The following is a 72089-nucleotide window of genomic DNA, read 5'->3' on the forward strand; positions in this document are numbered from 1 at the left end:
GGTTCATTCTCATCTAGGAGCATCTCCAATCTTTGACAACATAATGCCTCTAGAAGCTCAGAGAATCCAGTTTTTACAATATTTTAAGCCTGTCATCACTAGGGATGCTTGATTTAAACAATTGTGAGAACATCTGGAAGTTAGAAACCTAATGCTAATTTATATTTGTCCCCAATCTAATTAATATTAATATTGAGTACAACATCTTTGAACTGGATTTATGGTTAGTTAGTTAAAGTTTCCCTTATATAAAAATATTTATTATTTATTATTTGAATTTCAACTACCTCAATTTTTTCTTCAACTCAGTATTGATATTGATTAAGAAGAAGTACAACAAGTTACTTTTGACGATGTAGGGCATCCATGCCTATATTGATGCATGATCTGGATTATACACACCTGACCTCAAATGTTCATCAAGTTGTGGCAGGACTGAGGAGGGAATATTAGCTTTTGTCAAGGCCCTTAGGATAGACCTTATAAACTGAAAGTATGCAATCTGTAGCTGACATGAATTTAAAGTGACAAATAAACTAATTTGTGCATTTACTATTTATTGTGCTAACCTTGTCTCTTCAAAATGGCTTTAATTACTAGATAGTGCAAGCTTGGATCTAGTGGGGCTAATGTTACTTTTCAAAATGAAGGGAACTAGTTTATTTCCGAGTTATGTTTTATTTTTCTTGTTGTGACTTGATTCTGACAATGTTTGTAATTTGATTTCTTATTTTTGTTTGTAGGTTATTGCAACTTCGAGGGTTTGCAACAACATTGAATTTCTTTCCTTATCATACACACGACATGCTGATATAAAAACTACATTCTTGATTGTGTTCTGAGCTTGTGTTGTTACTTCTAGCTACTATGATGGATCTCACTTATAAAAATATCTATCAAGTTGTGTTTCTGGAACCAAATTTGTAATGCTACTGTATGAATTTTAATTTTTAGGCTGATTTGTTTCTATGGTGCTTGTTTCTTCTTATCATTTGAAAAAATTCCAAGTAGATGCATTACAATAAACATCAAATATGAATACATTATCATATTTACTTCTGAAACTCATTCTGATTTGACAATGAAACAATGAGGCAACTTTTTCTACTACAGGCTTCATTAGTAAATGACAATAGACAAATGTTTGTTTTGCTTCTGTGACATGGGACTTGACTCCACATCTGAAAAATGACATTATATTCATAGTTAAACCATAGATTAACCTAATTTATTTGATGTATTTGAGACCATCTATAAAATCATTTGCTTAATGCTGATATTGAATCGATATAAAATGCATTTCTTCCTTTTGTCTTGTATAGATCTGTATTTACCTTAATGAGCTTGGGAATCTTCAACATGCACAAATATTTTCTAAGATTGAAACTATCAAGGTATTTTTTGTATCACTGAATGAATTGTGTCTTAGTATTTTATTTTCATGTTTAAACCATCTTAAATAGAACACTACACAAGAAGTAGTTGATTATTCTAGTATTGATATATACAACTTGTGTTGTAGGGTCTGAAGCATTTTGATGAGATATTGCAAGAGGCAGATGGTATTATTCTTTCACGGGGTAATTTAGGGATATATCTTCAACCATAGAAGGTAATCATTGTTATTTGTCATAAAAAAAATTCATATATCCATTACCTGATGTTTTTCCCATACAAAATTGAATGTCGTTGTCATTGTAATTTGACTACGACTCTAGTTGTGTTCTTGCATGGTGATGTTTTAGTGCTTTTACTAAATCCAAACATGATGTGGTTCTGGAGTATGTTAATGACAATCAAGATTTCCAGAATTGTCTAATATGCTCTCTAAGTAAATATTATTTTATTATGGATTGTAATTTGTTTGTTAGAATTTAAATACCAGATCTGATTTACTTTTAACCCAGCAATGTTTTATGCCTAGAAAATTGTTTATGCTCAAATAATTCTGAAATTGCTGGAAATAAACACACTGGTAATTTTAACTTCAGAAAATAAAAATTATGTTGTGGAAATAAATAGGAAAATCAACACAAGATCATAAAAAAAAATTCCAACATATCTGCCTTCCTTTTTATTAATATGGAAAATTTAGGGACTTGCCCCATAGAGAATACACAATTGTTTGAACTTGGAATTGGCCCACCAATTTTTTGGCCTAGAGAAAAATTTTCCTTTGGAAATCGTCTTCCTGAAGAACAAATCCTTGGCGAATTCTCGGTGTGTACCTGCAATTCTTAACCTCCTTCTGGTTGTATGGATGTGCCTTGGAATTCCTAACCTGCCCGGTAAATTCGGCCTCCAATTCTTGGCCTCTCACAATCAGCTGGAATTCAGCCTCCTCTCTCACAGTCTCATGCCTCCCCTTCTCCAAGTATCCACCTCGACTCTTAGATTCTTGGCTCCACAATATTTCTCCCCAGAAAATCCTGTTGCACACTTTTCTCTCTCTTCAGTCACTTGATCCTCTCACTCCTTGACAAAACCACAATATTCCTTAATCGCAACATGTCTTCACTTCCCTAACTCTCATATCCAAAGTGGTAGATGGTTAGGATTAATTCCAAACCCACTTATATTAATGGTAGAGATTAGATCTAAGTCACTTTAATAATTAAATTATTTAGCCTTAGAAACTTAGCCCAATAGCCAACTTTAATCAATTAAATTAATTAATGTGCTTTTCCTATGTTAAACTTAGGAAAGAAATCATAATAATAATTACACCTCTCAAGCAAACACCTAAATAGGAAATCTAACATCTTCTACATGCTAATGCACCAAGCCCTTGCAGGAGCACCTATTTGAGCTAATAACATCAACATTATTGGTGTGAAAGGAGGCTCCAAATTATGTACAACTTCAAAGAAGGGATATTTACCTAGGTAATAGAGACAATATAATAGTGTGAACATGTATAGGAAAATCATATTGTTTGTAAAACCATCAGTAAGTTGTTGATGTTGTCTTTTCACTGTCAAACTTTTTCATAGGTCAGATTAGCTACAAGGGCATCTGTAAGCTGGAAGGTAGGAGACTTCTTGTAGTAGTATTGTTGGTTTATGTATTATAAGTTCTTGTGGAGTATTATCAACTTTCCTATTAAAAGTTTAATTCTTATGTTCTCTCTTGAATTTGGATTATGTTATTATACAAGCTCTTGTTATGATTGATAGAATGAGCAATGTTTTATTTAACTGGGACTTTGTACTGATTTTGATTAGCACGAGAGTTCCATCCCTCAAATGCCAAGCCAATAGTACTATGAGGGATTTCATGTTATGATTGAAAGCTTAGTTTAGTTTTTATAATTGAAACAAGTATTTGAATTAAGTCAAAATCAGGGGCGTTGGCCTTCCCACATGAAAATCCAATAAGGGCCTGAGTATTGTTTCTGTACTTAGAAATTTCATTCCTATGTGGGGAGGTGAATGTTCCAGCAATCACATTTCCATGGAAATTTCTAAAATATACACTTTATAACACTCAAGAAATTTCACCTCATTTACTTGAGGTTCCCTGGATATATTTCATAGAACTTTCAACATTATAGTTGAATTTCAAATATAAATTGTAGTAGCAATATACTTCTTCTATCCAAGAAAATCACTTGGCAAACTCAAGAAATAGCCACCGAAAATATTTAGCTAAAGGGGAGAAGATACACATCCCTCAGGGCATAATATCCTTCATCAATCAACTCTGAGAATTACTTTAGTTAAAGTTGGTTTATTTTAGCAATAAATCTAATTTCTAGTTTCTCCATAGCATGTGAAATCACATAACATATCAGCCAAGCTGTTATGATAAATCAACATATAGAAACAACCAAGAAACCACTGAAAATTGAAAACACAAGTTTGATTTTTAAATATGCAATGTACAACTTTTGACAACAATGAAACAATGCAGATTATAGCTTATCCAAAGAGAATATAATATCTCAGCTCATTCCATTATGGTACATACCCTTTCAACACATGTACATGTAGAAGATGCTAATGCCACATAAAATAACTCCTCCATAAGAAGTGCACTACCATTGCAACTATATTCTATTCTCATCATAACCATATGAATTTTAATCAATATTCAGACCCTTTCACTAGAAATTAATGCAGCTAGCTTCGATGCCTTCCAATGACCATCCATTTTCACACAAATGATTCGATCTCTCACCAACGATCCAACAGCAATTGATTATAATTCCCAAAAATCATTCAAACCTTTCTATAGGAAATTCCTATAGCTAGTGTCTACCAGAATCACATTCGTATAACCAATTATCAGAGCAAGAAATATACATATTTCTGTGTATATATTCACACTCAAATGTCATTCTTCATAGATAAATTATTATAGCATGTAAATTGTTAGCATCCATATGATAAGATCTTATTCCATTTGCATATGTTGCTAAAGATAATGGATTGAGGGGCCCAATCTAAGTTTTAATACATAAATGTTGACGTGTTATGGCTTTGAAGGGATATGCAAGATTAAGTAATTGCTAATGTTCAACTGACATAGCATAACAACTAGAAATGTGTAAACTTCCTTAGTTGTCCTTGATGTGTGAAAATAATTGAGGCATATGAATTATTTTGTTTCAAACATTGGACTCCATGTGTAGATATTACTTGGCAAGGAACAAAATGCTTCCAGCAAACCCCGAACTTGGTCAACTGTAAATGGGACAAGTAATTTATCTATTTCTTACACCTTAGAAGTTTGATTTTGAAATTGCATGATTGTAGTTTTCAATCAACTTCTTCTAGTTATAGATAAATTTATTTTTCTAGATGCCACTCATAAAGACGATAAATTCATTCTTTCAGATGACACACATATTTGCACCATACAAAAACTTACCTGGGTTATAGAGCCAAATTTTCTCCCAGCAACAATGTTTTTCTACCTATACTATTTTCTAAGTTACCAAGTTTCACATAGGGGTTCAGATACAGATCCATCAGGTTTTTGAAAAGCCAAGTTCTGGATTTCTCATGAATAAGGCTCTATAGGCTAAGCTCTTTTGGAGATTCTACTCAGATAAGGATAATCTTTGGAGAAAAATTCTGAGAAGCATGTAGACAATATGACAATATGACACCAGAGATATTTTATTGCTAACTAATTCACGTCTGGTCTGTTATTTGGAATTTCTTGAAATCTTGTGATGAAATTATCCAACCATAGAAGTCTAACTCTTGGAAGACTCTAAATTCTTCCAAGAATGTTTAGTGTGAATCACAATCTCCTTTATCTGTCCCTTTGTGTGGATCATGTTTTTGACATACCTTGAACTAATTTAAAGGAAACAAAGTATATATATCTATTGTTAATTGGTATCAGAGAAGAACAAGAGAAATCAACATCAGATAAGATCAAGAGAAGGAGAAGAAAATCAATCAAGCAAGCCATAATATATAATGTATTAAGCCAAAAATAAAGGGCTTTACATGGAATTATTGATGAAACCCAAATACATTAAAGAGTTTTACCTGGATTTGCTAGATCTGGAGAAAGTGTTGGGGAAAGATAAAATTTAGGAGAAAGTAGCTAGATCTATTAAATAGGGAGAAAACACCCACCTGTTTGATCAAGGCCTTACTCCCAACCTCCCTAGAAGATTACTTCCTACTATAGTTGTTTGAAATTAACACTAAACATTCAAAGGAGTAATCATTTGACAATCTGGTAACTTAGCTTTAGTTACATGAGAACAAGTGTTTTTGAAATCAGTATGGTATGAGAAATCTTGATACTCCAAGTGAAAACTCAACCCGCATCTATTTAATTGGGTTGAAAAAGTTGCTAACGCGCTTTATGTGTCTTCCAAATTTGCTTGTTTAAAATTGAACATGAATCCTAAAGGAACACTAAGAGATGCACCTGCAACGCACTTCACATCTCTAAAAAACAAAGTACTTAACATGTAAGATTAATTTTCACTCCAATTTGGAAGTGAATTTTTAAATCTTGGAAACAATTCCAAAGTTTCTAAAATAGCCAAATTGAAGAGCATGTAAAACAATATGGAATAAGAAGGCCCACCTCTGACAGAGTCCCAATGTGGGGTCTTCATGAACCATGAAAGTTAGACCATCAGTAGGCATCCAAGAAATCAGTTGCAATTATTTAGTACCTGCAGGAGCTGAAGGAAAGCATATGCTATTGTGGTACAACTGCAAAATTTAAGAAAAATACTGCATGGTTTTCTCTTATGTAAACTACTCCCTAGAAGTTTTATTGTAGATGCTTAAAACTAATGGAAGTATATACTCTACCCTTCGTAGATTTTGTTCTTTGGAAATAAATTATGTCAAAATGATACCTACCTTTTCACTTCTTTTTGTAGACGTCTGAATCCGGTCATTATTTCTTGCTTCCTGTACCATAGATCATATTGTGAATAGTTGTTAAAAACAAAGAGAAATAATATTAAGGCACAAGTAAAGGAAAAATAATATTAATTTATGGCTTGATGAAACTTATTTTACAAAAACAGGATTCAGACACATATTTTGCATGTTATATCAACACTTACATAGTTTACCACTGATGTAAAAATGAACTACAAAGTTCATTGTTGATTTTGTAGTAGAAGTTGCATACATAGGGAAAGTGTGCTTTATTTACAAAAAACGTATGATTCTTGAGGAAATCCATGACATCTATGTTAATCATTGAGGTAAATGTTGATAGAAAATTGATGTAGGACACAAATCCTTCTTCAAACATGATATATGTACAAATGAATAGGAATGGGAACAATCCCACAAGAAAGAAAGTGCGAGAGAGAGATTGCCACAACTATAAAAGATGTACACTATATATCGTTAGGTATATATAATCTATAGGAGTATAAAATCATGGATAATATTTTATGTATTGGTCTGTGAGACATTATCCTTCACCAAATCTCCCATATTTGTAACCAGTAGTTGAGGTAGGTGGGATACAAAAGTAGGATACAAACTACAGATATAATATATCATTGACTAAGTCAGACATAACAATGTCTAATCACTTCCCCCTTCCTAAGAGAAAATTCTCTACAATTTTTGTTGATGGTACACAGTTTCCAAGGAAAACCAAAAAAGATAATAGTCTGGACAAGTTATGAATTTTCCAAATTTCCCTGAATGGATACTAGGAAAACATCAAAGAAAACATCCAGTGAAATGAGAGGCCATGCACCAGGGGAAAATCTGTTTTCTCAACTGCAGCGGTGAAAATAAAAAAAATATTGAATGTCCTCCCAGCTGAAGAACTAAGTTGACTATTCTCTATTGAAGCACTTGTGCAAAAACATGACCCCAATTCCCTTGGGTTGAGGTGAACCACAAGGAGGACTACTCTTAGAAGATTGTAACTCAATCTGCTTAGTTATTACTCAACAAGTGAATCCTTCTCCAACACAAGATCAAGATCTAAGATTTGACTTGGTGATTTCAGTTTTGAACTTTGAAGCGCACCTCCTTGAATCCTGTAAACTAGGTTGCTTCAGGGAAGAAGGTGTTAGCGCTTGAAATTTTACCTCAGGCTGAGAAAGGTAAACCTCAAGGCAACATCAAACCACTTAGCCTCGTAGCTAGCCCTACGGGGCAGGAGAGGGCTCTCTCCGGTCTATCTCGGTCAAAATCTTCAATGGGCGAGATAACCAATAGGGTAACACTGATTTTAGGCTAGTAAACTGATAAAAAGGGGTTTTTAATAAAATGACGGGGTTTTTCTGGGCTGCATGGGCAAAGTAACAGCTTGAGCAGAGAAATGTAATCAAGAACACAGATTATCCCCTGAGGCAAGGTAGGCAAGAAATTTAACATCAAATTGAGATTAAATGGAATGGAAAGACTGGTGAGGAGCTGACAAGGGCATAGAAGATGAATCCTTGTCAAACAGAAGGAAACATCAAGTATTGAACAAACTTAAAGGCAGAGCATACAAATGATGAATTCTACCTTAACACTTCATTTGTTCAATTAGAAATGATCATGAAGTGAAATGAAAACATAACAGGTTACATATGAAACAGAAGGAAAACTTATGCTAAATTGTCATACCACAGGAATCTCAGGGGTCAGAGCTGCATTTTTTTATTAAAGTCTCTGTCAAAATCTGTACAATGAAAGCTCTGTTACACACACCTCTCAGCACTCAGCACTCTCTCCTCTCTTCACTCTCCTTTACAAATGATTTTTTAATACATTAAATAATCTTTGCTAGGGGAAAACAAATCGACCCCAAAACAGGGGCGTTGTTTCACCTGAAGCTACAAAAATAGAAAAGAATCTCTAAAGATAGAAAAGCCTTCCATTATTCCAGCTTCCATGAAAACTAATCCTGGAGCGTAGACTAACTAAAGACAGAAATAGGCAATCGACCTTTGAATGCCACTTTGCAACTGCAGTCAAAAAATAGATCATCGGTTCCTGTTTCGCTGCTATGACAGGTGTCTTTGTTTTGTTTTAGGCGTATTTTGACTTGGCAATCTCATTGATAAGAGAAAACATCACGAAAATCAGGCACTAAACAGAGCAGCCACTATTTAATTAGAGGCTATCAGGTAACGCCCATGTCGAGGGTCAATTGCGCACATCACGTTCCTGGCGTTCCATTCGCTGTACAAGTCGATTTGCAAAACCAATGCATAAAGCTTTCCTCAAGTTTTTACTAATGCCCCCATTTTCTCGTGAATTTTCTTTTGGCCGCACATCTAGAGATTCATTTGTTATTTTATGCATTATGGCCGAGAGTTGCTGCCTCACATCTTTGGAAAACATCATAGATCTCACCTGTTTGTCGAGGAGAATACATTTTCACATGATAACATTGCTGCGACCGTCAAAGTTTGAGATAAGCAGCCCATCTCATTTGCTGCTATCAGAGCCCTTGCAAGTGAAGGTTCCAATGGAAGCTCTGCCATTTGCCTTCCAATTTTAGTTATCAATCCATCCTCATCAATCGCATCAATTAGGTACAGCTGCTTTAAAGCATCCTCCAAGGACTCACATGGAAAGTCGCATGATCCTTACGTGATGGCTGGTCAAGAAAATCAAAGTTAAGAACATCTACATCTGTAAGGTCCAATGACTTTAAATGAAGCACGGCAGTAGCAAGCGATGAACGTTGAATTTCAGGAATCGTTGCCTCAAGCAATTCATGCTCATACACAGATAATGGATAGAGCCTATAACATTTTCCAGGACGTGTCCTTCCGGCTCTGCCTGCTTGTTGATTAGCCGACTAATCTGCACCACATCAAGAGAGTACATCCCAGTCCCAGGGTTGTATTGGCGTTGCTTCACAAAGCCTGGATCAATGACATATCTTTTTAATCAGAGCCCCAATGTTGAAGCCCAGAACGTACAAAGTCTTTTGAAATATCAAATCTTTCCCCAGAGCTGATGTCCCACGAGTGAGGAAGGAAGCTCGCAGTACGCTTGCAGTATGACCTTCAAATGTCTTCAAGCAAGAGCCATCCGATAATACCCATATTTTGATTGTCTGGTCACCGGATGCTTTCATCACACATTAATCTACCGGTGAAAATTTCACACACCAAACTCCTCTTTTGTGGCCTCTTAGCACTAGTACTGGTACCAAATCTGGTAATCTCTATATACGAGCTATTCGATCCTGAGAACCAGTACAGATAAGACTATCATTTGGAATAACAGCCACAGAATTGATGTCCTTATCATGAGCTGCTACCGCAGCGTGTGATGAGAGCTTGATTGACTTACTAATACCACTAGGATAGTCGTTAAAGTTGAAGACTACGTAGTCATCATTTTTGAGACTTGCCCCTTCCAGTTTAGGATTGTTTGCATAGACAAGGCCACCAAATGACTGTAAACCGAGGGAGCAATAGAGACACATTACGCAAAAGATGATGGCAAGATATGGTGTTAAACTGGGAATAAGGTTTTGTCCTTCACGCCAATAAGCATCAAAACCAAATGAAAGTATCTTAAGTGTCATAACTGCGGTCTCCTGCGTCCCCAAGACCTGGAATAATAAAACCGTTTTCATCCAGACCAAGATCAATAGTTCCAGTATAGACATGAAGCCCAGGAAATTTATCACTTAATTTTTTGAAGTGCAGGGGAAGCAGCCACAACCGAAACCACCCGTATATCTTTGGGATCAATTCCCCTGTCCTTCAGTAGATTAATTGTGCAACAATTGTCCCACCAGTTGCAAGCATTGGATCAGCTACAAGCACACGAGAACCCTCTAGAAATCTTTCTGGCAGTTTGTTCAAATATAAGGTTGTTTGAAGTGTATTCTCATCTCTATAATAGCCAACATGATATGTTTTTGTTGCAGGCAAAATAGATGCAGCATGCTCCACCAATACAAGACCAGCTCTCAAAACTGGCACTATCATCACGGGCTCTCTTGGATCAATGAACTCAACAGATGCAACTCCTAGTGGTGTTTGGATCTCACCGCTAACAATGGGCAACCAATCCCTTGATGCCTCATAGATAAGAAGCCTCCCCAGTTCTGCCATCGCGCTTTCTTATTTATCTTGAAATCATGACTATCATCAAGCTCATAAACTTGTGCAGTGAATCCATTTCCCGCATCCATGATAAGAGCCCACAAATTTGAGCAAGAAGCTCACTACTTATAAAAAGGCCATCTTCATTTCTTTTCTCAACATGCTGTGTAAGTCTTGTATCAGCCACATTATAGTGGTATCTCTGTTTTCATCGGCCGACGAGCATTATAAACACTGATCCATTGTGTAGCAGGCATACCAAGCCGAACCTTCAGATCAAGAACTGCTTCAGGAATTCCCTACATAATGTAAATCCATGTGCCAAGAAGTCTGCAACAGAGGTTAAGCAACAAGGCCGTAGGCATATGCTTGTCAAGAGATTAAAGTATGCCTTTCATTCCAGTGATTCCTTTTCTAAGTAACCATATCTGAGCAACCAAATGTATGGAGAGCTGTATAACCAAATGAAAACTGAAGACAGCTTCTAGACCAGATCAAACAAATGGACATGATTGTTGATGATGTTTTTTTTCTTTTGTTTGTGCTTTTGCAGAGATAGGAGTTGAGGAAGCTGCTGCCTTTTGAAGAGCTGGAGAATTCGATACATATTCTAAAAAAAATACATTTAATGATTTCTTCTTCAAAATAGGGTTTTGAAGAAGAATCAATCTCACACTGACATGAGACGGAGTCTAACATCGGCTCCACTTGGGATGGAAGTTGTCGCATTTTGGAGGTGCCAAGAACCGCAGAACTTTGGGAGAGCAGACAGTGCCTCCATCCATTGGGAAATGGAGTCATCATCAACACAACTGAAACTGAACTCAAACTGATTTGATCTCAAGACTGAAATGACTGAAAAACGACTTAACAATCTTCAAGCAAACTAAAACAAGATGCTGCCCTTATGGCTGTTTATTTATTTACAAAATCTACTCTAATCTGCTGTACAAACAATAGCTCAGGTAATACTGAAATGCCATATTAACCATTCAAGTAAACCTGAGAATGATGCCGCTCGAGAATGCTTCCACGAGGTCACCGATGTAATTGCTGGCAACCTTTCATACACGTACTGACCCTGGTAACGTACAAGAGAGTCTGATCTATCAATCAAAGTAAAAAACATGTCCATATATGTTGCCATTGGATCGCGGAAGCCGAACTCTGTTGGCTGTCCCAACTCTGCAATGCATACTTCCAGCTGCACACTGTCAATGTAAACATCTGTAGGCGAGTATGTTATTTCTTGTTGCGAAGGAGGAAGGATTTCCAAGAACTTTTTAGGGTCTTGGAAATCATATGACTGGATTTGCTCATCTAAACATTTAATCTCCTTTTCGATTCTTTCAACAATTAACTCACAAAATTTAGTTTTGAAGGACTTTGAAGATTTCAACAAATGAAGCCAGGCACTGTAAACATCTTCATCAAATTCAGTATCTGCTAACTCCTTTCTTATTCCTTCTACAGCTTCACACAGGGTAGGGTTTTCCACATACCCTTCCATTGCATTAATGGATCAGTGAGCACTGAACTGTCTGGATCGAGTTGGAGTCGCCAGGTGAATGGTTCAGCCTGCATAAGTGTCTTATTGCTGTCCACCATCAGCATCAGATCTGCACTTTGATTGCATGTACTGGGATAAGACAATCAATAAATTGAATGTTCTCCCCAGTATGGTCGCCAATATGTTAGCGCTTGAAATTTCACCTCAGGCTGAGAAAGGTAAACCTCAAGGCAACATCAAACCACTTAGCCTCGTAGCTAGCCCTACGGGGCAGGAGAGGGCTCTCTCCGATCTATCTCGGTAAAGATCTTCAATTGGTGAGATGACCAATAGGGTAACACTGATTTTAGGCTAGTAAACTGATCAAAAGGGTTGATTTGGGGTTTTTAGGGTTTTTGGTGGCAAATTGAGGAGATGGCAATTTTGGGTGCAGGGATTGGACACAGTTTCTGCAGGGGGTTCTTTGGGGCGAGATAGGAGACAGTATTGATGCCTTAGAATGAGGTGAATGGATGAGAAAGACAGGTGAGGAGCTAAGGAGAGCAAACAATAACTTTGAATTCTCCTTAAACAGTAGAAAACATTGAAATTAAACAAACTTAAAAGCAGAGCATGACAGTCATGAGTTCTACTTTAACACTTCATTTCCTTAATGTGCAGAAGGAAAAGAAAGGAAATGCTTCACATAACACGCTTACAAGTACATAGAGAAACACACCATCAATACATGTAACCACAAGAATCCCAAAAAGGACTGCAAAACCCTGGTCTTCCTTAGCCAAAAATTGCAGAGATACAGTGAATAATACAATGATAGCTTCTCCCTCAAGAGTCCAACCATGAAAATGAGCCAGAAAGTACATAATATAGATCATCTAACATCTTTCCCTGCCTCTAGGGGTCGAGCTCATCCTTCTAGGAGTTGTTTCAACCAATTCTAAACTGAGCACTAAAATCTAGGTAGTCAAAACAACTTGCCTCTATAAGCTAGGAAACCAGTTCATTCATTTAATTTTCACCTATCTCATGAATGAATCTTCTAGAAGAGATACATAAGTGTAAAAGTGTCATAAAATTACATCATTTACAACAAGGAGGATAAAAATCAACTCCAAAAAGTCAAACATAGTCAAAACTGTGTTTTTCTGGGCTGTACAGTGAAATTTTGAGAAACTTGCATGATAGGTCGCGCGCCATTCCCTGATGGGTCGCGCGCCTTTGAGGGCACTTTTGGGGAACTTCCAGGTGCCAAAATGGGGAAAGAGTAGGTTTGTTGGAAAGGTCCGTGAGTCTACTTTCCAACCCAACTGGAATTTTTGAATTGGGTGGTCATTTTCCCCTCCAAAATTGCAATCTCCCAAGACTGCTTTCTGTGTCTCAAAAATGTGGAAGAAAGTCATTTTTTTCTTGTTTTTTGACCTTTAGGAGGCCCAAAACTTCATAAAATCTCTTGGAAATGGGTGAGCATGTGTAAATTTTCATGACAAATCTGGAAATGCTGAGTTTTTGCAAAATGGAGTTGCCAAGTGAAAGGGTCGCACGGGGGGTGAGACCCGTTAAAAGGACAAAACCTGTAAATTGCCTGAAAAAACCAAAATTGACCCAAAATGTTCAAAATTTCTTGGGATTTATGCTGTGACTGAGCTATTTAGTGCCTTACTCCTTCAAGGAAGCCTCGGCCAAGATGTGGAGGGGATCGAGCCTTTTTCTCCTTTTTTGTGCCTTGGCCAACTGCCTTTGGAACATCTTCATCTTCGCCTTGCACACGTGCATCCGCGCCCAATAATGGTTCTTCATGTTTCTCAACAATTTCTTATCTTGGTTGGACTTAGCCAACAACCTCTCCAAGTGAGCATTGAGCTGGATAAGCATGGACTCTCGCTCAGCGGGCAATAGGTCACCGGGTCTTCTTCGATTCAAGTTGCGGTCACTACGAATCCTCCACAACTCATCAAGAGCTTGCTCATCCTCCAACTGTTTGTTGCGCTGCTCTAGATATGAGATCGTCCATTGTGCCCCCTCTGATCTGCTCTGCAGTGCATCATTTTCAGCTCTAAGGTGCTGAATGATCTCCTTTGACTCTAGGCTAGGAGAACTGACATCAAGATCAATAAGCTCTATATCTGGAACACCTGATGGCCCCTCATCAATCTTGGGCTGCTTGCCCCTCTGTGCTGCCTGTGCTGCTGAAGAAAGCGAGGCCCCTTCCACCTGCTGTGGAGATAACACTCGCTGAGCTGACGAAGAAGGCGAGACCCCTTCCACATGATGTGGAGAAAATACTCGCTGAGCTGCTGCAAATAAGGCCCTTTGGCCTCTCTGATAAGTGACAAGCGGAGGAGAGCTGACATGGCTAGTCCCGGGGATATCATGCTGCTGTGATGGTCCTCCCTCCTCATGAAAAATCTTCGGATGTGGTGGTGGTGCTGTAAAGAACTCACGAGAGATGAACTCCTCCCATGAGATGCCCTGCTGAGCCAACTGATGTAAGACCACAAGCTGAATCAAACCATAATGGTAGAGGCTCCTATACTGTTGTGCCGGGCTCTTCCGCCACGGGCACCATCCTCTCAATGTTCTGGCAGAAGAAAACAGGGATGTTCATCATCCGTACCCGTGTGAAATGCATCAATAGGCGAATATGGTACGAATATACCTGTGAAAATCTGCCCTCACAGGTAAAATAGAGCATGATAAGCCTCATCATGGGAGCATACTCACTCCTGAGAAATCTGAAGGGAAACACACCTGTCAAGTGTCTCATGAGTGCGGGCCTAATGAAAGGCTCAAACTGAACACTGTCCAACACCTTGCGCTTATTCCATACCTCTCCGACATTAGGTATCCCTGTGGCCTGTGCAATCATCTCGGGGGTCAATGTAAAGTCCACCCCGGCAAGGTTGACATGTCCATCATGCAAATGTAAAACAAATATGCGAGCCAACTCTCTGTGATGCTGAATCCGAGAGATCCTCTCGCAAAACTCATAACAAGACATATACCGGAAACATGATACTGCCATAGGACAAGCTTGTAAATCTGTCAAAGAAGTGGGCTCCTCTCTCTTATGATGACCACCCTTTCCACCCTTATGAGGCCTCCTCTGTACCTCAAACTCTGAAGCTGATGCCTGGTCATCACTTTGCTCGTAATTGGTTTCGGTTTCTGACATTGTTTAAGGAGCAAAGTGGCTGAAATGTACTGCTGTTTCTGCTTGGTAAAATGCTGATTAAAATGTTGTTTCAAGGGGACAAGGAGCACGAGGGGAATGTTAGGGGAGGGACATTTTAAAGGGAAAATGGGAATAAATATATAAAACAGGGATTTTTGGGAAAAATCATTGCAAAATCATTGCATATGCATCATTATATAAATTTGTTTACATGGGTATTATGAGAGGTAGGGTTAGGGCTTGATTTTTTTTTATTTTTTAGGGAAGAGGGGTAGGGTTTAGGTTTTCTTTACAAATTTAAAAGGGAAATTTACATAGGAAGACAAGGAAAATGAAATGGGAAATGGGGAAAAAATGATTACAAGGGAATACCTTAAAACAACATAAAACCCTAGCCATTTTTTACAATTTTAAACCACAGCCACATGGAGCTTTTCTCTTGCAAATATAGATCTTTAAAAATGCAATCACGATTTCCTTTGACCATAACAAGCAACAATTTTTAAGTTGGAGGGCCTACCTTAGGCAATTCGGCGATTTTGGTGGTTCCTTGGATGAATTTGCAGGCAGTTTGATAAGGAGGGCGCTGACGGGTCGCGCGCCACTGACGGGTCGCGCCCGTTAAAAAATTGCACTGTCGGAGGGCGCTCAACGGGTCGCGCGCCTCTGACGGGTCGCACGCCTGGTCTGACGGGTCACGCGCCTGGTCTGACGGGTCGCACGCCTGTCTAGCTCTCAACTTCGGCCAATTTCTCACCCAATCTCTCTTGCAAGTGACTTAGATGCACAATGAGGCTTGATGGAGGGAGATTGGGCTTTTATAACCTTGATTTGAATTAATTTCATGCCCAAACCCACTTTATAATGTTTTTCTTTGACACTTTATAAACTTGATGTTTTTGGTTTCCTTTTATCCTGAAATTGACTAATTTGATGCTTTTGCTCGATACTTTTTGCAGGGATAACATCTGAGGGATCTTGGCAAGGGAGCCAGGGTTACATGCTGTCCTTTGAAGCCTTCTGAAATTTTACCATTTTTTACAAAATTTCGAAAAATGACCTTGGCTTTAAAAACAGGGTTTTTAAATCCAAGGTGAAAATTAATTGTACAAGATAGAAATTTTCGAAGAAACACCTTGAAAATCATCCCTCTGGCTTGTTGAGCACTTATTGACCTTCAGAGACATGACCTTGAAGACAAACTTGACCAAAGCCCTAGACCTAGAATTTTGACTTCAAGACAAGACAAGTAAGCTTTAAAAGAGTTTAAGGACTGAAACAACTTTAATCCAGCAATGCCAAGAGGGGGAAAAAAACACCAGCTCCTCCATCAGGGTTATGGCATGCCTAATGGAATGCAAAAATTGACACTGATGAGACACCTACTTATGCAAATGCAAAGAGTTTTGATCACTGATGGAGGGCTACTAGACCGACTCTAACAGAAGGGATGAGCACCAAGTAAAACAAAATATCTTCATCTCATTAACAATCAAAACTATCAAACTAAAAGCTAACTAGGGAGGCTAAGTTGTCACCTATTTCCCAACCCCTCTCCACCTTGGGCTAGTGCTTTTCTAGCCTGGGATGGGAATCCCTATGTGATCTTAAGTATAAAAATCTGACTTTCACCAAAAAAGAAACTTCAAATCCACAAATTGGTTCCCTTCAATTTAATTATCAAACTTGATTTATGTTACGAAATTGATGGGACAACAAGCTAATGCTCATATTAACACTTATATTCCTCAGTGAATGTTGTTTTCTATGCAAATATGCTCTCAAAGGCCCATACACCTCAAATTTGTGCTTGAGAAGTGCATGTTTGTTTATAAACCTCTCAAAGCAATGGCGATAATTTTTTGTTTGTGACTGCAGTGCATTGAATTCCATGGGTAATGGAGTCAAAAGTAGAAAAACATTGATCAAATAGGAACAATTCACAAGGTTGAATTCCAAGTCAAGCAATCAAACACATTAATAAAGTGAGATTTAGTCCCCCAATAATTGTTCAAATTATTCCAAAGTGCACTATGTAGAAAGCAAAGAGATATTGGCTTCAAATTTAAAGCACTTTAGGGGACTCCAAGTCACCTCCAAATAATTTTCTACAACGAAGCTCAAGGATGGAAGCACAAGAACAAGATTGCAGAGAACTATAACTCTAATTGAATGGTATGTTCTTTCACATACCCCTGAATGGAATGGAATGAAATGGAACAAAAGAGCAGCGAAATCAAGTGACATAATGATCAACAAACCCAATGACACAATCCAACTCTTATAGAATGAGCATGGAACTTTACAAAAGATAGTTGATTATTAAAAAATGAGAGAAAAGTTCTAATTGACATAGGAAAGCACCTTGCTTTCATAGAGAAGAGAAAAGGAATCCAAAAAAATTATCCCAAACTAGGGTGTTTGAGTTTCTCCCAATTATTTAGAAAGCATCTCGAGAGTCTAAAGTAGCCATTCATACCTACATAAAATATATCCTCTAAGTGGGGCACATAAGTTCGAGAGAACAAAGGAAAAAAGAGGAAAGGAAAATTGAAAAATATTTTACAAATAAGAAGCCCTCATTTAGTTAAACATAGATGCATGCAAAGAAATTCAAACCATGTCCAAAGGGCAAAGAAACTCAAACCATATCCTTCAATTCCTTCAATTCCTTATTTAGTATTGTCAATACACACATTAGCCTGATTTCCTTATTTTATTATCATTCATATATGTTGTATTTTTATAGCATTTTAGCTCTTGAATGTTATAGACACCCACACTGTTTAGTAGCCACTCTCTAGTCCAATTGACCTATTACTTGCTTATTTCTGGACATCAAAAAAATATCTTATTATCTTATCCTTATCTAGAATGCCTTGGAATAAATGACATGTCACCCTCAACAACATTTTCAACCTAAATGAAAGTGGAAGGATTGTAGGATTTCCCATATCACCATTGGCTAGGGTGTAGTTAACCTTATTAGTGATTGTAAGATGATATTTTATGTGTCTTCCTTTCAATTAATATGACCTCTGATTTGGAATAAAATTAGCATGCACCAAATGATATGGTTTCACTAAGTGGACTTAACATTGTTAACCAAATTGGACAGTCTCCCGAGTTTCTATTTTGGTGTTTCATGATACATTATTTTTTGAAAGCAACCTCAGTTGAACAAGGAACACAAGGACTAGTTGGGTGCACTGAAATGCCCAAGACATGTTATTTTTTACTTTTTGTTTTCTATTTTTTTTCAGCCGTGATGTTTAATAATCCAGTCTTTTATTTCTTTCATTGATATTCAGAGAATTAGGTTTACCTTTTGATATGAATTTAATGCTAATTTATGGGTTTATAAGTTGACTTTATGGCTTTAGAATTAATTGGAACATAAACTCTTGAAGCGTGGATTCCTTAATGACCTATATACTTTACATATCAAAGTGTAGGGTCTAAATATTGCAAGGAAATTCAAATATCCTTGATTGAGAGTGAAAATAATTGGGATGGTGTTCTCTTTCTATAAAGGTAATAGAAGAAACATGTTGGAGGTTCATAATACTGCAAAGCAACTTTAATCTAATTCATGGAAAATCCAATGAGTTGTAAAAGATGAACCAATTTCTTTTACTCTGTTGACATTTCTAGTGAGCCTGCTTTTTGTTAGACCATTTTTTATATTTTGTGAACCATAAACTTTGATGGATTGGAATGGAAGACAATGTATCATGCTTCATAAATTTATATTTTGGAAATTAGTGTATACATTAATAATTTAGGAATATTCCATGTAAATATACAATACTATCCCTAGTAAACTAGTCTTTAAGGAAAATATGACTATTGACATAGAACATTGTATTCAACTTATTAAGGTTGGATTAACAATTGATGGATCTAATGGTGAATTGGAAACAACTAAAGAATCAAGCAAATTCAATAACTTGCATGGAGCAATGGTCCACAGTGCAAAGTCTCTTACAACTATTGTAGTTGTGGGAAGGGATACAACTGCTGCAAGTCCTGTTAGGAGAGAAATTGGGAAAGTTGCAAGAAATATTGCATTAAAAGAGGCCAAGAATTTGAAACACATCGCAGAAAAATTGAAGGTCTGATTGATGTTAATTACCCTTATCACTCCATGTACACCTAGCCTAAAAATTTATTTGTAATTTCATGAAATTTGTTTAAAAGATTAATTGCTTGAGGAGTCTAATTGTGTTGGCAATAAATGTTGCAGGCTATTGGAGATGGTGAACATGATATCACATGCCTTTAATTTGAAACAACGTTAAAATTTCTCGAGCCTGCTTCATTGTTGGAGTCCTCCAATCTTGAGAATGCAAAGCATGGATAAATACCTTAGTCTATGAAGTTATATAGATACACTGCTAGGCTCTTTGAGTAGGTCCCATAACCAGATATAATTTGTGATGAAAGTGTTGATTATTATTATCTTATTATTAGCTAATTTGGATGTGAACCTGCATAATCTGTACTTTTGGACAAATTTTCAAGTAGTTCTGAAATATAATAACAATGACTCAAATTTTGATAGGGTGGCTTATCTATCTTTTGGCAGGTATTGTGCCTCAACATATGAGAGAAAAAGGAAATGCCAGCTACTGCCCTTGCATGTAATTTATAAATGTATGGGAGTGGCATATGAGGATTGTTCTTTAAAAAAACTCATGTTTAACTAGAGTTTGGCATGAGCTACATGCAACTTTCCAGAATGTCCCACTTGGTAATTTGGCTAATCTTGTTATTTTCTATTCTGAATGTTGTTTCTACAAGAATACATTATGCAAACTTAAGGTAGTCTAGTATCTATGATTCTTCAAAATGTTATGCTAATAATGTGGTGAAGTAAATTTGTCCAAATATGATATCCATCTCCTCTATTCCTCTTAGTCTCACTTGATCGTGAATATTGTTGACCTGTAGTACGCCTCATAACCATCCAATAACTAATATGCTAATATAGTCCCAAAAATTATATTTTACATCTCATTTATTCTTGCAACTGAAATAAGTGCAATCAGTGCCATCATGAGCCTTGGATGGTTGTTGTTTCCTCTTCCCAGGATTTCCTTGAATCACATCTTCATTATTATCATGTAGTTGTATTCATCCACCTGTTTGCTCCTCATTGAGTTTCCTTTTGTTTCCCCTTTGAGCTTTCTTCTCTTTTGGTTTCTCTAGGGATAATATAAGACTTGATTTAAGCATGTGATAGACTACTAAGATGTGCTTCTCTCCTCTCTGTACATTTTCCTCATTTCTATATAACTAGATGGACAACAGAAGATGAATTAAAACGACTAAAATCTTCTCCAAATTTCTTAGAGACTAATAGGTTAATTCTTGATTTAGTGATGTCCCTTAAAAATGGTATTTCAAGTTTGAGGTGAAATGTTTTTATAGGAAATATGCAATATAGCCTGTGTAGATTCTTTGTTGTTGATTTCTTTTATCGACTAAATTTTAAAGATAATCATTTTAAGAGTTTTCCTTGCTTTACAAAGTTGCAGAAAATATCCTTGCTTATATGTTTTCCATATTATTTTTTTAACCGATGATCTGGACAAAGAGGAACTAGACAAAGATCGACAGTAGAAACACATTGAATAAAAACCATTCAATAGTTATGGAAAGATATTAACAACTTGTGCTAATTCTAGTTACTTTTTTTTTGTATGACTACATTAATTTGTTAGCAGATTATCGTGTATTATTATCTTTTTGTGCGGGTCATGCTACAAGGATGTGACGTTGAGCTATTCCATTGAGTTATTTTTTATTAAGTTAAAAATATGGGTTGCATGATTATAGATTTTATAAAGATTATGTCATTATGTGTTGAGCTTTTTTTTTTAAATCAATGCCTATATCGTCACGTAATTCTTTAAAGGGTGCCAGCTCAATGGCAAATAACCTGCCTTATAAGCAAGAGGTTGGTGGTTCGATTTCACTTTGCCCTAACATGAATTAATCAATGATATAGTAGTTTAATTCTAATTAAATACTTTTATATTGATTTATTCCAATGGTGAAATATTTTTCTGGATTCATTGTTTTATATTGTCTCCAAAGAGACAAAAGTAACATTGTGACAAAAGTGATATTGTATTGTCTCTATAAAGACAATATGCCTTTAATCCCAATTATTGTCTTTGGAGAGACAAAAATGAAATTGTCTCCTAAGAGACAATAATGTGTGTGTTATATATTTTCTTTATAAAGACAATAATTTAAGACACGCCCCTAAAGACAATATTTAAGACAATACACAAGTTTTTTTTTTTTTTTTGTCTCAATTTAAGACTATTGATCCAAACATTGTCTCAAATATTGTCTTAAATGCTTGTGTTATATATTGTTTGTATAGAGACAATTTTTTAAGACAATAATTTAAGACACCCATTTAAAGACAACATTTAATACAATACACAAATTTTTTTGTCTCATCTTAAGAAAATTGTCTCAAATATTGTCTTAAAACCCCCTTATCTGTAGTAGTGCTACGTCATAACATCTCCACAACCAAATATAGCGAAAGGAAAAACAAACTACTCATTCAAAGGAAACAAACATCCACATTTAAAAAAACATATAATCCATGCAGATATCCACAAATAGAATCTTCTAACGCAATTCAAACATTGCACAACTGTTAAAACGATATCCATTGTGTTAATTAAAATATATAGAATATTTTAAGACAAAATATTTCAACCATAGTCTGCTATCATTGCATATCTTTCATAATTATACAATGATACGAAAATAATAATAATAATAATAATATTAATATTAATTATTTAATTAAAAAATAAAAAATAAAAAATCGAATAAAAAAATCAAATCAAACCATTATATGTTTACTATCATCACAAAAATCTACAAAGTATAATTTTTAAATATTAAAAATATTCGATTAATATTTTATTTAAAAGATCTTTATATAGATATTTTCAACTAAATTTTTTTATTCACACAGCAAAATGAAACAAAAAGTTGTATATTCTACAATTATTTTGACATCACTTGTATATGGCATTCTCTCTTTAAAATATATCATAATTTTTATATTTAAACAATAAGATAAAATAGAACATTATTTTTTTCAATATTTCCAAACCAAATAAACAATGTTCTATTCATGCAAATAAAGATAACTCTACTCTTGATATATATGCTTTCGTGTTTGAGGTTCGTTTCCTTCCCTGTTGTTCAAGGTTTAGGCATCACATTTTTCCAACTCTCTCATGTTAATAACTTGAACCCTTTTGTTTGTATTTCTAGGTGTCATTGTCACCAGATTGTCTTGGTTATTAGTGTCATTGTCACCAGATTGTCTTGGTTATTAGTATAGTAGGAAACAAATTTTGTCCAACGGACAATAGCGTTTTCTTGTGATTATGCATCATATGCAAATTAGGGTTTTGTACTTGACTACTCAGCTTGCACCCGAGATTTTTTAAATAGATTTTGATTTGTTATAGATAACGACCATGACACAACCCCTCCCTTCTGCACTGATATTTATGATACAAACCCTTTTGTAACACAATATTGGTTATTTGTCTTTTGATAGACAATCGATATGAATTTTATTACAATTATTAATTGAATTTTATTCATGGTCGGTCTTGCTTGGGGTTATAACCCTCAAATGACTTTGACACGAAGCGAATTTTTTAATTAATTTTCAATTAAATAAAAATTGGACAAAATGAATAACAAATATAATATGAGCACATAAAAAAAATAACAGCCGATTACTGCAGTTGCAATTTACATTGAATGTTGTATGATATATTTTTACCATGCAATTGTTTACTTGTTTGATATTCAAGTCTCTCTTCCCACTTGTGTTAATTTGTGCAACCTAGTTTGAGCATATTTGACATTTTTCCATATTTACCCTGAATATTTTTGTTCGTTATTTATGGGGATTTTATTTTTTGTCAACTGCAATTCTCAATCCTAACTTCCATTCTCAGCGACATAATGAAATCGACCACCTTTGGTTAATAAACACTTTTTTCTGAAGAGAAAAAAATGGTCTCAACCCTACTTATCAATCTGCTCGCCTTGGCTAGGGTTTTGACCCTCAAATTTCGTTCACATGAACCAAATCTTTTAATTAATTTCAATTAAATAAAAATGTACACTTCAAATTTCTTCAGTATTTATTTCACTACATCCAAAATTATATGCCATAATATTTTGTATAGCCTATTTGGTTTGTAAAAAGGTTGTCTTGAATATTGGATCCTTTTTTACTATCACTCGTGATTGTTTACCAAATCAATTACGAAGCCAATGAGCGACTTTTCCAATTATTTCAATGCAATTTCACTTCAATTATTTCATCGCAATTTCATTTACAGGCTTCAATTACTTGTTTACCTTCAATTTCAGTTTCAGTTTCACTTCAACTACTTGTTTACCTCCAATTTCACTTCAATTACCTGTTTACCTGCAGGGTTACATTCCCTACCATGTAAAACTTGAGAAGAAAATTATGTGCACTCGATTGTAAATATCTAGCTCAATGTTTCTATGTATTGTTTTGATAGATTATAGTGCCACATTGTCACCCCTATCAATCTAACCTCGTAAATCTATGTATTTTCATGGGTTTGCACTGATGTCCTTCCAATGGTTGTTGTTTGGCAAATACCTTTATTATGTATTTTCATTTTGATTGTCATAGTGTTGTATGAATTTATTTGTTTTTGTTAGATTCTTCTTTTGATTTTGATTCGAAGTGAATGGCTCCATGTTGCTTTAACTATCTTTTATGATTATGAATTGAAGTCACAAATATTTGGGGATGTATCTTTCATGTCTACAAGGCAAGGTTTTATTTTCAACCGCCAGAACATTCGACCAATTCGGCCTTTGAAAAGCATCAGAAAAGATGTCATTGAATAGCCACAACATCCCAATATAGTTGTAAGCAATGTAGTTTGTGTCCTTTCCAATTCCCTTCATCCCGCCACCCAAAAAAAAAGTTCTGAAAAATCTTTGTAACGAGACGCAATGCGTCCAAAGGACCAGCCCGACAACAAAGAGCTTACAACCATGGCTCATTGTTGGCGGCCACTAGCTTTCCCCCTTCCCAACGCCCGTTTCTTTTCCATTTTCCATTTTTTCATGTTTACCTTCTAAGTTTCCCCCTCTTCCATCATTTCGCTGACACTTCATATTCCTTTTGTTTCATTCGTTTCATTTATATAAGTAAACTAAAATGCATATTTCAAATCAAATCATATATAACTTTTTATTTTTATATATTTCAAATATTTTGATTGTTCAAAATGCTTTCTCTGTCATTTTTCTGTTTTTTATTTTTTAATCAAATATAATTTTTTTTTCCAAATATATGCATTATTTGTTTAACATTTTCTGTTTTTTATTTTTTAATTAAATAGAGAATATTTTTTCAAATATATGCATTATTTGTTTAACATTTACTTCAGAATTAATATTTCAACAATCCACATATTCTCTAACATTCACTTTTTTTTATAAATAAAACAGATATCTTTTTCATTAATAAAACTAGAAACGGGCCAGGTCTCATACATTCATAGAGAGCAAGCTCTCAATATTGTTCAGCATTTTAACTAGAATAAGGACCCTATTGCTACCTATGTTATTTACATACAAACGTTTTACATAGTTTATACTATAAACCTTCTAAAAGACTCCACCATACTCTATTGTTTGACAAAACATATATGTAAACTAAAAAAAGACAACTGCTACCTGTTGCTTCCAGGGTCGACTTCTCCTAGAGCCTCACCAGGAGGCATCACCATTTCTTCAATTCCACCACCCCCAGGGTCTAGGTCCCGAATTACAACGCCCGCAACACCTTCAACATGAGGAAGAAAGGCATCTCTAAATCCAAAGACTTCTTTCAACACACTCACAATGGTTGTCTTGACTTTAACTTCAATGTTTTCAACCTTATGGCCAAGGTTCAAGACGTCTGCAGTGATACTTTCCATGGTTTTTTGAAGCAATTCCATGTCCTTACCAAGACCCTATAGTTGGGCATATAAGACCACCATGTTTTCATCGATTTATTTCACTATTTCCTTGATTACTTGCTTGCATGAGCTATCAACAATGTCCCCTATGTTCCCACTACGCCTAGACTCTATCGCGTCACTGCCACTTCCATTACTTGTTGAGGCCATTTTCTTGGCAATTCTCCCCTGTACTAACAATATCCTTTGGTTTATCTGCCGCAACCAACTGCTATAAATAATAGCCCGGTTCATCTTGACATTCCTTCCTATATTATTCTCCATAAATGAGTATCGACTCTGCATCATGGTGAAACAACTACCATCCATCTCCATCACTATCGAAACCTGCCTTGAGCAATTGCGATGGTACCTACCCAACCCTTGAATGGAACCATATTAAATAACTATGAAAATGACCAAGGACAGAAATCCCACCTGTCATGATTCATGGCCTCCAAACTCCCACGATCACACTTGTGCATTAACTTCCTACCAACCACCCCTTCTCCCAACGCATTGCAAAAAGCCATCGAAATGTTGTCCATAGTAATTACCTAATTATGCTTCTTTAGACCTATATTCTAGTTGTACTACATTGATCTTATATTTTTATACCGTATTATGAGATATAACATATTTCAAATATGTTGCTAATACGTAAAGAGCCTTGCTCTAACTTTGCCCTGACATTGGCTTGCACGTCTGTTGCTTGGTTATTGGCATGGTTTACATGGAAATTTTTAAAATTTTCAATCTTTTTTAAGAGATACATTATCCTTATAATGGTCGGGGAGGGTTTTGTTTCGATGAGGTTCTCGTGCTTGGTGAGACAAAAACATTTTTGGATTATCACCATAGAGTCACCAACAGTTATCAGGTTCTTGATACCCTTAAAGACGTTGATTGTTCGTGGCATCGCCAAGTCCCTATCCTAACTTTAATTTAGTCTTTTTTTTAGGTTTATTAGCACCCCTCCGACTCCAACCTCCCGGTCTAACATTATTTTTTTAACATTAAGTTAAAAATTTCATATTTCATTTCAATATAATTTCTCATTTATATTTCATTTTTTTTCATATATTTTAAATATTTCTTTCTTTTATATATATATAATTTTATTTTTTTCAACCACATTAATATATTAACATATTCAACTTTGAATTTTAAAATGTCTTAAAACTATAACTTAAAATTATATTCAACATTGGTTTAATGCTTGTTTAACGTTTATATTTAATGCTTGTTTAACCTTTAGGATTATATTTAATCTTTAATCTTATTAGTTATATTTATATGTTTAAGAAATAAAATGTTTAGTTTAATGTTTATGTTTAATTGATTTCATATTTAATGTTAAAAGGTTAACTTTTTAAAATGTTAAAAAAAATAAAATCTTAAATGTTAAAAGGTTAAAATCTTAAATGTTAATATGTTTAAAATGTTTAAATTCTAAAATGTTTATGCTTAATTGATTTTATGTTATATTTATATGTTTAAATATTTAAAGGTTCATGTTTAATGTTTATGTTTAATTGATTTCATATTTAATGTTAAAATATTTATCTCTAATGTTTTAGGTTAAACAATACTAAATTAAATGTTTATGTTTAGGTTTAATGTTTGATATTTATGTTTAATATTTATATTTAATGTTAAACAATAATTTAATAGATTATATTAAATTAAATTAAATTAACTACACTAAATTAAATTAAATTATACAGTTTGAGTGGGCCTAATGGTTAAGAGCATGTGTTTCTTCATAAAAAGTCTCAGGTTCAAGAATAGAGGGGTAGAGTATGTATGCTTTCATAGATTTAATGATGGTGATGATATATATTAAAAGTTAACATTAAATTAATCAGCGCATTTCCATATTAAATTAAAAATTAACACTCTCATATTGTGAGGAGGAAGATGGCTTTCGCGAAAGCTAGGGTTCCGGTTACAGCGATCGCAGGCGAGGTTGCGGCGGCTCAGACCAGGCCCAGGGCCAAAGGAAAGGAGGGACACAGTCAAGCGAGAGTTAGGGCTTCGATTGCTGTCAACACCAGCGTGGATTTGGCGGATCAGAACAGGCCCAGGGCCAAAGGAAAAGAGGGACTCAATCTTGCGGGAACAAGGGTTTCGATTGCAGTCATCGCTGGTGTGGATTTGGTGGTGGTCTTATGGAAGCAAGCCAATAAAGAAACCATGCAGAGGAACTGGAAGCATGGTCTGGAGCAAATAGAGATGACGGTGGAAGAGACGGCAATCTTGGATCCAGGGCAACAAGACTGCATATTCTGGTGCAGCTCCATCAGTTCCAAGCGGATCAAAGACTATATCCCACTATCTGACACATACCCTCTGAGCTTTGCAGGCAACAGAAAGGTGGTAAAGGCTTCTTATCAATCATGCAAGCATATTACAAATGGGGTTTACCACTTTGTGATGTAGGGCCTGACGGTATTGTCCACAATAATACCTACGGAACCTCTGTATTATCAGTCTGCTGAAACTAGAACGATGAGAAAATCACAACAAATATGTATGTGTGCAGTCTCAAATGGAGATCCACAATCAACAATTTGGGGATTGATGGACAATGTGGTGAATCAAGTGATTTTGGGCTCTCCCCGACCTCCATTAAGGTATTTTCCCAATAGAGCATCCAGAACAACTCAACCGAAACCAGATCTCGACCACTCAGCATTTTCTCGGCGTTTATAATTATCCCTGAAGGAAATCTCTGGGAATACAGAGCAGTGCGACGAATCTGATGCGGATGGGCAAATTTACTCTCAGACAGAACCAAAACTTGAATCGCTCGTAAACCCTCTTCCCTTTCAAGTTTTTATTAAAACCCCTTCTGGGAGGACACATTTGGCTTGGGTGCAAGTAACCAAGTACAACTTTTGAAGAACAACATCTTCCAGCATACTGGTTATCGTACAGGATCACAAGTTTTGATCTTTGGAGGCAGAGTACTCCAAGACTACAAATCTCTTATGGATTACAAAATCTTACATGAATCTACCATCACTCTCAACCTGAGGCTGAGGGGAGGCGCGGAAGACCAACGCAAAACAAATCTTCTAGGCAGTGGCATAAGAAGCAGCACAACAAAAAACTTAGAAATGCATCAAAAGCAAAAAAGTGCAGGGTTATCTTTCAAGAACATTCTTGAAGGAAATAAACCAGCTACAACACCAACAAAACAAGCTGGCACAGAACCCACCCCATACATTGTGGAACAACTGAGTTTCACCCCAGAATTAAATATGGATATACCAGAAACAAATGAGTATTGTTCTTCATTTGAAAAACAAGCAATAATTTGCAGATTCAATTGTTTTTGGCCCAAATCTATGGACCTTTTCCTTTGGGTTTTCAGAACCTGGACTAATTTATGTGACATTTATCTTTGTTCCAAAGGGTTCTTTATTGTAAAATTTCGTACATCAGAGGAAAGGGACATTATTATGAGGGAAGGACCATGGTTCATGGGCTCCACGAGTCTCTTCATTACTCCATGGTTTCCAGAATTTGATCCAAATACAATGGTTGTATCTCGGATGCCAGTTTGGGTTCGCCTTCACAACCTACCACTACATTTCTAGAGCCATCAAATCCTGTCTGGTATAGGCAACACCATTGGGCGTTTCATTAAAATGGACACACAAAGAATGGAGGAAGGAATTTACACATTTGCACACATGTGTGTGGAAGTAGATCTCAGCAAAGGATTGCCAGACCAAATACAACTAAAGTATAAACAGAGGTGTTGGACACAGATATTAGATTATGAAAACGCTTCATTTAGATGCAGAATTTGCCGCCAAACATGACATCTTCAAAATACGTGCCCATAAGTGGAAAAAGATATGCGTAGGAAGAAGAAAGTAGGAAAACAGCCCAAGGGATGGCAATTCCCTCCACCAGGCCCTTGTTGTCCCTGATGAGGAGGAAGAAGAGGAAAAGAAACACCCCATTCCCAAAGAGAACAATCAGAGATTCAAGGAATCAAAAACTGAGGAATTTGTATCACATGATTGGATGGATTCTTTGTTGGGGAAGATCCCAGATACAATGGATACCAGTGGAGCCAAAAGGCATCAAACTTCAGATCACTCAGATTCAGACAAGGATAATCCTTGCCCTATGGAGGACACTTCACTTGCACTAGTTTCATTCTTGCTGACTCAAGGGGAGTGGCGAAAGGTCGAGAAGAAAAAGGGGAGAAAAGTATAATTTTCTTCCCAAATGTACATTCTCTTTCTATTTTTTGTCTTTTGAACAACAGTTGCTAATGGATATGCACTTCAACATCTACAAAATGCAATTTTGTTATTATTAATAAAATTACGATTTTTCCAAAGAAAAAATAAAAAAATAAAAAAATTAACATGGACCCATGAGTTAACCTCATTTTTTATTTCCTCACCATTTATTTTCATTCCATCGCTTCATGGTAGGGAGCCGTGGATATGTCATTCAGACAAAGCATGATCCCTTGATGTTCAATCAAGGCCATCCAAATTTATAGAAAATAGATGTCAACGTGGATTCATCTACTTTAGAGGGTGGAAATAGATACGTCTATGCTGTATAAATTTCAACAATAAATATTTATAATAACATTAAAAAAATAAAAATATATAAAAAACAATAATTATTTTATTTTTAAATTTAAAATTAAATTTTTCACCAGCTCGCCCCCTCTCCCTTGGGCATGGGCTTAGCATCTTAAATGCTTTTTTGTTTTCATCTTTAGGCCTTTCTATAAGTTTTAGAAATCATCATCATCCGTTTCCGTGTATACTTTCGAGCCCACCGAAATTATCACAAATTGGAGCGTTGAAATTGGAGCCATCCATCTGAAAGGTGCAACTTCCCTCCAAAATAAAGGTTTCCATTAATGATAATTGTGAAAAATGTATTGGAAGCAGGTATATGTATGTATACTCATCGATATATATATATATATATTCGACAATTTTGTATTTGAAAGTTATGAGGGTTTTTACTTTAAGATGTATTAATCAAAGAATCCATTCTTGCTCCCTTGCTCCCCGATTATCGTTGTGTTCCAAATAACATTTTATATTTTTAAGAAATATATTAAAATTAAAATATGAATAAACGTAGTGGTAAAATGAATGTATATATATAAAATAAAACAATGGATCACAAATACAAATTACTATGAAGATACAATTTTAAATTTACCTAGGTTTTTAATACTTAATGTAACCAAGTTAAAAAACGATAAATATGAATGACATTAAAATAGTAAGATACTATGCAAATTGCAAAATATTTTGGAAATAAATAAATAATATATAATTTAATTAATAATTAAATATTTTTATTGAAAATTTTAAAATATTTTTTTATTAATAATACTAATTTTTTAAATCAATATTATATGAATGTAAAGATATATATAAATTTAAATAAAAAACCGTTTCACTATTAACATTTAATTTCAAAATTTTAATATAATTTATTTTTTAAAACATCAAATAATAATCGAAGTGTTAAATAATTCAATTCAGTTTACATCTTTAAAAATGCATAAGCTGTTGACCATTCTTTCAAAGTTTTAATATAATTTATTCTTAAAACATTAAATAATGAATATAATTTATTTTTTAAAACATTAAATAATGATCGAAGTGTTAAACCATTCAATTCAATCTGCTTCTTCTAATATCGAACTCTCAACGATGCTCAAATGATTCCAATCATTTTTTGAATTAATAAAATAACATAATACAACAAGTCGACCCATTGCGTAGTCAAAGTCAAAGTCAAAGTCTGGAAAAAGGATTAATAATTAATAATTAACATTTATTTAAAACACTGCTCTCACATCCTCAAACAGGCCGGGAACTCTCAGTATCCTCCTGTGCCGCTATCTCTCTCAGTATCCTCCTCCTCTACCGCTATCTCTTGTAAAAAGTGCTCAACTTCCAGTGCTGCCATACACCCTGCACAGTAAATCAAAATTCAAAATACGTTAGAAAATTACATCTTTCATAAATGGGCCATTCTCTCAAATCATTCCAGGATGCGAAAAATAAAAAACATATTTAGACACAGACAAAACACAATTGTCTCCACCAAACAGCAGCCCTGCGGCAAACTTGAAATAAAAATTTCCCTAAAATTAATACGACAGATAGAAAACACCAGATCGCATTGCAGACATATACATAGTACATACCTGTACCGGCAGCAGTGATGGCTTGGTGCCATTTCTTGTCCTGAACATCTCCGGCAGCGAAAACCCCCGGAAGACTCGTCTGGGTGGTTCCAGGCTTTGTCATAATGTAACCGTCCGAGTCCAACTCCAGTTGCCCCTCCAGAAACTTGGTGGCTGGTTCATGCCCGATTGCAAAGAACAACCCCGACACTTCCAACACCCACTCCTCACCGGTCACCGTGTTCCGCAAATTGAGCCCACTGAGCAATCCTCTCTCGTTCCCAATAGCTTTGAGGACCTCCGTATTCCATATGACCTCAATCTTGGGGTTATCCAGCGCCCTCTTCTGCATAATCTTGTTGGCCCTGAAGACATCCCGCCTGTGAATGATATAAACTTTGCTACTGTACTTGCTCAAGAAATTCGCCTCCTCCATGGCCGAGTCTCCGCCGCCGATGACCGCCAGCGGCCGGTTGCGGAAGATGGGGGTGGCACCGTCGCAGACAGCGCAGGCAGAGATGCCCTTGTTCCAGAATCCGTCTCCTCCATCGCCGACCCCAGGAAAATCGAGGCGCTTGGCCACTGCCCCTGTGGCAATGATGACGGTATCAACGTCCACCTGTTTGGTTTCGGTGTAAAGCCTGAATGGCTTCACTGACAAATCGAGGCGCACAACTGTCTCCGTGAATATCCGCGTCCCGAATCGGAGACTCTGCTCCTTGAGCTTCTCTGTCAATTCAATTCCCATAATCCCCTGCGGGAAGCCTGGGAAATTTTCCACGTCAGTTGTGGTCGTGAGTTGGCCGTCGGGGGCGATTCCGTTGGCCATCCATCCTTCGAAGAGAATGGGCTTCAGCTCCGCTCGTGCTGTGTATATGGCCGCCGTGTGCGCCGTTGGTCCGCTCCCCACTATGCAGGTGGATACCCTCATCCTCTCCAATTCCACCTCCCCCTTTGTCATTCCCATCTATCTTGGTGAAGGAATTGAAGAATTATGCGCTTCTGAAAATCGTAAACTCCTCTTCACTCCCAGCCAACAGCATTGTTTATTGTGTTCAATGACTTGCACTGAGACATGGGTTGTCCCTAGGCTGAATTTATAGCAACAAACATCTGTGTGTGCGAACGTCATCGATGAGGTGTCAATCAGTGCAGAATGGTGTGTGACAATTCTGCAGTGTGAACTGAAAGTTTGGCATGTGACAGTTTTGCGCGTATGAATTGACAGGACAGTTTAGTGTAAGATTAAGTACACATGGAATAATAACGATGAAGAAGGAATGACATCCGCATGGATGGATTTTTGGGTACATCGAGCTACCTCGAAGTACTTACCATGACTTTAACTCTTTAGCCATGGCTTTCCTTGCGCATTTTCAGCTGTCGTTCGTTATGAAACTAGCACCTATTTGCTCACATCACTTAAGCAAGATACTACGACACAGATCTTTGATCACATCCATGAATGAAGACGTAGACATTGCTTGATCAAATTTGAGATTGCTGATTAGTTACTCACTGAATGGTTTGCCAAATAATTCATAGCCCCAATTGCTCACGATATAGCTATGGGTTGATGCGTCACTGAAGAGTAGGCCATCGCTCGTGCCCAATACTTGGATCTAGTTTACTCTCAGTCTGACACTTTGTACAAGTTATTACCTAATGCTTTGCAGCCATCATCCGATCCCGCAACATCAAAGTCACCAGTTGTCCCTCTCGTCGATGGAGTTATTGTTTCAGTATCCCAGACCCCTATTAAAACTTCTTCCGAACAGAAGTCAGTCTCAAATGTTGTTCCTAATAGTTCATCTCAGAATCCACCTGGCCCTGGTAAAACCTCAGAGGTCCACGCTGTCTAGTCTACCGCAACAGACAAATCCTCGAAAGTAAAAAAGAAAGGCAAAAGCAAAGCTCAATCCGATGCCTCGAAACAGGGTCCTCCCAAATCGTCTGTTGGCAAATCTTCGCAACAGAAACCTAAGTATCCCTGCCACATTTTCGAGGAAGATCACGACACTAAGGATTGTCCCCGAAAATTTGAATTTAGTCGCCTGCTCAAAGGGACCCTTGTTGTCCTCAAAGAGTTGTTTCCGTCTGAGCAGACCCAAATGGTAGATCAACCTCAATCTGCGTCCTCCGGATCTCAAGTGTTCATGATGAGTACGCCTATTAATGTGGCTACTAGGTCAAAGGACTATCAAACTCTTGCTCTGGTAGCTGGGAAAGAGAAAGAAGTTGTACCTTCTTCTTCTACCCCGAGTTCTGGCCCTCTTCATATTGAACACCCTAACTCTGATTCCACTACATGGCCACCCTCTCGAGGTGTACTGTGGAAATCCTCATATATCCCAACGCCCAAGCTGCGCAACACTACAATATTGTTGAGGATTTGGCTCAGGCTTTGTTAGCCATGTTGGCTCTTGAGGTACTCCAAAGGTGCCCATAGCAGCGGAAATATTTGTTGTCAGCTATCAGGGGCATCGATCCTGCTGATTCCAATTTGATATGTTTTGATCTAGAAAACCATGTTACACGACTCCCTCATCAAATTGCCTTTCTTATTTAGGCAATCATCAATGAGAAGACCATCCACTGAATTATCATCGATGAAGGTGCTTCCACCTGCATCATGTCAACCACATGTTGGAAGGCTATTGGTTCTCCTACACTGAACCAATCTCTGAACACTTTGGAAGCTTTCGATGGGCGCAATTCGCGACCCTTTGGTGTCTTACCTAACCTTGCCATCACCCTGGAAGGCAAGACAGTGCAAGTTGAAGTAGAAATTGTTGACGCCAATCTCAATTATAATCTTGTACTCACCGAAGTTGGACTCATGCCATGCATGTCGTGGCCTCCTCTTTATTTCGTGTGATTCGTTTTCCCCATCAAGGGAAGATTGTCACCGTTGACTAATTGTCTTTCTTTTCCTCTTCCTCCTCGGATGGCAATGTTTCGTACATCAAGCACACTGGTGCTCCCTATGAGAGTGTGGTGGCAGGTCTCTTCAAAGATTCTGCCTTAATGGGAATTTTTCCACTTCCACCTCCTCATGTTGCCTCTGTCAACATGATCTCGGTCAAATTTGATCCTTGGGTCATACCTGCACCAGATCTTGTTGAAACTTGGGGAGAGGTTATGCTGCTTAGTCCTGTCGAAGTCAATTATGTGGAAATTGTTTCAGCTTCGAGCTCCGCATCCTCTGTTTCTCATATGTAAAAGACCTCTTTGGATACATACTCAATCCTCGTGGCTTAGCACTTTGGAATTGCCTGATCCCTTAGCCGAGACCTTCCTTGTTGATGAAGGTATTATGGAAGTCATGTCTCTTGAGGAACCACCTTGGATCGATACTCATCATCGTTCCTTATTCCTACCTCGCCTAGTGGTCATGTCTACCGGTTTTGAAGAGTTCTCTTCTCAGTTGTCTATTGATGTGTCAGTTTATCCTAACATGATCAAGATCTTTCAACTAAGGGCACCTTTATCCCTTCATGGATTCAAGATTTTTCTCCCTCCCTGAGTTTTTACTGATTTCCCATTATTGCAATGGGGTTGCCATCTGACTCGTAACCCTCCCTCGCCCAGGGGGCATGGGGGCAAAGCCTTATATGAGTTCTACTCTATTATTTGGCCGAGTCGATGCTTACTCGTCATGTCAATGGTAAAAAGTCAATGTCTATCTGCATTGATTGATTCCTCGAGTCCCAACATGGGCTCTCTCAAGAATTACTATGCTTAGGTCATTTTGCATGGTTACTTATGTACATTAGTGTGTGATTCATTTTTGTACAACGTGGTTTTGTGTGATAGTTTTCAAATAGCTTTCTTGTTTACTATGCTTTTTTTTCTTTGTAGTTGTATGTGACTCCTCACATTGGTTTCGTTGATGGTGCTTGTCGTAGTACCCAGAACCTATCATCCGTGACATGGGCTATTTATGACCCTAACGGTGAGTTGATTGACCTTCAAGGTATTTGCCTAGGTTGCAAAACCAATAATATTGTTGAATACAATGTAGTCATCAAACTATTGTCAAAAGCCATCACTCTGGGAATCAGAGAACCGGTTGTCAACCTGGATTCACAACTTGTTGTTCTTCAACTTAATGGGCAATATTCCATCAGAAACCCTCAAATGTTGAGAATGTATCTCTGTATTCGTCTATTGGAAAGGCATTTTGATTACATGACATATCATCATATTCCTAAACGCATGAAGACATCAACAGATGCATTAGCTAATCATGTGTTGGACAAACATTTACGAAACATGTAAAAAATAAAACAAACCATTTGTACCATAGTAGACATTAAAATACAACATATATATATATATATATATGGTGATAATCTTTGATACATCCGAACCCCAAAAAATAATATGTGTGTCTAAAATAACATCGACGACTTGCAGGCCTCATATATCCGTGGCACGCAGGCCTCAAAAAATATGTAAGTGCTGGACCTAGGAACTAATCAGCATGGTGATCATGGTAGCATGATACGACTCATGCAACACGAGTTAGTAATCAGCGGATCCGCTCCGACACTCCCACCGTGTGTCTCTGTTACTGACGAGGAATGTCTCTTACCCGAGCATACTCCGGGATACCACGACTCAACCCTTCAAGGTTCCTTGTGATCTCCTCCTCGTTGTCACTCCCCTCCTGATAAGGAAGGACAACATCAATAGGATGGGGGACGCGCCTGGCTATTGGGGACATCCTAGCAGGCCGCTCTAATCCAACATCTACATTAACAAGAGAAATGTTACAAGCACATATATACTAAAAACAATTAAAAAATCTCAAAATTAAAAATTTTGGTTTTTTACCTACATCAACGAAGTCCTCTCCGTCTAGTAAAGGCATGTTTGGATCTCCTCAGAAATTAGTGTCGTTGTATGGCCAGTCCTCCACGACGATGTTCTGTTGTCGTAGCCATGAAAAGAATGCAGGTTAGTATGACATGTCCTGACCCCCAGTGACCCTGGGCATCAAACGACTCCAGCGAGCCATCCGAGGATCGCATGGCATAGGAGGATCTACCTCAATCAGCTGATACTGGAACAACTATACTCGTTCCAGGAAGAAGGTCATAAGCACCGATCTGAAGCCAAATTTCTTCAGATTCCTTGCCTTAGATTTGGACAGTTGGTGCTTGATGTTCATCTTCATGGCCTCTACCAAGTTGAAGATCGTATGAGTTGTGCAGTCAATAGCATAAAGGAACTTCGACTTGTTAGTCTTTTGTTCCTCCTAGGACCCTGCCACTCTGTTGACAGTCAACAGAAGCACCTCAGTGTCAGATCCCACACACTAGAAATCTCTATCTTCCCACTCTTGGATTTCAAGGCCTCAAGGCAGTGTTCGGAAAGCAAGGAAGAGATGCTTTCCCCAATCGGACGTGACCCATACAAGTTCACCAGCTCCCCTCTGCAGGATAGTCTAGTGATGAAGTATATATTTGAAGTTTCCAACTCTAGCTCTTGGTTTCCAATGACAAAGATCTCTCGATTAATGTCCCAAAGACTAATCAGGTACCGAAGCAACTCAGGCTGGTCCCGCATCCCTCGCGTAAGAAATAATTTGAGGAGCCTGCGAGCCCTCAAATCCTCCAGGAAATTTGGGCCATTCATTTCCTGGGTGTCAACATCTTCATGTTCCCATTCTTTCTAGTCCACTATTTTTAGTGATTCTCTCTTGCAAAAGCCATTAATTTGAGACAATAATCATCCTCGACACATGAAATTTAAGTTTCAATGGTTAGTTTTTGAGAAAATAAGGTTTTTCCCTATCCACGGCGATGACGTGCCTGTTTTAAAAATAGTTGCGCCAATTGGCGCGGATGGCTTTGTTAATCACCCTCAGCCGGCATGATTCTGTGCCTGGAAATCGCGTCGACTGAGGGAGAAAAAGATTTTCAAAAACCTCCTCAAAAATCTAAAAAAGTGGCTAAAAGCAAAAATAAAGAACATGAAAATGGAGCTCAGGCTTCGACTGTTACCTGGAATTGGCAACTCGTCGATTGACCTCCCAGATATCCTACAATCTGCTCTGGAACAAATAGGGAAAAAGTGAGTAAAAATTCTTCACAACAAAGGTAAAATGGTAAATGGTAAAAATATATTTACTTTTCCCCTTTTTATTCATTTTTTCATGAAAATATAAAGTTTGTAAATATTTTGACCTATTTTGCCTCAAGGACTCGATAATACACTTTACCTTACTTGTGCAGCAACAGGTGATGGATGTTCGACGATGATGATGAGTCACGTTTCAGCTCTTTTCTCGACTCATTAAAATCATATGAAAATATTGCCGAGTATTTTTTCCCTTTTTGACTCGTTAAAGAGAATAAAAACGAGGGGTCTGCTTTCAGCTCTTTTCCAACCCTTTAAAAGTGAAAAGATGCCCGAGACCTTGTCGTTTTGAACTCGTTAATGGATGCAAAATTTCATGTGCCTAGTATAAGTTTACCCCTTTTTCGGGCTGGGAGGCACTATTTACAAAAAAGGTACTCCTTGATTGAAATGGTCAAGCGATTCTCTCAAGTATTGTTTTCTACCTTTTCGGGCTTGAGAGACACAAACATACGAAAAGGGACCATGTGGAGTTTTCTTTTACGTCTATTTTTCAAACTCTCTAAAAATAAAAAGGATGTCAAGTTACACCTTTGTCAGACTCGTTAAACTATTAAACGACATTGGATTCGTCACCATGACGAACATGAGCTTCTCCTTCTTAGGGCTCATTAAAATTACTAGGTTGGATTTGTCCGAAGGAGGAACTTACAGTGCAAGCATATGTTATCCCCTTCAAGCTTTCGATTAAAAAAAATTGGGGTACCTGCCAAAAATGGTGGGTGAAAATTTGGAAATCTATCAGTTGTGTCGACAGCTCACTCTTGAACATGACACTTTATGCTTCATGTCGGGTTGGGATATCCTCCTTTGTATTGTTGACCTTTCTGGGTTTGGGCCGTTCATTTTTTCCTTCCATTTGATCTCTGTCACGTAATCATGACCACAGATCCTATGGATCCAAAAGCTGCCAAACTTTCAATTGTGTCGTTGATATGTTCAAGACTTGTCCTTCTACAATTAGACTTACCTCTGATTCTCTGTATCATCCAAAATCATTTTACATCCTCTCGTCTCGTGTCGATGATGTGGGATTCATTATGGCCCTCCTTCGACACAGTCGCTTTCTGTCGACTTCAGCTCATTATCCGGGAAGTTGACTGAGAGACCCCTTTTCGGTACCTTAGAGCTTGCATGCCCTAATGGAAAGTTCTTCGCACTCGACGACAAGTTCACATCATTGGCTTTCGATTGATTGATTTCATGGGTGTTTGACTTCAGTTCTGTAGAATTTCCTGCAAATTTTCTACGAATCTACCTTTGAGATCTATGTACAAAATCTGACTGTAGATTAACTCGATAATGCAATATACCAAATCAAAATACTGTAATCTACTTCTACTATCAAACTTGCGGAAGCTTAAATATTGAGTTGAATCAAAGCTGAACACATATAACCATAAGAAGAAAAATCAATGCACATGAAACACAGAAAATACTCAAAGGAAAGCCTCAACTAAAAACCCCACTATCTGTATCATCATACAAGGTGGAAATATCTTAGAATTACACAAAGCCTTAGCTCCCACAGCTAGCCAGCTCTCAGTACAATCCTCCTAGATGCTCATAGGCAAACAAGGCTTCTCACAAACCTTCTCCTCTGCCCTCCAAGCCTCCTATTTCCTTGCGTTGTTTATCCTGGGTGACCCTACTGTTACCAAGTGTAACACTAATCACTCACACTAATCTCACACCCTGTAAAACTGTGCAATCCTCAAGGAACCTTGTTCCTTCTGCATGGATGAGTTTCCTTTATAGGAAAAATCATGCAACTGATAGTAACCTATCCTTGACATTTATCTCAACTAGTTCTTTCTCTGAATAGACATGCATGAGTTATTGATGAGAGAATCTTCAGTTATTTGGAGTACACTAGTTGGATGCATGCATGCATTAACTGACTGAACTCACAATTAGTTCCTCAAACAATTTGGAACTAATTTAACTAGACTTAACTCAGTAAACAGAGCTAATTAATTACAACTCAAATACAACTCAATCTTATCTCCTTAATTAAGGGATAATCCCCTGCATGACTTCACAAAGACTTCTAGCTTGAATTTACCCAACTGATTAACTCAAGATGAATTAATTAATTATTTTTCAAGCAATTGGTGACACTAAATTTGAATTTAATTCACAATTTTAATTCAAGGACAAATTAAAATTGGAATATACTAGATTCTATTTTTATCATTTCTTGTTGCTATTTTTAACACTCCCTCTCAACAAGAAAGGAATTCAACTCGATCCCAATCCTGAACCTTTGGGATGTTCTGCATGCAACACTTCTCTCTTGTGTTGTTGCTCCAACATTCTCCAAAAAAAAAAAAAAAAAAACAAAAACAAAAAAAAAACATCCAAACTGAATTAGTATGATGCACCTGTCATCAAAGTCTCTGACTCCTATTGCCTCTGTCAACTAAAAACTTTGCGCTTTTGTTGACTCTACCTTCCTACACTGTTTTCAATCCTTCTCTGTGCTCTTCAGTATCTAACTGCTCTAACCTCTCTCACTTTGATCTCTAACTGCATCAATAACATTGATTCCTCCCGCTACTATGTACTTTGGGTTGTCGTAGCAAGAAAACTTCTCAATGTACCCTACCCAATTTCAGCCTTCTTGGGACTATCACTTCACATCACCCCACCTCACACCTGGAGGTATGGCTGCATGTGATCCCTTTGCTGACTTGGCTCGAAATTCCCCCTACTGGAGGTCTCTGCATGAGTGGATGCCTCCACTCGGTCTCCTCTCAGCATCTCCAATTGTGGCTCCTCAACAATTGTCTGAGACTTCTTTTGGGGTTGTATGTTGAGAGGTAATTTACTCTCCCTCTCAACCACCAAGTCTCTAACATTTTCCTTGCTCCTCAAGGCTTTGCATGCATCTTGAACCTCAAGAGCATATAGGTTCTTGACTCGTGAACCGATCTATTTCACCTGTCTCATGGTGATGTGTCTAAGGAAAATCTTTCCCTTACTAAAAACAACATTGTAGCCTTTATCCTCAAACATCGCAATCGATACCAAGTTCTTCTTCAATCCAAGCACAAACTTCACATATGTCAAGGTGATAAGAGCTCCATGCTCCCTCTGAAAAGCAACCATGCCCACTCCTGAAACACTATACTTTTCATCGTCATCCATATCTATGCGCATCTTGAGGTCTTTCTCCTCCAAGTTATTGAATAAACTTTTATCATCAGTCATGTGGAATGAGGCTCCACTATCAAGAAACTAACCACAACCCATCATTGATGACACCATGCATGCTATGAGGGTGAAGTCCATTTCGAATTGAGAGGCTAATGACTCACCTTCCGATCCTTCCAAGGATCCCTTCTTGAACTTCTTCGATGCGCAATTAGTCGCATAATGACCCATCTCATGACAATTAAAGCATTTCACTTTAGACTTGTCAACCTTCTTCCCTCCATGAGAAGAATTCAATTCGGAATGGGACGCCTTCCCCTTCCCTTTCCTTGCCTTACTTGCTAAGGCTAGATTTTCTTCACCATCCTTGGATGAAGAACCATCTCGTGTGCTCCTCCTGATCTCCTCCTGGATGAGATCTAACCATAGTAATTCCCAATCCGACAGTTTCTCCCTTCTATTCACAGAATCTTGGTAGCTATTCCAGCTCTTTGGAAGGCCAAGGAGAGCAAGGCTCACCATATCATCATCGGCAATAGTTATTCCCACACTTCCAAGCTCATCTCTGCAAGTGGTGAGCTTGTTAAGATATGTGGAAATAGTATCACCGATCTCCATCTTGATTCTTCGAAGCTTATCCTTAAGCGCCAATTTCCTCTGGTCACTACTGTTCTAGTAGAGGTCCTTCAATGTCTTCCACATTGAATATGGAGTATCCTTCCCATGGAGACTCGAGACAATATGGTCTCAAACTCCCTCATGGATGATCCGTCTCGCCCTCGCCACACGCTTCTTCCATTCAGCCAACTCTTGTGCATTAGTTGAGCCTGGATTTGGGATTTCTTGATCAATGAAATCCTTCAAGCTGTTGTCTTCTAATACAACGTCCATGCGATCTTTCCATGCTATGTAATTCGAGTTGCCTTCCAAGGCATTCTTGAGTCTCAATCCATAGAACTCCATTGATCAACCTTGAAGTATCAGATGAATTCGATTTGCACCTACAACCTCGAACTTAAAACTTTGAATTCTCTTCTCAGTATACTGTCCACAGCTCTAACAACCTTTGCTCCGATACCATGTAGAATTTCCTGCAAATTCTATACAAAGCTACCTCTGAGATCTATGTAAAAAATCTCACTGTAGATTAACTCGATAATGCAATATACCAAAGCAAAATACTATAATATACTTCTACTATCAAGCTTGTGGAAGCTTAAAGATTGATTTGAATCAGAGCTGAACAAATATAACCATATGAAGAAGAATCAATGCACATGAAACACAGAAAATACTCAGGGGAAAGCCTCAAATAAAAACCCCACTATCTGTATTATCATACAAGGTGGAAATATCTCATAATTACACAAAGCCTTAGCACCCATAGCTAGCCATCTCTTAGTACAATCCTCATGGATGCTCACAGGCAAACAAGGCTTCTCACAAACCTTCTCCTCTGCCCTCCAAGCCTCCTATTTCCTTGCGTTGTTTCTCCTGGGTGATCCTATTGTTACCAAGTGTAACACTGATCACTCACATTGATCTCACACCCTGTAAAACTGCACAATCCTCAAGGAACCTTGTTCTTTCTGCATGGATGAGTTTATTTTATAGGAAAACTCATGCAACTAATAGTAACCTGTCCTTGACATTTAGCTCAACTAGTTCTTTCTCTGAATAGACATGCAAGAGTTACTGATGAGAGAATATTCAGTTATCTGGAGTACACTAGTTGGATGCATGCATACATTAACTGACTGAACTCACAATTAGTTCCTTAAACAGTTTGGAACTAATTTAACTGGACTTAACTCAGTAAACTAAGCTAATTAATTACAACTCAAATACAACTCAATCTTATCTCCTTAATTAAGGGATAATCTCCTACATGACTTCACAAAGACTTATAACTTGAATTTCTTCAACTAATTAACTCAAGATGAATTAATTAATTATTTTTCAAGCATCTGGTGAGACTAAATTCGAATTTAATTCACAATTTTAATTCAAGGAAAAATTAAAATTGGAATAGATTGGATTCTATTTATTCACATTCCGTAGATTGTGCTGATAGTACCTTGAGGACCATTGTCATTATTGGTGGTTTCTCTCACGCTTGTTAACAATTTACATCATCAACTGGTAATCAAGCGACCCTAGAGTCAAATCACAAATCCAAGTTGCGAAGTGGTGTGACATGGTTATGATGATATGCATGTCTCTATCAGATGGATGGCTATGACTAAACCATGAGTTATCATATGTGATCCTTCTCATTATTGGATGGTTACGACCACACCGTCGTTTCGTTATGATCCTCTTTGAAGGATGGTTGTGCCCATACTTATATCCATTTACATGATCATTCTCTGGATGGTTGCGTCCATGCCACGATTCATGTATCATTTGACAAAGATCTCAGTTTATGTATATGTATTTGTACTTGCCTGTAGTTTTTCCATTGGCACACCAATTCTCCGCACTGATTCATAAAGCATTTCATCCCTCACTCCAGCTTGGCCTTCACGCTTTAGGGGGCATCTGTTACACAACATTTTGTCACTGTCCCTGTACTCCTCGTTCCTTGATCCTGGAGGACCTCTACAGTGAACCCCGCATGATTTGTCTTCATGGAGAAACTCCCATTGTGTCCCTCTTCATGAGCAGATCAATTCCCTTTTGCACCATTTCCCCTGAAACTTATATTTTTCCCAGTTTACAAGATCGGCGCTAATGACCTTTGTCTCCCCCGTGCCGATGTGCAGAGATTAGCACTACTCCTCGCGTCGACTGGAACGAATAAGTTGTGTTCCAGTCGCATTGGTCCTGTTATGGAAAGTTTTTTAAATTAAGAGTCGAAGTTTCGTAACGGAAGTATGGTACATGGTTTGCCCGGATGGGGTCGAGGATGTCAGTTTAGGCTCCTTTCCCCTATAATGATGGAACTACCTCAAGGGATAAGCCCTTCTCCCATGAGAAGAGGATCCATCTCCCATCCATTTCTCCTATATAAACCTCCCTTCTTCCCAAGCACAAGTTAGTGTTAGTGTTGATGTTGGTGTGCTTATGCTATTTTGGTTTGGAGTAGACAGCAAGCTATTACTAGTTGTAGCTATCTAGTTGTGTGAGGGAATAAATGTGGTTTGGTTTGGAGTGAAGCCTAAAGGGAAGAGCCTTAAAAATATTGTTGATTGAGTACTAGCAGAATTATGTGGAAACCTGTTCTTGTCAGAGGAGGACTGCAACGTCAAGACAAATGGTTGTAATCTCTCTTTGATATTAATATATGCAACTATAGATTGATTTGCTACATGTTTTGACATCTTACATATTCATGGCTTAATGCTTCTTTACTTGTTAAGTAGGTTGAATTACAATTTGTCTTTTACCACGTTTGTTGTTTGCTGTTGTTTACTTGTTTCAGGTGCTTCAAGAAGGAAGGCGAGAGATAGATGGAGTGAGCAAGAAAAGACATCATCAAATAGGACAAGCGGACTAAGAGGTAGGCCCTCTTAATTGGTTCTAACCTAAGGAAATATTCCATAGAATGTATCTATTGTGGCTAGACCCATCATCAGGCTAGAGGAATTCGTTTGTGTCTGCACTTATAATTTTACTTCACCACATGGATTTAATGGTGAATTGGAAACATATAAACAATCAAGCAAAGTCAATAACTTGCATGGAGCAATGATCCACAATGCAAAGTCTCTTACAACTATTGTAGTTGTGGGAAGGGATGCAACTGCTGCAAGTCCTGTTAGGAGAGAAATTGGGCAAGCTGCAGGAAATATTGCATTAAAAGAGGCCAAGGATTTGAAACACATTGCAGAAAAATTGAAGGTTTGATTGATGTTATTACCATTATCACTCCATGTACACCTAGCCTAAAAATTTATTTGTAATTTCATGAAATTTGTTTAAAATAGCTTGAGGAGTCTAATTGTGCTGGCAATAAATGTTGTAGACTATTGGAGATGGTGAACGTGATATCACATGCTTTTACTTTAAAACAACTTTAAAATTTCTTCAACTTGGTTCATTGTTGGAGTCTTCCAATCTTGAGAATGAAAAGCATGGAGAAATACCTTAGTCTATGAAGTTATATAGCTATACTGATAGGCTCTTTGAGTAGGTCCCATAACCAGATAGAATTTGTGATGAAAGTTTTGATTATTATTAGTTTATTATTAGCTAATTTGGATGTGAACATGCATAATCTGTACTTTTGGACAAATTTTCAATTAGTTCTGAAATATAATAACGATGACTCAGATTTTGATAGGGTGGCTTATCTATGTTATGACAGGTATTGTGCCTCAACATATGAGAGAATAAAGAAATGCCAGCTATTGTCCTTGCATATAATTTATAAATGTATGGGAGTGGCATATGAGGACTGTTCTTTCAAAAAACCCATGTTTAACGAGAGTTTGGCATGAGCTATATGCAACTTTTCAGAATGTTCCACTTGGGAATTTGGCTAATCCTGTTATTTTCTATTCTGAATGTTGTTTCTACAAGAATACATTATGCAAATTTAAGGTAGTCTAGTATCTATGATTCTTCAAAATGCCATGCTAATAATTTGGTGAAGGAAATGTGTCCAAATATGGTATCCATCTCCCCTATCCCTCTTAGTCTCACTTGATCATGAATATTGTTGACCTGTAGTATGCCTCACAACCATCCACTCACTAACATGCTAATATAGTCCCAAAAATTATATTTTCCATCTCATTTATTCTTGTAACTAAAATAAGTTCAATTGGTGCCATCATGAGCTTTGAATGGTTGTTGATTCCTCTTCCCAGGCTTTCCTTGAATCGCATCTTCGTTATTATCATGTAGTCGTATCCATCCACATGTCCGCTCCTCATTGAGTTTCCTTTTGTTTCCCCTTTGAGATTTCTTCTCTTTTGGTTTTTCCCGGGATAATATAAGACTTGCTTTAAGCCTATGGTAGACTAGTAAGATGTGCTTCTCTCCTCTCTGGACATTTGCCTCATTTCTATATAACCATATGGACAACAGAACATGAATTAAAATGGATAAAAGCTTCTCTAAATTTCTTAGATACTCATAGGTTAATTCTTCATTTAGTGATGTCCCTTAAAAATGGTATTTCAAGTTTGAGGTGAAATGTTTTTATATGAAATATGCAATATAGCTTGTGTAGACTCGTTGTTGTTGATTTCTTTTATCAACTGGATTTTAAAGATAATCATTTTAAGAATTTTCCTTGCTTTACCAAGTTGCAGAAAATATCCTTGCTTATGTGTTTTCCATATAATTTTTTAACCGATGGTCTGGACAAAGAGGAACTAGACAAATATCGACAGTGGAAACACACTGAATAAAAACCATTCAATAGTTGTGGAAAGATATTAACGACTTGTGCTAATTCTAGTTACTTTTTTTTTGTATGACTAGATTAATTTGTTAGTAGATTATCTTGTATTATTATCTTTTTGTGCGGGTCATGCTACAAGGATGTGACATTGAGCTATTCCATTGAGTTATTTTTTATTAAGTTAAAAATATGGACTGCATGATTATAGATTTTATAAAGATTATGCCATTATGTGTCGAGCTTTTTTTTTTTTTAAATCAATGCCTATATCATCACATAATTCTTTAAAGGGTGCTAGCTCAATGGCAAAGAACCTGCCCTATAAGCAGGGGGTTGGTGGTTCGATTTCACTTTGCCCTAACATGAATTAATCAATGATATTGTAGTTTCTTTTTGATTAAATACTTTTATATTGATTTATTCCAATGGTGAAATATTTTTCTGGATTCATTGTTATATATTGTCTCCAAAGAGACAAAATTAATATTGTGCCAAAAGTGATATTATATTGTCTTTAAATATAATTTTGTATTGTCTCTATAAAGACAATACGCCTTTAATCCCAATTATTGTCTTTGGAGAGACAAAAATGAAATTGTCTCCTAAGAGACAATAATGCATGTGTTATATATTGTCTTTATAGAGACAAATTTTTAAGACAATAATTTAAGACACGTGCCTAAAGCCAATATTTAAGACAATACACAAGTTTTTTTTGTCTCAATTTAAGACAATTGATCCAAAACTTCTCTCAAATATTGTCTTAAATGCTTGTGTTATATATTGTCTGTATAGATAGTTCATTAGTAAAAAATGAGATAAAATTTCTAATTGACATAGGAAAACACCTTGCTTTCATAGAGAAGAGAAAAGGAATCCAAGAAAATTATCCCAAACTAGGGTGTTTGAGTTTCTCCCAATTATTTAGAAAGCATCTCGAGAGTCTAAAGTAGCCATTCATACCTACATAAAATACATCCTCTAAGTGGGGCACATAAGTTAGAGAGAACAAAGGAAAAAAGAGAAAAGGAAAATTAAAAAATATTTTACAAATAAGAAGCCCTCATTTTGTTAAACATAGATGCATGCAAAGAAATTCAAACCATGTCCAAAGGGCAAAAAAAGTCAAACCATATCCTTCGATTCCTTTAATTTCCGATTTAGTATTGTCAATACACACATTAACCCGATTTCCTTATTTTATTATCATTCATATACGTTGTATTTTTATAACATTTTAGCTCTTGAATGTTCTAGACACCCACACTGTTTAGTAGCCACTCTCTAGTCCGATTGACCTATTACTTTATTATCATTCATATACGTTGTATTTTTATAACATTTTAGCTCTTGAATGTTCTAGACACCCACACTGTTTAGTAGCCACTCTCTAGTCCGATTGACCTATTACTTGCTTATTTCTGGACATCAAAAAATTATCTTATTATCTTATCCTTATCTGGAATGCCTTGGAATAAATGACATGTCCCCCTCAACAACATTTTCAACCTAAATGAAAGTGGAAGGTTTGTAGGATTTCCCTTATCACCATTGGCTAGGGTGTAGTTAACCTTATTAGTGATTGTAAGGTGATATTTTTTGTGTCTTCCTTTCAATTAATATGACCTCTGAATTGGAATAAAATTAGCATGCACCGAATGATATGGTTTCACTAAGTGGACTTAACATTGTTAACGAAATTGGACAGTCTCTCGGGTTTCTATTTTGGCATTTCGTGATACATTATTTTTTGAAAGCAACCTCAATTGAACAAGGAACACAAGGACTAGTTGGGTGCATTGAAATGCCCAAGACATGTTATTTTTTACTTTTTGTTTTCTATTTTTTTCAGCTGTGATGTTTAACAATCCAATAATTTATTTCTTTCATTGATATTCAAAGAATTAGTTTTACTTTTGATATGACTTTAATGCTAATTTATGGGTTTATAAGTTGACTTTATGGCTTTAGAATTAATTGGAACGTAAACTCTTGAAGAGTGGATTCCTTAATGACCTATATACTTTACATATCAAAGTGTAGGGTCTAAATATTGCAAGGAAATTCAAATATTCTTGATTGAGAGTGAAAATAATTGGGATGGTGTTCTCTTTCTATAAAGGTAATAAAAGAAACATGTTGGAGGTTTCATAATCCTGCAAAGCAACTTAAATCTAATTCAGGGGAAATCCAATGAGATGTAAAAGATGAACCAATTTCTTTTATTCCGATGACATTTCTAGTGAGCCTACTTTTTGTTAGACCGTTTTTAATATTTTGTGAACCATAAACTTTGATGGATCGGAATGGAAGTCAATGTATCATGCTTCATAAATTTATATTTTTGAAATTAGTGAATACATTAATAATTTAGGAATATTCCATGTAAATATACAATACTATCCGTAGTAAACTAGTCTTTAAGGAAAATATGACTATTGACATGGAACATTGTCTTCAACTGACGAAGGTTGGATTAGCAATTGATGGATCTAATGGTGAATTGGAAACAACTAAAGAATCAAGCAAATTCAGTAACTTGCATGGAGCAATGATCCACAGTGCAAAGTCTCTTACAACTATTGTAGTTGTGGGAAGGGATGCAACTGCTGCAAGTCCTATTAGGAGAGAAATTGGGAAAGCTATAGGAAATATTGCATTAAAAGAGGCCAAGAATTTGAAACGCATTGCAGAAAAATTTAAGGTTTGATTGAAGTTAATTACCCTTATCACTCCATGTACACCTAGCCTAAAAATTTATTTGTAATTTCATGAAATTTGTTTAAAAGGGTAATTGCTTGAGGAGTCTAATTGTGTTGGCAATAAATGTTGCAGGCTATTGGAGATGGTGAACGTGATATCACATGCCTTTACTTTGAAACAACTTTAAAATTTCGCCAGCTTGCTTCATTGTTGGAGTCTTCCAATCTTGGGAATGCAAAGCATGGAGAAATACCTTAGTCTATGAAGTTATATAGATATACTGCTAGGCTCTTTGAGTAGATCCCACAACCAGATAAAATCTGTGATGAAAGTGTTGATTATTATTATTTTATTATTAGCTAATTTTGATGTGAACCTGCATAATCTGTACTTTTGGACAAATTTTCAAGTAGTTCTAAAATATAATAACGATGACTCAAATTTTGATAGGGTGGCTTATCTATCTTCTGACAGGTATTGTGCCTCAACATATGAGAGAATAAAGAAATGCCAACTACTACCATTGCATATAATTTATAAATGTATGGGAGTGGCATATGAGGATTGTTCTTTCAAAAAACTCATGTTTAACCAGATTTTGGCATGAGCTACATGCAATTTTTCAGAATGTTCCACTTGGAAATTTGGCTAATCCTATTATTTCCTATTCTAAGTGTTGTTTCTACAAGAATACATTATGAAAATTTAAGGTAGTCTAGTATCTATGATTCTTCAAAATGCCATGCTAATAATGTGGTGAGGGAAATATGTCCAAATATGGTATCCATCTCCTCTATACCTCTTAGTCTCACTTGATCATGAATATTGTTGACCTGTAGTATGCCTCACAACCATCCAATAACTAATATGCTAATATAGTCCCAAAAATTACATTTTTCATCTCATTTATTCTTGTAACAGAAATAAGTGTAATTGGTGCCATCATGAGCTTTGGATGGTCGTTGTTTCCTCTTCCCAGGATTTCCTTGAATCACAACTTCATTATTATCATGTAGTTGTGTTCATCCACCTGTATGCTCCTCATTGAGTTTCCTTTTGTTTCCCCTTTGAGCTTTCTTCTCTTTTGGTTTTTCTAGGGATAATATAAGACTTGATTTAAGCCTATGATAGACTAGTAAGATGTGCTTCTCTCCTCTCTGGACATTTGCCTCATTTCTATATAACCAGATGGACAACAGAACATGAACTAAATCGGCTAAAAGCTTCTCCAACTTTCTTAGAGACTATTAGGTTAATTCTTCATTTAGGATGTCCCTTAAAAATGGTATTTCAAGTTTGAGGTGAAATGTTTTTATAGGAAATATGCAATATCGCCTGTGTAGACTCGTTGTTGTTGATTTCTTTTATCAACTGAATTTTAAGGATAATCATTTTAAGAATTTTCCTTTCTTTACAAAGTTGCAGAAAATATCCTTGCTTATCTGTTTTCCATATAATTTTTTAACCGATGGTCTGGACAAAGAGGAACTAGACAAAGATCGACAGTGGAAACACACTGAATAAAAACCATTCAATAGTTATGGAAATATATTGTTAGGTCCCTATAATAGTAGTGATTACCCCATTACTATTGTAGTTATATCCCTTATTAATATTGTTGTGCCCCTATTGTCCCCATATTGTTATTACTGTGCCCCATGGAATCCTCTATTGTTATTTTTTTTTTCCTTTGTATTATTATTGTTAGGTCGGTTGGGTTATATTGTGACTCCTTAGACTCCTATATATAGAAAGGAGGTATTGCCATTTGAATGATCAAAGAATCATTCATTTGTGTAATTTAAAGGAGGTTTTCCCCTCGAAGAGGCTGAATTATAAGGCGTTGATCTATCTTTTCTATCTTTTTGTGAGCTGGTTTCATAACATTTGGTATTAGAGCTTTGGATTCTAGGGTTTCACTACTCCAAATATGTCATCGTGGAATTTTTGCTATAACTTTTTTTCTACGACGTTTCAGAAGAAAAAAAAAACTCATTCGAGAGGAAAACACACTGAACCTTGGGTTCGAATTTCAGAGCTTTTTGTGCTATATTTTCGGATATATGATCTGAGGAATTTGGTCTTTTTGTAGACTCCTGAATTACATTCCAAACAGGTGACCTAGGGAAAATCATCATAACTTTCTCTCTGAGCATCGGATTGAAATTTCGTAAGAAGGTACAGAAAGAGGACGGACTGTAGTTTCTTGTTTTTATTTTTCAGAGCCAAAGGTCGAAACAGGAACACGTGGCATGTTGTACAAGTTCGCTCTACTGAACTAGTCTATAATCAGGCCACTATGGGAGATTTGGCATAACTCTTCCTTGGAGAATCCAATTTGGATTAGATTGGTGGAATTCGAAAGAGGACACAGAGGGCTACTACAGGTCACAATTTCAGAACTGGATGATCCGAAATTACAGAGATACATCAAAGGCAATATCAAGCTCCTACAAAGTAAAAAGGTGTGTATATTTTTTTAAATTTTTGCTTAAGCTTGGTTTGAAAAAATATTTTGAAGGAATTGAAACGACATAGTAGAGAATTATTATCGGTAACTGATGCCCTAAGGAAAGAAAATGCAAACACCTAGTAAGCAACTTGAAAGCTCTAGCATGACTCATGAAGAAGAGGAAGAAATGCTACATGCTATATCAAAATTACAAGATCAAGTGTAACAAATGTCACTTTCACAAAAGCTAACAGAAGCTAAGATAAATGGCATGGAATCTAAGATAAATGGCGTTGAAGCTAATATGAATGGCGTGGAAGCTAAGATGGACGATTTGAAGATAGATTTGAAGACAGGCATGTCAGATTGGAAGACAGATTTGACAAATTTTCTACAAGAAATACTTACTAATGGTGAAAGGGTAGTAAAGGAAACTCATGATGTGAACAAAAGAAATGTTAATCATGATTTCATAGACTCTAATGTTGGATAAAAAACCCACCATATTCCAAAAATCGATATGAGGAAGTTTGATGGCAAGGATCCTGCAACATGGATATTACAGATGGAACAATTTTTCGATCTCAATAATGTGAAAAACACACAAAAGGTACGTATTGCAACTTTATATTTGGAACCAAATCAGTTTGTATGGTATCAATGGCTTTGCTCTCGTAAACAAATTATCACTTGGGCAATTTTTACGGAAGAATTGACAGCACATTATGAGGATACAAAAAACAACACTTTTTTTTAGCCAATTGATAAGTCTCAAACAAAAGGGTTCAATAATGAAGCACATTGAGGAGTTCCAAAAATTGAACATAAGGGTAAAAAATATTCCAAAGAGCATAGGATTGATGTGTTCATAGGGACTTTAAAGGATAATATCCAACATGATGTTCGCCTTTGGGAACCTGATTCATTAGAGAAGGCATTTAGGTTAGCAAGAAAAATGGAAAGAAAAATTATGGCAACTAGGAAGCATACCACTCACAACTACAAAGATGGAAGTGTTGTTGCCCCTAGTCTTCCACAACCTATAAGATTGACACCACAACAATTGGAAGAAAAAAGAGCAAAAGGGATTTGTTACAGTTGTGATAGAAAATACATTAAAGGTCATAAGTGTGCTGAGAAGAAATTATTCTACATAGATTGTGGAGAGGAAGAAGAAAAGAAGCAAGAAAGGTCAAAAGAAGAGGATATACTCCAGGAAAAAAGCCTAGATAAAGAAGAAATGAATCCGACCATATCTTGTAATGCATTGGCTGGAATTACCACTCCTCAAACCATCAAGATAGAAGGACAAATCAAGAAGAAAAGGGTAATAGTGTTGATTGATTCAGGAAGTACCCACAATTTTGTTCATTGTAAGGTAGCAAAAGAATTGAATTTCTTCCTATATCCAGCACCAGAGTCTCAAGTGATGGTTGCAAATGGAGGAACAATAAATTGCTCTGGAAAGTGCCATAATATCAAGCTATCCATGGGAGAATATGTATTGCCTAGCCCAATGCTTTCCATTCCAATGGGAGGTGTTGATGTTGTACTAGGAGTCCAATGGCTACAATCCTTGGGTACAATAGCTTTTAATTTTCAAGAACTTGTCATGAAATTTTCTGTGGAAGGAAAGGAAGTTCAATTAAGGGGTATTGCAGTGAAACCGGGAAAGATAATTAGCTCTAACAGTATGACAAATCTTCTAAAAAAGGAACAAAGAGGTGTAATTGCACAATTATGTTCGCTAGATGTTTCCACATCGAAATCATCTATTTCTCCATATCTCCAAAAAGTCTTGGACAATCATTCCAAGTTATTTGAGACTCCCAAAGGTCTCCCACCTATTCGTGATCATGATCATGCTATTCATTTGATTCCAAGAAGTGTTCCTCCAAAAATCAGGCCATACAGATATCCCTATGCCCAAAAGAGTGAAATTGAACGTATGGCTGCATAAATGCTAGAGGCTGGTATAATTCAACCTAGTCAAAGTTCTTTCTCTGCTCCAGTAGTATTGGTGGACAAGAAGGATGGATCATGGCACATGTATTCGGATTATAGGGAGCTCAACAACCTCACTATTAAAGATAAGTTTCCCATTCTTGTCATTGATGAATTACTAGATGAATTGCATGGATCAATTTACTTCACCAAGTTGGATCTTCATTCAGGATATCATCAAATCAGAATGAAGACTGAAGACATTCTGAAAATAGCATTTAGAACTCATAAGGGTCATTATGAATTGTTGGTCATGCCTTTTGGCCTTACCAATGCACCTTCTACATTTCAAGGTTTGATGAATTCCATTTTCAAACCCTTCCTTAGAAAATTTCTGTTAGTATTTTTTGATGATATAATAATCTACAGCAAGTCTTGGAAGGATCATGTTGAACATGTTGACAGGGTGCTACAACTATTGGAGGAGAAACAATTATATGAAAAAAGATATAAATGTTTCTTTAGAGTACAAGAGGTGGAATATCTAGGTCATATTGTATCTCATGAAGGAGTTAAGGTAAACCCTAGCAAAATTAAAGTCATTAAGGAATGGAAAATCCCCACATCCATAAAGCATCTGCGAGGATTTCTTGGGTTGACAGGGTATTATTGCAAGTTTTTTTATGAATTATGGGAGAATAGTAGCACCTCTAACAACATTATTGAAGAAAGATGCATTTTCATGGACTCCAGAAGCAACAAGGCCTTCGAACATCTTAAAGAGGCAATGTGCCAAGCACCGGTCTTAGCTATACTGAACTTCACAAAAACCTTTATTGTGGAATGTGATGCTTCAAGAAATGGAATTGGTGTTGTTTTAATGTAAGATGAAAGACCCATTGCTTTTGAAAGTTGTCCAATCAAGGGAAAGTTTTTACACAAAGCTATTTATGAGAAGGAAATGTTGGCAATACTACATGCACTTAAGAAATGGTGACCCTACCTAATGGGAAGACACTTCAAGGTAAAAACAGATCATGATAGCCTTAAATACTTTTTAGAACAAAAATTATCCTCTGAAGAGCAACAAAAGTGGGTCACAAAGATGAAGGGTTATGACTTTGAAATCATCTACAAAAAAGGGAAGCAAAATGTGGTGGCATATGCACTCTCAATAAAGGATGAGGATGTGGAAGCATTGTTGTGCGCCATTTCTATTATCCAAGCAGATTGGATAATTGAAGCAAGGAAGGAATGGAATTATGATGAAGAAGTGTGAGCACTTATTCGAAAGTTACAACAAGATTCCAGTACATCTGATACATTTAGCTGGCAAAATGATTCATTATGGTACAAAGATCGCTTACACCTCTGTAAGAATTCCCAACTCAAACAAAAGATTCTTATGGAATTGCACACTTCTCCCTTAGGAGGGCACTTAGGATTTTTAAAAACTTACCACAGGGTTAAGAATGAATTTTTTTGGGATGGCCTTAAATCTGATATTCAAAAGTTTGTGACAGAATGTTTGGTTTGTCAACAAAATAAAGTTGAAACAATTAAGACCCCGGGTCTATTACAACCTTTATCCATTCCAAGCCAACGTTGGGAGGAGGTTTCAATGGATTTTATCACATGTTTACCCAAGTCTGAGGGAAAGATTGTCATCATGGTGGTAGTTGACAGACTTACCAAGTATGCACACTTTTGTGCATTATCACATCCATTTAAAGCTAGTACAATTTCTACTGCATTTATGGAAACAATTCAAAAGCTACATGGAAACCCAAAGATTATTGTAAGTGAAAGAGATCCCATTTTCACTGGAAATTTTTGGACAGAATTATTTTCTTGTCTTGGTACTCAATTAGCTCATAGCTCATCTTATCATCCTCAATCTGATGGGAAAAATGAGATAGTAAACAAATGTTTGGAAGGATATCTTCGTTGCTTTGTATCTGATAAATAGACACAATGGGTCAAATGGTTGCCTCTGGTTGAATGGTAGTATAACACTTCCTTCCATACAGAAACAAAAATGACCGCATTTATGGCACTTTATGGATATTAGCCACCATCCATCACATCATATTTAAGATAAAATTCTAAGGTTCAAGCAGTGGAACATCACATCGAGCATCAACAACAAGTCTTCCAACTCTTAAAGGATAACCTCATGTTGGCGTAGAATAGAATGAAACAACAGGCAGATCAACATCGCAACGAAAGAAGTTTTGATGTAGGTGATTGGGTATTCCTACAGCTACAACCATATAACAAATGTCCCTCAAGCAAGCTAAGAAGGATAATAAATTATCACCAAAGTATTATGGTCCGTACAAGTTGTTGCAAAATATTGGTACTATGGCATACAAATTGGAGCTTCCTGTCGCTTCTCGAGTGCACCCAGTTTTCCATGTTTCATGTTTAAAGAAGGTTATAGGCGACAAACTCCCAGTTCAAACAATATTGCCAAAACTTGACGAGGAAGGAAAAATTATATTGGAACCGGAAGCAGTCATAGAAACAAGAACTAGACAGCTACGAAATCGATCAATTTCAGAGTATCTCATCAAGTGGAAGAACTTATCCACTGAAGATTCCACATGGGAGGATGAAAAATTTATATAGAAGCATCCAAAACTACTCAAGCGTTGAGGACAAATTTTTTTTGAAGGAGAGGGGCATGTTAGGTCCCTATAATACTAGTGATTACCCCATTACTATTGTAGTTGTATCCCTTATTAATATTGTTGTGCCCCTATTGTCCCCATATTGTTATTACTGTGCCCCATAGAATCCCTCTATTATTATTTTTGTGCCTTTATATTATTATTGTTAGGTCGGCTAAGTTATATTGTGACTCCTTAGACTCCTATATATAGAAAGGAGGTTTTGTCATTTGAATGATCAAAGAATCATTCATTTGTGTAATGTAAAGGAGGTTGCCCCCTCGAAGAGGCTGAATTCTAAGGCGTTGATCTATCTTTTCTATCTTTTTGTGAGCTGGTTTCATAACAGATATTAACAACTTGTGCTAATTCTAGTTACTTTTTTTTGTATGACTAGATCAATTTGTTAGTAGATTATCGTGTATTATTATATTTTTGTGCGGGTCATGCTACAAGGATGTGACATTGAGCTATTCCATTGAGTTATTTTTTATTAAGTTAAAAATATGGGTTCCATGATTATAAACTTTATAAAGATTATGTCATTATGTGTCGAGTTTTTTTTTTTTTTTGATCAATGCCTATATCGTCACATAATTCTTTAAAGGGTGCTAGCTCAATAGCAAAGAACCTGCCTTATAAGCTGGAGGTTGGTGGTTCGATTTCACTTTGCCCTAACATGAATTAATCAATGATATAATAGTTTAATTTTAATTAAATACTTTATATTGATTTATTCCAATGGTGAAATATTTTTCTAGATTCATTGTTTTATATTGTCTCCAAAGAGACAAAAGTAATATTGTGACAAAAGTGATATTGTATTGTCGTTAACTATAATTTTGTATTGTCTCTATAAAGACAATATGCATTTAATCCCAATTATTGTCTTTGGAGAGACAAAAATGAAATTGTCTCCTAAGAGACAATAATGCATGTGTTATATATTGTCTTTATAGAGACAATTTTTTAAGACAATAGTTGAAGGCACGTGCCTAAAGACAATATTTAAGACAATACACAAGTTTTTTTTGTCTCAATTTAAGACAATTGATCCAAAAATTGTCTCAAATATTGTCTTAAATGCTTGTGTTATATATTGTCTGTATAGAGACAGTTTTTTAAGACAATAATTTAAGACACCCGTTTAAAGACAACATTAATACAATACACAAGTTTTTTTTTGTCTCAAGTTAAGAAAATTGATCCAAAAATTGTCTCAAATATTGTCTTAAAACCACCTTATATGTAGTAGTGCTATGTTACAACATCTCCACAACCAAACATAACGATAGGAAAAACAAACTACTCATTCAAAGGAAACAAACATCCACATTTAAAAAAACATATAATCTCAACTATATTTTTTTATTTACACAACAAAATGAAACAAGAAGTTGTATATTCTACAATTAATTTGACACCACTTGTATATGGCATTCTCTCTTTAAAATGTATCATAACATATATCTATATCACAATTTTTATATTTAAACAATAAAATAAAATGTAACATTATTTTTTTCAATATTTCCAAAACAAATAAACAATGTTCTATTCATGCCAATAAAGATAACTCTACTCTTGATATATATACTTTCGTGTTTTAGAAGAAAGGCTTGATATGTTATTGATTAACTAAACCTAAGTGGATGCACAAGTAAACAACATTTATTAATTTTTTATTTTATTTTATAAATTCTATTTAAAAATAACATATCTTTTTTATTTTGCTATTTTAATTTTGAAAACATAGTATATTGTCCCTCCTTACTACTTCTCAACTTACTACCTGTCAACTTATATAATTCTCCTATATGGATATATGAATTCTCTTTAACAGTTAATAGTTAACCCTTTGATATCACTTGTAACATATCTCGGGCCTACATGAAAGTTAATAAGTTTCATGGTAATTGAACAACTACCTTGGTTATAATGATTCATAACGTGTATTTAAACTTTAAAAAACACCTAAGAACATAAATACTCACTCACATTAACCACCAGAGTCAAATATAAACAAAATGATTTATTTTTTTTACATTCTTATCACCAGAGATCTTATGCCTATCGATGTTGGTTGGTTTCGATCTTTGTTGCATACATAATTCAAGATAATGTGCCTTTCAACTTTATATTACACACTTGGTATTCATAAAAAAACAAATATTATTACAACGAACCGGGAACTTTAGTACATCCATTAAAATTCTTCCTTCGAACTTTCATGGAGGGTATTCTTGGTATGACACATGGCAGCGTCTCTAATACATTGGTTTGGGTGTCAGCATCTACGACTCAGATGAGCTAGGGTTACATGAATGGTCAAGATTCAAGGCAGTGGTTACACGGTAACCACCTTCCCCCTCTGACGCCGCAGAGCCGTCATGTTCTCCTGCTCTGCCAAAATTTTCTCAGCAACACCAACGTTTTAACTTTAGAATTGCTCTGAAGTTCCTTTGTCTTACTCGAACAGGGGTGTAGTGGATTCTGAAACTCCTTACTACAGGGTTTTTCATGTAACATTTCTCCTGTACAAGAGTTTATAATTTAACTTTCTACGTTGTTTATTTATGTTCCAGGCGGCTAAGAGGGTTTTCCTGTATGACTTTACTTTTGAGTTGCGTCCAGACTTCGGTTTGAGGGTTGGTGGCTAACATTTGCGGCAATTCTTGTCTTTGGTTACCCTCCTATGGTCCGGCAATGATTTTATTTTTAACTCTGACAAGGACTGAACCACAAGGTTACATTTACTTTCATGATTCAAGAGCTTCTCCAAGTAGCGGGTATTGTTTATTTTCTTTACCCTGCATTCTTAAACTCTGTCTTTTTCCTAGTTTGCCCCTTTTATTTCCTTCCTAAGTTTTTTTTTCTCTAATTGTCGTTATGCTTGACACAGGTATCATTTGAGAGGTTTGTTTCCTTTCATGTTGTTCAAGGTTTCGGCATCACATTTTTCCAAGTCTCTCCTGTTAATAACTTGAACCCTTTTGTTTGTATTTCTAGGTGTCATTGTCACTAGATTTTTTTGGTTATTAGTATAGTAGGAAACAAATTTTGTCCAACGGACAATAGCGTTTTCTTGTGATTATGCATCAGATGCAAATTAGGGTTTGTAGTTGACTACTCAAGTTGCACCAGAGATTTTTAAAATAGTTTTTTATTTGTTATAGATAGCAGCCATGACACAACCCCTCCCTTCTGGACTGATATTTATGATACAAACCCTTTTGTAACACAATACTGGTTATTTGTCTTTTGATAGACAATCGATATGAATTTTATTACAATTCTTAATTGAATGTTATTCATGGTCGGTTGTGGTTTAACTTCTTTGCACAAGGTTAACTGTTGCATACTGTTATTTGTTCTCTCGATAAGGTTAATTGTTCTATTACTTCAAAAAGTTCCATTCACTCTCCTAACTATTTTTTCTGAATGCTAATTTCCATTCTCAGCCACATAACACAAAGCGACTACCTTTGGTTAATAAAAAAAAATGAAGAGAAAAAGAAGGTCTGAATCCTAGATTTTGATTTACTCAGCTTGGATGGGGTTATAACCCTCAATTCCGTTGACACGAACATAATTTTTTAATTAATTTTCAATTAAATAAAAATTATACAAAATGAATTACAAATATAATATGAGCACATCAAAAAAATAACTATCGATTACTACAGTTGCAATTTACATTGAATTTTGTATGATATATTTTTACCATGCAATTGTTTACTTGTTTGATATTCAAGTCTCTCTTCCCACTTGTGTTAATTTGTGCAACCTAGTTTGAGCATGTTTGAAAATTTTCCATATTTACCCTGAATATTTTTGTTCGTTATTTATGGGGATTTTATTTTTTGTCAACTACAATTCTCAATGCTAACTTCCATTCTCGGCCACATAAATAAATGAAACCGACCACCTTTAGTTAATAAACAGTTTTTTTTCTGAAGAGCAAAAAATGGTCTCAACCCTACTTGTCAATCTTCTCGCCTTGGCTGGGGTTCTGACCCTCATATTTCGTTCAAATGAACCAATTTTTTAATTAATTTCAATTAAATAAAAATGCACACTTCAAATTTCTTTGGTATTTATTTCACTACATCCAAAATTATATGCCATAATCTTTTGTATACCCTAGTTGGTTTGTAAAAAGGTTATCTTGAATATTGGATCCTTTTTTACTCTCACTCGTGATTGTTTACCAAATCAATTACGAAGCCAATGAGCGAATTTGCCAATTATTTCAATGCGATTTCACTTCAATTATTTCATCGCAATTTCATTTTACAGACTTCAATTACTTGTTTACCTTCAGTTTCAGTTTCACTTCAACTACTTGTTTACCTTCAGTTTCACTTCAACTACTTGTTTACCTCCAATTTTACTTCAATTACCTGTTTACCTGCAGGTTTACATTCCCTACCATGTAAAACTTGAGAAGAAAATTATGTGCACTCAATTGCAAATATCTAGCTCGATGTTTTTATGTATTGTTTTAATAGATTACAATGCCACATTGTCACCCCTATCAATTTAACCTCGTAAATCTATGTATTTTCATGGTTTGCACTAATGTCCTTTCAATGGTTGTTGTTGGGCAAATACCTTTATTATGTATTTTCATTTTGATTGTCATAGTGTTGTATGAATTTATTTGTTTTTGTTAGATTTTTCTTTTGATTTTGATTCGAAGTGATTCAAAGTGAATGGCTCCATGTTGTTTTAACTATCTTTTATGATTATGAATTGAAGTCACAAATATTTGGGGATGTATCTTTCATTACCATAAGGCAAGGTTTTATTTTTAACAATGTTATCTGCGACACAAAATATAAAGGTTATGTTTGATATATTTTTTTTCCCTCATTATTATTGATTTTGTTAGTCAAAATTGGATCTTAGATAATGTCGTTCTTTGTACCCTTTCGGGCTTCAGCTTGTTAAGTTCGTCTGTATGCTTTGTACACCCGTAGTATCTACCTGCTTGTTATGGGTCAGGAAAGATCACCACCTTTGGTTAAAAATCCTGCAATTGTCACTTCAGTGGCATAGATTCGTCCTCCCTATTCTCGAAAAGAGATGTAGAACATTTATTGAAGGATAAGTGATATAGAGCCAAAGGCCGAATTCGAAAGATCTCGAGGAAATTAGAATGTCCAGATAGGTAGCCAACTTGGGATAAAATTGATCTATTTGAAATTCAATATTATTTTGAATGTACAAATGCTTAAACTTTTAAGACAAGACATTGTGAGGAGAGGGTAGAGATGTTACTTTGCAGTAAAAAGAAGAGGAAATCGATGTAATGACATGCACAAATACGGGAAAATCGTGTACGGTATATATAATTAGTAATTTACAAATAAATAATAATTTTATTTTACACTAAATAAATTACAAAAAAAATATGAGCACATAAAACAAAATAATTATCATTTCTACGGTTCCAATTCACATTAAATTTTGTATGATACCCTTTTAGCATGAAATTGTTTACCTATTGAATAATCATTGTTTTCTATGGTAAGGAACAACGCCTTACCTCCAACACAGACGAATGCAAGACCCACAAGAAACGCGCCCAAACCTCGTCCACATGTAAACTTGGTAACCTTTATCTACTCCTCGCTAGCGGAAACCTCGAGCCAAACCGCTCCAACCAACAAAGTGAAACAAATCCCTCCGTTGTTTCACGAACATATCCCAACCGACCCAAAAAATAAGAGCCAGAACATTGGACCAACTCGGCCTATGAAAAACATTAGAAAAGATGTCATCGAATAGCGACAACACCCCAATATAGTTGTAAGCAATGCAGTTGGTGTCCTTTCCAATTCCCTTCAGCTCGCCACCCAAAAAAAAATTGTTCTGGAAAATCCTTGTAACGAGACGCAATGCATCTAAAGGACCAGTCCGACAACAAAGAGCTTACAACCATGGCTCACTACTGGCGGCCACTAGCTTTCCCCCTTCCCAACGCCCGTTTCTTTTCCATTTTTTCATCTCTACCTTCAAGTTACCCACTCTTCCATCATTTCGCGGACACTTCATATTCCTTTTGTTCCATCCATTTCATTTATATAAGTAAACTGAAATGCATATTTCAAATCAAATCATATATAACTTTTTTTTTTATACATTCCAAAGATTTTGATGGTTCAAAATGCCTTTTCTTTGATTTTTCTGTTTTTTATTTTTAATTAAGTAGAGAATATTTTTTCAAATATCTGCATTATTTGTTTAACATTTACTTCATAATTAATATTTCAACAATCTACATATTTTCTAACATTCATTTTTTTTAAATAAAACGGGTAGTTTTTTCATTAATAAAACTAGAAACGAGCCAGATCCCATACATTCATGGAAAGCAAGCTCTTAATATTGTTCAGCATTTTAACCAGAATAAGGACCCTAGTGCTACCCATGTTATTTACATATGAATTTTTTACATAGTTTATATTATAAACCTTCCAAAAGACTCCACCATACTCTGTTGTTCGACAAAAATATATATGTAAACTGGAAAAAGACAACTGCTACCTGCTGCTTCCAAGGTCCACTTCTCCTAGAGCCTCATCAGGAGGCATCACCATTTCTTTAACTCAACCACCCCCAAGATCCAGGTCCTGAATTGCAACGCCCTCAACACCTTCAACATGAGGAACAAAGGCATCTCTAAATCCAAAGATTTCTTTTTACACACCCACAGTGGTTGTCACGACTTTAAATTCAATGTTTTCAACCTTATGGCCAAGGTTCAAGATGTCTCCAGTGATACTTTCCATGGTTTTCTGAAGCAATTCCATGTCCTTACCAAGACCCAATAGTTGGGCATACAAGACTGCCATGTTTTCATTGATTTATTTCACTATTTCCTTGATTACTTGCTTGTAGGAGCTATCAACAATGTCCCCTATGTTCCCACTACGCCCAGACTCTGTCGTGTCACTGCGACTTCCATTACTTGTTGAGGCCATTTTCTTGGCAATTTTCCCCTGTACTGACAATATCCTTTGGTTTATCTGCCTCAACCAACTGCTATAATAATACCCTGGTTCATCCAAACATTCCTTCATATCTTATCCTCCATAAATGAGCATCGACTTTGCATCATGGCAAAACAACTACCATCCATCTCCATCACTGTCGAAACCTGCCTAGAGCAATTGTGATGGTACTTACCCAACCCTCAAATGGAACCATATTAAATAACTATAAAAATGACCAAGGACTGAAATCCCACCTGTCATGATTCATGGCCTCTGAACTCTGATGATCACACTTGTGCATTAACTTCCTACCAACCACTCGTTCTCCCAATTCACTGCAAAAAGCCATTAATATGTTGTCCATAGTAACTACATAATTATGCTTCTTTAGACCCATATTTCAGTTGTACTGCACTGGTCTTGTATTTTTATACCGTATTATGAGATATAACATATTTCAAATATGTTGTTGATACGTAAAGAGCCTTGCTCTAACTCTGCCATGATGTGGGCTTGCACATTCATTGCTTGTTTATTGGCATGGTTTACATGGAAATTTTTAAAATTTTCAATCTTCTTTAAGAGATACATTATCCTTATAATGGTCGGTGAGGGTTTTGTTTCCATGAGGTTCTCGTGTTTGTCGAGACAAAAATATTTTTGGATTATCACCATAGAGTCACCAACAATTATCAGGTTCTTGATACCCTTATAGATGTTGATTTTTAATCCTTACCCAAGAGAGAGCTTTTGCTTGATTGTTTGTGGCATTACCAAGTCCCTATCCTAACTTTAATTTAGTCTTTTCTTCGAGGTTTACTAGCAACCCTCCCGCTCCAGCATCCCTGCCTAACATTCATTTTTTAACATTGAGTTGAAAATTTCATATTCTATTTCAATATAATTTCTCATTTATATTTCATTTTTCACATGGATTTTAAATATTCCTTAATTTTATTTTTTTCAACCACATTAATATATTAACGTATTCAACTTTGAATTTTATAATATTCATTTTTCAATATTAAATATTAAAATGTCTTAAAAATATAACTTAATATTATATTTAGCATTTGTTTAATGTTTGTTTAACCTTTAAGATTATATTTAATCTTTAATTTTATTGATTATATTTATATGTTTAAAAATGAAAATGTTTTAATTTAATGTTTATGTTTAATTGATTTCATATTTAATGTTAAAACGTTAACTTTTTAAAATATTAAAAAGGTTAGAATCTTAAATGTTAATATGTGTATAATGTTTAAATGTTTACGGTTAATTGATTTTATGTTATATTTATATATTTAAATATTCATGTTTAACGTTTATGTTTAATTGATTTCATATTTAATGTTAAAAAGTTTATCTCTAATGTTTCATGTTAAACAATACTAAATTAAATGTTTATGTTTATATTTATGTTTAATGTTACAATAATTTAATAATGTTACTAAATTAAATGAACTATGTTGAATTAAATTAAACTATATATTAAAAATTAACATTAAATTAATCGGCTCGCTCCCATGTTAAATTAATCGTGCCACTTCCACGTGTTCGTGGCGACGGTGTTCGCTCGACATTCGCGCACGGGTTAACTTCATTTTTTATTGCCCCGCAATTTTTTTAATTCCATCGCTTCATGGTCCCGATGCTGCAGTGGTGGACATGTCATTCAAACGAAGCATGGTCCCGATGCCGCAGCCTCAATCGAGGCCCTCCAAATTCATAGAAAATAAATGTCAACGTGGATTCAACATTAGAGGGTGGAAATACATACGCCTATGCTGTATAAATTTCAACCATAATTATTTATAATAGCATAAAAAGATTTATTATATATATATAAAACAATAATTATTTTATTTTAAAATTTAAATGTATAAAAGCTCCCCCTCTCTCCCTTGGGCATGCGCCTAGCATCTTAAATGTTTTTTTTTTTCATCTTTAGGACGTGTATAAGTCTTTAAAATCATCATCCGTTTACGTGTATACTTTGGGACCCACCAAAATTGTCACAAATTGGAGCGTCGAAACTCCCCCAAATTGGAGCTTCGAAACTCGCTCATAATCTCAAAGGCCTTTATTCCATCCCTTCAAAATAAAGCTTTCCATTAAAGATAATTGTGAAAAATGTTACAATACTGAAATCAAGTATATATATATTATATATATTTAGTGTGGTTTATCTTTGCTTTAAAAATGAATCACATTAATTAATTTCAAATACCAATCAAATTTTAATAATATAATTCCAATAATGTAATTATTTTGAAAGACATTTATTTTCAATTTACATTTTCAAAAATACATTCACTGATAATAATTTCTTCAAAATTTTAATATACAAATAATAATCGAAGTGTTAAATCATTCACTCCAGTTTAATTTCTTTAAAATTTTAATATACAAATAATAATCGAAGTGTTAAATCATTCACTCCAGTTTACATCTTTAAAAATGCATAAACTGTTGACCATTCTTTCAAAATTTTAATATAATTTATTTTTAAAACATTAAATAATGAATAGAATTTATTTTTAAAACATTAAATAATGAATATAATTTATTTTTTAAAACATTAAATAATGATTGAAGTGTTAAATCATTCAATTCAGTCTACTTCTTCTAATATCGAACTCTCTACAGTGGTCTAATGATTCCAATCATTTTTTGAATTAATGAAATAACATAATACAACAAGTGGACCCATCGCCTATTCTCAAGTCAAAGTCAAAGTCAAAGTTTGGGAAAAAAATGGGACATTTGATGTCATTTTGCAGATGGTTTGAATATCTAAATTAATAATTAACATTTATTTAAAACGCTGCTCTCACATCCTCAAACAGCAGGCCGGGAATTCTCAGTGTCCTCCCGTGCCGCTATCTCTCTCAGGATCCTCCTCCTCTACCGGCGCTATCTCTTGTAAAAAGTGCTCAGCTTCCAGTGCTGCCATACACCCTGCACAGTAAATCGAAATTCAAAATACGTTAGAAAATTACATCTTTCATAAATGATGGGCCATTCTCTCAAATCAATCCAGGATGGGAAAGAAACAAAAAAGCATAATTAGACACAGACAAAACACAATTGTCTCCACCAAACAGCAGCCCTGCGGCAAACTTGAAATAAAAATTTCCCTAAAATTAATACAACACATAGAAATTAACACCAGATCGCATTGCAGACATATACATTGTACATACCTGTACCAGCAGCAGTGATGGCTTGGCGCCATTTCTTGTCCTGAGCATCTCCGGCGGCGAAAATCCCCGGAAGACTCGTCTGGGTGGTTCCAGGCTTTGTCACAATGTAACCGTCCGAATCCAACTCCAGTTGCCCCTCCAGAAACTTGGTGGCTGGTTCATGCCCGATTGCAAAGAACAACCCCGACACTTCCAACACCCACTCCTCACCGGTCACCGCGTTCCGCAAATTGAGCCCACTGAGCAATCCTCTCTCGTTCCCAAAAGCTTTGAGGACCTCCGTATTCCATATGACCTCGATCTTGGGGTTATCCAGCGCCCTCTTCTGCATGATCTTGCTCGCCCTGAACGCATCCCGCCTGTGAATGATATAAACTTTGCTACCGTACTTGCTCAAGAAATTCGCCTCCTCCATGGCCGAGTCTCCGCCGCCGATCACCGCCAGTGGCCGGTTGCGGAAGATGGGGGCGGCACCATCGCAGACAGCGCAGGCAGAGATGCCCTTGTTCCAGAACCCGTCTTCTCCATCGCCGGCCCCCGGAAAATCCAGGCGCTTGGCCACTGCCCCCGTGGCGATGATGACGGTATCGGCGTCCACCTGCTTGGTGTCCGTGTAAAGCCTGAATGGCCTCACAGACAAATCGAGGCGAACAACTGTTTCCGTATAAACGCGCGTCCCGAAACGGAGACTCTGCTCCTTGAGTTTTTCTGTCAAGTCCATCCCCATTATCCCCTGCGGGAAGCCTGGGAAATTTTCCACGTCAGTTGTGGTCGTGAGTTGGCCGCCGGGGGCGATTCCGTTGGCCATCCATCCTTCGAAGAGAATGGGCTTCAGCTCCGCCCGTGCTGTGTATATGGCCGCCGTGTGCGCCGCAGGTCCGCTCCCCACTATGCAGGTGGATACCCTCATCCTCTCCAATTCTGCCTCCGCCGTTATGCTTCCCATTTCTGTTTGTGCACGAATTAAAGGACTATATGCTTCTACAAATCGTAAATGCCTTTTCACTTCCAACAACAGTTTCCTCCGCCTCCTCCTGAAATGCTTGCCACCAGGGGTTAAATTTGACGCCCGTATGGACGTATTTTGCATTTTTACCCGTAAAATACGTTTTATTTTTGAACCTCCACGTCATGCGGAACTTGCCATTCATTTTCAAAACCGTCATATTGACGGGCATGTATAAAAATTAAAAGTTTTAATTTTTTTTTTATAATTTTTCTTTATATATATTTTGAAAGAAAATGAGACTTGAACCATCGTTGCCCCATCACAATGTATCCATTACATAAATAATTGTTTAAGTTGCATATAATTTTCTTTTTGGTACTACGAAAGCATTGTTTGTACCCACGTCAAGTCTACTCGAACTTTATCATCCGTAACCTTTCAAGCCGCAGGCTTCAAGTAATTCATGGTTTCTCTGTTAACTATTTCTGTTGAGGCGTTTTTAGTTTCACATTTGACTTATCATTTGATTGAAGGAATAGAAGTTTGCCTACATTCTTTGGGTTTTACATATCCTTGAAGGAATATCTACAAGGAATATCTACAATAGAATCCCTTATTCATTATATTCTTTTACGGGTTCTGTCAAAAATCTCTTGCCGAGGCAACAATTGCTTAAGGTTTAATTCTTTAAAGAAATTTAGAGTGCATCTGCTCCCTCTCATACCTTTCTCACCGCAAGTACGCATGTCCAGAATTGATACATTAGAATTTTAGTTAAAATAATTATCTCCCTGTAACATTCTATCAAGGTTTTCCAATAATAATAATGTGAGGGTTTTCTTTTGCATTTTTGATATAGGGTTTCTATTGAGGGCTTTTATCGTCGAAGAAACCCTTTTCGACATAATACCAGGCTTGCAATGGTCAAAGATGGTTTGACCAAATAACCAATTATACTCAAGTTATCCCTCTCTCATTCTTAGAGTAGGTTTTCATGGGTCTTCAAGACATTTCTTCATGTGTGGGCATAATTTTAATTTTGATCAATGTCTCTATCTTAAGTAATTATAGGATATAACAGAATCTTATATTTAGTTATGGTCAGGTTAGTATTTGGGTTTTCAAAACCTCAATATATTGTTTGGGTTTTCCAAATCCTCATGAATGATTATGGTAGAGATATGGGTTTATAATTAAGAATTCCAAGTTTTTCATTTTGATAATATATTTAGTTTTCCTAATTATTTATATGTTTTCTAACATATTTTCAACATCACAGCGACTTGGAAAACTTTCCAGATAAATTAGTTGATGAGATTCTTATTTCATGTTTTTGGTTTGAAAATTATTTCACAACTATTGTTCTTTTATTGTACAATTTGAAATTAGATGAAACTTGTACAAATAAATTTTAAAAGTCATATGATGGGTAGTTTAAAAATAAAAACGTCATAAAAAAATTCCTTGACGAGTAGGGTCACCCGTCAAATTTAACCCCTGCTTGCCACTATAATTTGTGTCGTCCTTGCTATCTGAGTTTATAGCAACAAGGATCTGTGTGTGCGCACGTCATCGATGAGGTGTCTAAAAGCATTAACTTTTTAGTACGTCGTCTTGGCTGTGTCCATAATGGTCTGTGTCCATACTGACCGGTGTGAACTGAAAGTTTGGTAATTTTGCGCGTGTTTAGTATATGATTAATAATAAAGAGCAAGTGATGGCATCGGCATCGACGAATTTTTGGGTAAGGAAGGACCACCAAATGTAGAAGAGATTATGCATTTCGTTTTGTGCTGGTCAGGCATCTAGAACCCTAACCTAACCTGTCAGTATGTGGACTTTATTCTCAGATTTGCATGTGGGCTTCTAGAACCCTACCATACTCTGTGCCCCATTGCTTCGGTCTCTTTAACCGGTCGGGAGGATTTTTAGAGCTTTGACCGGATACAAACCCATTTTTTATTATTGAAATTTAAAAATATTTACATAAATAATATGTAAAATTAATTAATTAATATATAAAAACATTTAATTCAATTTATTTAGGATAATTAAAAATAATAATTATTGTTCTTCTTATCCAAATTAATTTTTATATTAAATTCTTATCCAATAATATTAAATTCTTATCCAATAATATTAAATTCATGTCAGATGTATTATTATAATAACTTTAAAGTTTTAAAAAATATTTTAAATATTATTATCGTGCCGTAGGAATATGAATTACTTTGTTATTTGACTAAAAATCATATAACACTTTGCAAAGTTAACTTTATAAAGAAAAAATATATTTATTTTTTAAAATATCTTATTTTATTTTTCTCTATTTTCATTGGCTATAGTCTTATTTTACAATAATTTCTTTTTGTATTTCTGTGGTTATCTTTATCATAACAATTAAGTTTTGATGCTGCAAGTTGTACATTTTATTAATGAGGCAACATTTAATCATGGGAAGAGATGCATCTTATATGCACCAAACTTCAACCTTTAACATTTGAATATTCCTATTATGGAGTAGGGGCATTAAATGTTGTTGGTATTTTCGACCCTGATATCATTAGCATGGTGAATTTAGAAACATAAAAATCATGAAATAAATTTGGAGAACACCACAAATTTATTGGCATCTATCCTGATACATATAGCCAAGACCTATTTTATTATTATGATTAGAAACATTATTTAAAAAAAATATCATTCTTTGATGTTGTTTTATTTAATTCCACTGTATTTTATCAATATGATTAACCACTGTGTTTTAAAAAAATGTGAGAATATGCCATTCTAATTTAAATGTAAATGCAATTATAATTATATATTCAATGCAACATTAAATGCATATTTGAATTTGAGAATGCAATCTTTATATAATGTAATTGCTTTCGAGTCAAATAATTTTTAAATAATATTCTTTTGTCCTATGAAGTTGTCTTTGCTTCTTTAACAAAGATATATTACAATATGGAAAATGGGGAAACTTTTTTTTTGTCCACTAAGCGCCGGTGGTATCATAAACCTAATAATGGAAGTTGGAACCTTGATCGCTAATTGGCCTCAACTTGCCATGTCTTCATTTCTTGGCTCGAGGGGTTGGAAAAACAATCTTGAGGTGTGGAAATAAGTATGCAAAAATTTCCCACACACCAAAACAAAATCTTCTTGCTAGGGTGAACATATTATAGTTTTTTAAAGCTATGTTTGCACTCGCATTGAAATCAGGGTTGGTCTTGCTCTTTAATTGTATAGATCAAAACAATCCTAAGGTGTGGAAATAAGTATGCAAAAAATTCCCACACACCAAATAAAATCTTCTTGCTAGAGTGAACATATTATAGGAGATTGGTCGGTCTTGCTCTTTAATTGTATACATCAAGACTTTAGCAATATGTAGAATCTATATTAATCGAATTCTAAACCTTAACACTAACTTGAATTCAATTTTTTTACTCTAATTTAACTATATTTAAACTAAGCGGCGCACTTGATTAATAATTAATCTACTATTCATTTTTCTCCTTTCTTTTTAATAATTAATCTACTATTCAATTTTCTCCCTTCTTTTCTCTCGCACGTTTAATCCCTCAACTGCACCTATTTTACAAGCAGCTCCTCCCCAATTTATTTTTCATCATATTAAAACTAAACACAAATTTTATTAATACCTTTTAATTTTTCAATAATTTATATAATTAATTCATAAAAAAAATATAAATTTTAATTTAATATAAATTAAAGCTTATATATCTTTATCATAACTTTAATAAACAGATTAATTACATATCCTTATCCACATTAAAGCAAACTTATTACATATCGAAATTCACATTATCACGTAATATTAGATCACATTCTAGAATATTAGATAACGGTTCCTATTGAAATGTCCATTCTTCCTTTTTCTACGACTTTTGTTTAATACATCGACCAATGATTCTGTTCACATTAGTTTTGTGATGGTTGAGTGTACTGCATCGAAATGTGTGTATAGTTGTTGGAAAGTGATTTTAGAGAGTACAAAAAAACATGCTGCGTAATCAAAATAAATACTATAATGTTAACCATAAATTAAATTAAATATATAATTTTTATATATAAATAGAAAATATAAAAATCAAATATATATATATATATATATATATATATTATATTATATTATATTATATTATATTATAGATTTAAAAATTCTTAAAAATTTATATTGATGCTTAATCTTACTTAGACTCATTTACCTAATATGATGAATCATACAAAAAAATATAATGAACATATCTTCTGTCCACAAAAATGGATGGATAAAAAACTCTTATCAGCCCAACTAGTAATTAGATTAAAATAATTAAATTTTTTTTTGCTAAATTTGTATAGAAATATGAAATTGAGCTAAGTGAAGTTAAAGCGATTCTAGTATTAATGTCATTAGTACGTCGATAAGTGTATTGAGATAATTGGTCTAGTTTTAAACTAGGCAATTTGTATAGAAATATGAAATTGACGTGAGTGAAGTTAAAGCAATCTTAGTATTAATATCATTAGTATATGGATAAGTGTATTGAAATAGTTGGTCTAGTTTTAAACTAGCAAGCCTATAATTATGTTTCCTAAACTTATATCTCTGTGATCTTATTTCCCAAATACAAAATAAAGTAATTGTTTAATTACTCTACATTGCGGAGTTTCTCATCAAATTTAAGTGGAATCTAGAAAAGATTTGTTGGAATCAAAAGTTTGAGTTGTGAACTATGCATAAACTTAGCACCCCAATGATTTTTCAAAGCGTTTAATACGTTTAGGCATTCAAAAACACATATTAAACAACAAAATAGATGGAAATATAATAGGAAGCACACTTAATATTAATAAATCTCTCAAACTTTTACACACACACACACCATCCCACCTCATAGTCAGCTATAACTTTACTATATATAGTTTTTAGTTTGTTAAAGAGTAACTTTTTCCTAATTTAGAAGGAGAGGTTGAGATAATATCTCAACCATCTCTAACAACTCACAAACTAATTTATCACTTATAGAATCTGACTTATTACATTA

General features: G+C 35.7%; 2 protein-coding genes and 1 pseudogene across 3 annotated transcripts; all 3 read right to left on the reverse strand.

Moving 5' to 3' along the window:
- Positions 1-5905: 5905 nt before the first annotated feature.
- On the reverse strand, positions 5906-32503 carry LOC149154848 (thioredoxin reductase 1, mitochondrial-like). Of its 2 annotated transcripts, XM_089438856.1 has the most exons (3): positions 31468-32503; positions 6342-6392; positions 5906-6157 (listed from the first exon to the last, which is right to left on the reverse strand). In XM_089438856.1, the coding sequence occupies exons 1-2, from the start codon at positions 32411-32413 to the stop codon at positions 6379-6381; spliced, it is 960 nt and encodes a 319-aa protein (XP_089294982.1). In that variant the 5' UTR covers positions 32414-32503; the 3' UTR covers positions 5906-6157; positions 6342-6378. The 2 variants fall into 2 exon arrangements, with proteins under 2 accessions (XP_089294982.1, XP_089294981.1); XM_089438855.1 differs by lacking the exons at positions 5906-6157; positions 6342-6392 and adding an exon at positions 30977-31231.
- Positions 9980-25232, reverse strand: LOC149154849 (uracil phosphoribosyltransferase pseudogene; annotated as a pseudogene).
- A 33064-nt stretch (positions 32504-65567) lies between the features above and the next one.
- LOC149154850 (thioredoxin reductase 1, mitochondrial-like) lies at positions 65568-67114 on the reverse strand. Its single transcript, XM_089439119.1, has 2 exons — positions 66084-67114; positions 65568-65838 (listed from the first exon to the last, which is right to left on the reverse strand). Exons 1-2 carry the CDS (start codon positions 67027-67029, stop codon positions 65741-65743), a joined length of 1044 nt encoding a protein of 347 aa, XP_089295245.1. The 5' UTR covers positions 67030-67114; the 3' UTR covers positions 65568-65740.
- Positions 67115-72089: the final 4975 nt, after the last annotated feature.

Source organism: Pinus tabuliformis, chromosome 9 (assembly GCF_031772625.1).
Source record: "Pinus tabuliformis cultivar Carrire ecotype Pingquan chromosome 9, CPIR1, whole genome shotgun sequence".
Lineage (NCBI taxonomy): Eukaryota > Viridiplantae > Streptophyta > Pinopsida > Pinales > Pinaceae > Pinus > Pinus tabuliformis.

Excerpts from the sequence above, each read along its gene's own strand:
- LOC149154848 (XM_089438855.1), bottom strand. The coding sequence starts at position 32,413 with ATGGGAATGACAAAGGGGGAGGTGGAATTGGAGAGGATGAGGGTATCC. Across the intron at positions 31,232-31,467 it reads CATCACTGCTGCCGGTACAG|GGTGTATGGCAGCACTGGAA; the intron begins GTATGTACTATG and ends TTTACTGTGCAG.
- LOC149154850 (XM_089439119.1), bottom strand. The coding sequence starts at position 67,029 with ATGGGAAGCATAACGGCGGAGGCAGAATTGGAGAGGATGAGGGTATCC. Across the intron at positions 65,839-66,083 it reads CATCACTGCTGCTGGTACAG|GGTGTATGGCAGCACTGGAA; the intron begins GTATGTACAATG and ends TTTACTGTGCAG.